General features: G+C 41.4%; 2 protein-coding genes across 2 annotated transcripts in view; both read left to right on the forward strand.

The window, feature by feature from the left end:
• Positions 1-7,198: 7,198 nt before the first annotated feature.
• Positions 7,199-40,676, forward strand: LOC148144480 (scavenger receptor cysteine-rich type 1 protein M130-like). The gene is made up of 16 exons (XM_087975337.1): positions 7,199-7,244; positions 15,534-15,566; positions 16,285-16,599; positions 17,152-17,466; positions 19,697-20,011; positions 21,725-22,042; positions 25,549-25,866; positions 27,054-27,394; positions 27,580-27,910; positions 28,021-28,062; positions 28,198-28,314; positions 29,665-29,772; positions 31,040-31,153; positions 32,342-32,473; positions 34,760-34,862; positions 40,616-40,676. Exons 1-16 carry the CDS (start codon positions 7,199-7,201, stop codon positions 40,674-40,676), a joined length of 3,009 nt encoding a protein of 1,002 aa, XP_087831463.1.
• Positions 40,677-49,722: 9,046 nt separating this feature from the next.
• Positions 49,723-72,089, forward strand: part of LOC148144481 (scavenger receptor cysteine-rich type 1 protein M130-like) — a 22,683-nt gene continuing 316 nt past the window's right edge. The window contains exons 1-13 of the mRNA XM_087975338.1: positions 49,723-49,729; positions 56,034-56,066; positions 56,789-57,103; positions 57,669-57,983; positions 60,215-60,529; positions 61,861-62,178; positions 65,435-65,752; positions 66,948-67,288; positions 67,475-67,805; positions 67,916-67,957; positions 68,142-68,258; positions 69,617-69,724; positions 70,991-71,104. Coding sequence (XP_087831464.1) covers positions 49,723-49,729; positions 56,034-56,066; positions 56,789-57,103; positions 57,669-57,983; positions 60,215-60,529; positions 61,861-62,178; positions 65,435-65,752; positions 66,948-67,288; positions 67,475-67,805; positions 67,916-67,957; positions 68,142-68,258; positions 69,617-69,724; positions 70,991-71,104 — 2,674 coding nt within the window. The remainder of the gene's footprint in view (positions 49,730-56,033; positions 56,067-56,788; positions 57,104-57,668; positions 57,984-60,214; positions 60,530-61,860; positions 62,179-65,434; positions 65,753-66,947; positions 67,289-67,474; positions 67,806-67,915; positions 67,958-68,141; positions 68,259-69,616; positions 69,725-70,990; positions 71,105-72,089) is intronic.

Genomic DNA, 72,089 nt, shown 5'->3' on the forward strand with positions numbered 1-72,089 from the left:
CCGAACAAACTCATTCCAGTCTGTAACGCTATTGCAACTCAGTGATTCTGTGACAGACAGACTGTCTTCAAACGTGTAGCCTCAGTCTTGGATCCTAATTCACGTTTGTTCGCACTGATTGGATCTCAAACTGATCCTTTCTGTCACGCTGAATCACTCTGTTAGACGTATGTTTACCAGTAACTAGATTACAGAAATTTTGTGCGACCGTTCAGGATTTAAGGTGTTAACATATTTATAGATTCCCAGTTGACATGAGCCTGCAGCTGAGATGTGCCCTTCCATGATGAAGCACCCATTGAGATTCTGTTGAGTGTCTTTTCTAATTCCGAATTTACTGCTTTTTTCCATCTGATATTTTTTATTTTAAAGGAGAAACAGGCGACAACATTTTAACACAGAATTTACCACGGAACCAGGTGTTTCCTGTTGTTTGAACAGAAAGGCAAGACGCGCAGTGACGGTTCTGTGGTTCTGCAGACTGAGAAGCTGCCTTTTCATACACTGAACCTTACATGAATCTTGCCAAATTCCAAATTATGATCTGCTGTAAAATATGCTTCTGCGTGTGTTTTAACAACATGCTACGGCTCTTCGATGCAATCAATTCGGTGGTAATGTCCAGCATTTATGACATCAAAATGCGTGTTCATGCATTTTGCTTCTGTCTGAAAGATCAGATTTCTTCAGATGATTGGCAATTTGCCCTGTATCGTAACACAACCCATATATGATGTGAAATTCTGCAGCACATCTGTGAGACATGGTTCAGGCGCTGTCTTGCAGATGACTAGTTCAGAACAGCACAGGATAAAATGGAAATCGTTGATAATGTGAATGAATGTAGACAATAACGCTAAACTGTACCCAGTTTCTTCACCATGGCCACACGATCAAAGTTCTGATGGTGTCGACAATCTGAATTAATAACACAGAAGAACTGCAGAAACTTGGGACAAATATGATTTTAATGTTTCGAGTCCATTGACTGTTATTCAGACCTTAAATGGGCTGGATAATGCTGATTTATGTGCAGTTTATCTAAGATGCTCAAGGGAAAGAGATGTGGAGAGTGAGCAGAGAATAAGACAGAGACAGGCCTTATAGTAGTAAAGGAGCGATGTGGATTCTAAATCGGTATTGATGATAAGTGTGACGATCAGGACGTCACTGATCAGAGCACCTACAGTTTCATCCAAAACACTTATGTATATTACAAACAACTGAGTTACAGCACTGATGCTGTTGTAACAACATTGATCACAGACTTTCAGGGAGAGAAAATAACGCACACATTTCCACAACTTCATTTTGTATTCTGTGATTATCCAATTTTGTTTCAGGTATTTTGTGATCTACACTTCCATAAAGTGTGGTCACCTGCAAAAGGATAATTTGACATGATGAACTTTATATCAATGTCTCTGCACTATTTATGTCCCGAGGTAGTGCGGGAAATGGGCCACATGTGTTCCTATGTTAACCAAAGGACAAATCCAACTAGGCCAAATATTGTCCAAACCGCTTACTTTCAGTCAGCAGCCATGTGTTGGAAGGGGTCACCAACAGTGTTGTCAAATAGGAACCACACGGTAATAAACTGTGTGCTGACTTCCAGTCTGAGTTCCACCAGGGCAACTTCGCTCTTAATCAAGCATCGATAATGCTGGAAAACTCAACATGGCTCGCTGAATCTTAGGACAGGGAAACATAGTGATGGAGTACTCCCAAATGCCGGACTGGGTGCATCTCCAGCAAAACTCAAGAAGCTTGACAGCATCCGGACCACAGCAGCTCGAGTGACTGTGACCACATCCACAAAAATCTGCTACCATCAGTAACAGCAATGTTCAGTATTTTCACAAGGCACTGAATAAATTCACCAAGGCTCCTCAGACTGCAGTTTACAAACTTACGAGAAATTCTACCCAGAGAATAAGACCAAGCAGATATTTGGGAAAAGACCAAGTTCCCATCTGTGCAATTCATTATCTTAATTGAAATTATGTCGCCATTCCTTCCTTGCCGTTGGGTCAAAATCTTGGAAAATACCTCCCTCACGGCATTGTCGGTCTAACTGCAGCATTTCGTGTTCAATGTTTAAAGAACCCAGTTCATGACGGATTTCTCAAGGGGAAATAGCGATGGGTAATAAATGCTGGCAGAGACAGCGCTGCCCCTATCCAGTGATAGAATTTTAAACAGAACTGTGAAGTTGATTACAGGGAAATGGTCTGAGGTTCAGGTCATGATCTGCATTTCCTACCACAATTGAAGACACCAGAATATCTGAAATATCCCTCTTTCTGCTCCAAATGCCCCAAAGTGCAATGAAAGAGTTGTCTGAACAGCAGATTGTCCTGAAACTATCGCTGATCTTCTTGTGCATTGTTCCACCCATTTCAATGAAACTGTTGGTAGAATGAAATGACGCTAGATATCGATTTACATTAACAAATGGTTTCAAAATTTCAAATTCTACGTTTTATATCCATGAAGTCAGAAGTCATACATCACCAAATTAAAGTCTGAAAGGTTCATTCGCAATCACAAGCTTTTGGAGTGCTGCGCTTTTATTAGGTGACTTCATGGTGATCCTCCAGTTGAACACATTACCAATCTTCTCTCTCTCTCTGTATGTCCCTCTCTCTTTCTCTCTCTCTCTGTCTCTGTCTCTATCGCCCTCTCTCTCTCTCTCTCTCATACGAATGCAGACCGATAAATTTGTGTTCTCATTGGAAAAAAGGCTAAGTGGGGATTTGACAGAGACATAATAGATGATCAGAGGATAAGACAGGGCAGGCAGTGAAATACGTTTCCTAGGATGATTTCGTCAGCTTGTAGGAGAAGGCATAACTACAAATTGAGGGGTGATAGGTTTAAGACAGATGTCAGTGGCAGGTTCTTTCCACAGAGAGAGGTAAGGGCGTGGAATGCCCTACCTGCTAATGAAGTCAACTCAGCCACATTAGGAAGATTTAAACAGTCCATAGATGAGCACATGGATGATGTTGGGATAGTGTAGGGGGACGAACTGAGAATACTTCACAGGTCGGCGCAACATCGAGGGCCGAAGGGCCTGTTCTGCGCTGTATGTTCTAATTTTACCTTCTACATTTAGCTTCCACAGTTTTCACGCTGGTCGGAAACTGATGCATCTTTCTTGAATGTACCCAATGACATCCCAATCTTTTCGAGAATTCCACTCACAATTCCCTGAGTGCCAAAATCTCTGTGCAACCCTATGATATGGCAAACCTGTATCTCAAGACCATGACCCATTTTCTCGATACCATAAGCCAGACGAACATCAAACCTGCATCCTGCATGTCAAGGCCGTGAGAAGTATTTGCGTTTCAATGAGATCCTCACCAATGATTGTGGACACAATGAATGCAATGTTTCCTTCCAGGACACATCTGCTATGCTCGATATCAGTCTGGTAGATTTCACTGCAACTATTCCAATGCAAAGCCCTGTATCTTAGGCAAGGCGATCAAAACGGCACATAATACTTCAACGGTCTCTGCAATGTTCTGTAGAAGCATTTTTTTTTAAAAAAACCTTTATTCTTGGACTGAACCCGTTTTTCAAAGAAGGTCAAATTCGCACTTACCTTTTAGTCTCGGAATTGTTTCCTTGTTTTCAGTTAATGGGGTACCTGGTCATCCGTTTCTCTTTGTTCATTATCACTAACATACCTTTAAATATTTATTTTACTCTCTGGTGTTCTATTCTCTCCTGTTTTCTGTCCAATGTCGTTAACCTCACACTGATCCGAGTTAGACGGCATCTTTCACGTATTTTCTCTTTGACTCAACTTGTCCAGAAGGCCTTGAAGCCTGTTTGTATGGTTCTGATCAGCAAACCTCTCAAAGTCACATTTAATCCCCTCATCCAAAATCGTTGCAGTGCGTTGTAGGTAGCTAATGTCCCACCTTCGATTTCCCATACACTCCCTTTATCACCTCCTTCCCACTAAAAATGCACAACTTTTTCTCTCAGTGAGACAGTTCTCTGTCCTGACCTGTATGCCACATATGATAGCGCAGGCTTCAGTTCTGTACACCAACCTCTTGTGCTAGATTTGATCAAAAGTGTTCAATGAGCCATCGATACCACATGGACAGATTCTCCCATATTCAATATAAAAGTTCCCTCATCAAAATATTGTGAAATTCTCAAACCAAGACTTCTCTTCCATAATTAATTTTCATTTTATCAGTTCCCAGTTGATGCTTGTTATCACATTGTTTATGGTGGACACTACCATGTTCAGAATATTGCTATTAACCGGAGAGCCTGTACATCCCTGTTTCTCCCTTCCTCGAATTTAGAACAGACAGTTCATATTTTCCACCCTTAGTCTTCCAGACTTGTTTCTTTATCAGAATCTGGAAACTTTTGCATTGTGACAAACCAAAACATGTATTAAATCTATTGCCGTCTCAGTTAGTGCCAACAAATGCAATTTATCAGGCTCCACAAATTCCCAATGAAAGCCTTCAGTCTGAAACGTCGATTCTTCAGCTCCTCGGATGCTGTCTGACCTCCTGTGCTATTCCAGCGCCACAATGTTCGACTCTGATCTCCATAATCTACAGTCCTCACTTTCTCTGATGAAGTGACAAACTTGTTGCATTTTTGTATAACAGTCTACTCAGAGAGTCGTAGTGGCGTGGAATGCACTGCCTGTAACTGTAGCAGACCCGCCAACTTTAAGGGCATTTTAATGGTCATTAGACAGACATATGAATGAAAATGGACTACTGTAGGATAGATTAATTCCACAGGTCGGCTTCGGATTGATTCCACAAGTTGGCGCAACATTGAGGGCCAAAAGGGCCAGTATTGCGCTGTAATGTTCGATATTCTACGTTCTATGTTCTACATGTACAGTCACAGTTGCCATGATGTCAGGCCCGAGGAGAAAGTGAGGTCTGCAGATGCTGGAGATCAAAGTTGAAACTTTATTGCTGGAACAGCACAGCAGGTCAGGCAGCATCCAGGGAACAGGAGATTCGACGTTTCGGGCACAGGCCCTTCTTCAGGAATGAGCAGAGAGTGTTCAGCAGGAGAAGATAAAAGGTAGGGAGGAGGGACTTGGAGGAGGGGAGTTGGAAATGTGATAGGTGGAAAGAGGTCAAGGTGAGGGTGATAGGTCGGAGTAGGGTGGAGGCGGAGAGGTCAAGAAGAAGACTGCAGGTCAGGAAGGCGGTGCCGGGCTGGAAGGATCCGGCTGAGACAAGGTGGGGGGAGGGGGGATGAAGAAACTGGTGAAGTCCAAGTTCATCCCCTGCGGTTGGAGGGTTCCCAGTCGGAAGATAAGACGCTCCTCCTCCGACCGTCGGGTTGTTGTGGTTTGGCGGTGGATGAGTCCAATGACCTGCATATCCTCGGTGGAGTGGGAGGGGGAGTTGAAATGCTGTGCCACAGGTTGGTTGGGTTGGTTCGTCCGGGTGGCCCAGAGGTGCTCCCTGAATCGCTCCGCAAGTAGGCGGCCTGTCTCCCCAATATAGAGGAGGCCACACCGGCTGCAGCGGATGCAGTAGATGATGTGGGTGGAGGTGCAGGTGAATCTGTGGCGGATATGGAAGTTTCCCTTGGGGCCTTGGAGAGAAGTGAGGGGGGAGGTGTGGGCGCAAGTGTTGCACCTCCTGCGGTTGCAAGGGAAGGTGCCGGGAGTGGTGGTTGGGTCGGTGGGGGGTGTGGATCTGACAAGGGAGTCGCGGAGGGAGTGGTCTCTACGGAAAGCTGATAGGGGAGGGGAGGGAAATATATCCTTGGTGCTGGGGTCTGTTTGGAGGTGGCGGAAGTGACGGCGGATGATGCGCTGTACATGGAGATTGGTGGGGTGGTAGGTGAGGACCAGTGGGGTTCTGTCCTGGTGGCGGTTGGAGGGGCGGGGCTCAAGGGCGGAGGAGCGGGAAGTGGAGGAGGATGATGTCAGGCCCTGCAAGTTTGAAAGATGAGGCATATCAAGAGGAAATTTGATATTTGGCAAATTTGAATAATTGCGAAACATTGTTGTATAGCACTTTATCCGTCCCATAAGAGCTGACCAACCAAGGAGGGAAATCAACATGATTTGAAATTTGAGCAGATTTTGCATAGGAAGAGGAAAAGAAAACAATTATTTCCTCTCGCAACTAGGTTGGACAAATTCTACCGAATGATACTGATGAATTATATATTGGAAGGTATAGTGATGGAGACGAGGGAACAAGTTTGCAGAAGAGACATAGAAATTACGAACTGTAGTAAAAGTAAGATAAGGTTTTTGGGGACTTTTTAAAGTCTTTCTAAAAGTTAATTCAATGTTTAACACTTTTAGAATAACGGAAAGCTGATTTTATAAAGAAACAAGACCGACATTTGAAGAAAACAACAAGTTGAGCAGCATCTGTGGATACACAAAGCGAGTTAATATTTTGAATCAAATGTGATTATTCTGGATAATGACAGTTTTTAATAGTGTGCACAGACGGGGGAGGAGAAGAGACTGAAACAGGTGGTCTGTGTGCTCAGAGAATAAGACAACGGACTGATAGTTATAGTAATAGACAGAATTATGACTCAGAATAGGTGCTAAGGATTGGGGGAATGAGATTAATGTGGGTCTGCTGTGCTGAGATCAATGTCGACAGGACAGGAATATATAAGGGAGGAAAGGGGTTACTTGTAATGTAAAGGAAGGGTAGAGGTTCAGCTCTGAAGTTGTTAGTCTGCATTTTTAGTCCTGAAGAGTGTAAAGTGAAAAAATGGAAATCGAGCTCTTTCTCCAGCTGCTCGTGGAGCTGCTGAGTTGCAAAGTATTTTCAATGAATCTGAGACCAATAACCTCCTGTGGTTGTGTGATTGTGTGATATGGATTCCGGCGTGGGGACTCGCTTCCTAGTCAAAATCTGAAACGTCATTGATCTGTTAAGATGAACTAGTGTTTGGAACCCGGTTTCATTGTATCCATTAATGGTCACATCATTTCTCATTGGTGGAGAAGACAGAGTTTACTTCATAGTCGGCACACATTAAAATCTATTGGTTGATGGAAAGAAAGACGGGCCCCTGGACAAGTCGTGGTGAAGGAACCAAATGTTACAGAAATCGAGGAGTCACTTGATATGTTAATTGCTGCTCAGTATTTGTGATCAGCATTCAGCTAAAGTTCCGATTTGATCTGGAACCACCAGCTGGGACGATGTTTGTAACCCTCGTGAACTTACTTCTTCTGCAGCTATTGAACTGTGAGTTATAGTCTCTTGAATACATTTTCGCAACCATTTATAGGTCAATGATTGGCAACATAGATGTGGCAATAATATAATGATCAGTCTATGCGAGATAAAATATTGGCATGATAGGGAATGAAAACTATTTTGTCTTCATTATTTTCTGACTTTTTATGGAACTGTTTCTGAGGCTTCAGAGCTCCCCAACCACAACCCCCATTAACTCCCAATCCTTGCATTTATTCGGAGTTTTTGTACAGCTCAGAGTTGAAAACCTACTCAGACAATTCGGGTGTGTTTGGAAACAGTGCCCATCGCTGCTTCAACAGAGTGTGTAGTCGGGAAACCTGGTGAACAATATTTACCTAATTTATTCGTCAATATTTGGGAGAGTGTAAAATAGAAACTGAATATTTTTGCATTTCTCGGAGCTTGTTGTGCCACTGATTTTAGTTCGTGTTTCTTCTCTTTACATTCGAAAACTTTCTCGACACTGATGCATTTATATAGCGCCGTTGACAATGTCAGTGAAACAAAGGAACTCTGGGCCAATTTGGTACATTTTGTTGTTGAGACAGTTCTGCAATTTTGAAAACGTGACAGGCAAGTTCCTCCGAGGAAAGTGTAAGAAACATTGCTGTGATAAAGGTCGCAGTTAGCCGTTCACATCCTCAGTGGAACAAAGGCGCTGTGTGCTAATTTGTTATATTTTATTGTTCAGACAGTTCTGCAATTTTGGAAACTTGTTAGTCAATTTATTCCATGAAATCTGTTAGAATTGTCGCTCTAATAAAGGGCACAGTCAACTGGTCATCTTCAAATAACCAAAGCGAAACATTCACGCTGCTTTCTGTCTGCAAATGTTGCCAGATCCGCGAAGTATTTCCAGCAATTTCTCCTTTGTTTCTGATTTCCAACATGTACAGTTCTTTGACCTTCTTTTGTTCACCAGTTTTGTTATTCAGTGAATTCAGTTGAATGGTTGCCACTGGCCAGCGCAATATCAATAGCTCTTCTTCCTGGACTGGGGAAGTTGTTGAAGAATTTCAGTGAAATTAATCTAAACAGCTTTACAGAAAGATGTCGTTTATTTCCTCTCTCCAATTAAAAACTTTATTAATAAAATACTTTTACATGCATACGGAGTCACTGAAACAGGTCACTTCTGTACAGTAGTCAAAAACTATGGTGCTGGAAAAGCAGATCTGGTAAGGCAGCATACAAGGAACAGGAGGTTCGACGTTTCGAGCATAAAATCTTCATCAGGATAAAGATCTTCTGCTTCAAACGTCGATTCTCCAGCTCCTCGGATTCTGCCCGGCCAGTTGTGCTTTTCCACCACCACCCTTTTAGACTTTGATCTCCAGCATCTACAATCCTCACTTTCTCCTACTTCTGTACAATCCTGTACGAAGGACAAACAAACACTGGAATTTGACTCTATCCAGCAACACACTAAAGGCATGTCTTACTTGAACATGATTGCATTTATATATACTTGAGATATCGGGGATCTGATAACTGAACGGACCCCCATATACCTTCAGCAGTAAGACCTCAGACAGTGGTCTTTCTCCACTGCCTTGGCGGCAGCTGCCTCAACATTTAATGCATTCCTAAACACATAGTCCTGCACCTTGGAATGTGCCAGTGTGCAACTCTCCGTCGGGGACAAAAGCTTGCACTGGAATACCAAAGAGTTTCATGCAAACCAAAGAGCATTTTTCAGCGAGTTGATGCTCTTTCAGGCGCAGTTGATGTTTGTTTCAGTGTCGGTGTGTATCGTGGGCAACTGATCGGAGAGCAGTGTCCTGAGTCAAAGAGCTGCTTGTGAAAAGCATCGACAGAATTGACTGCATCTTTCTCCAGACATCGTTTGCAAAGGGCAAATCCAGAAAGATGTGTTTGACGGTCACTTCCCGTGTCCCCTGCCATCCTTCCAAACCCTGCATCCACTTAGAGAGCAGTGTGGTGAGTCGCAAACTGGCCAGGTGTACATGAGGGATCTCGCAGTTTGTGCCGTTCTCACCACAAGCCAAGCGACGTCTTCGTGCTTGTTAGAACGTTCTGGTGATGAAGCATTCTGCCAAATGACTTGGACAGTCTGCTGAGGGAACAACCCGACAGGGTTCACCCTCTTCTTTTCCCACAGAGTGTCGAGGACTCTAAGATACGTGCACCAACTGCTCCTTCAGCACTGAATTTATGCTCAAACCGGTTGAAACGGGTTTGAGCAATTACCTTTCTGTGTCGAGGCAAGAGAGCTGCAAATTGAGGCAGGGCTTACATTAATATCATTTTGTTGGCAGAGTTAGCTCTTCGAAAACTTGAACTCACTTTACACATATCTCCTATTCTCCGGTGAGAGTTGTACCCATTCTCTGATGACAGTTGTACTAGACTTACTTTTCAACATGATCTGAACAGAAATATGGAGGTAGTTTAGGCGTCTAATCTTGTTTCGATTTTTTGTTTTGCTAACGGTGTTATCACTGAAGGCAAGCCAAGAAGAAAGCAATCCCAATCTTCTCAACAAAATCTGACCAGCTGTAACGGTTGTCTGTTACATTTGGGTGCACCAGACTCTGGGCTAACAGTGAATATGGTGTCAGTAAAACACCAGTCAGCACTATGTCACCATTAATTAAACTCATGCACAAATGGATTATACTCTCAGATTATACCTATGGTCTGCCTGACCGTTTTGTGATATTATTTGTGGACCGACGTTGCTTTAATGTGGAGGAGCCAGTGTTGGTTTGGGGTGGACAAAGTTAAAAATCACACAACATCATGTTAGAGTCCAACGGGCTTTATTTGGAAGCACTACCCTTCAGAGCGCTGCTCCTTCATCATGTCGTTGTGCTGATAGAGGAGCGGCACTCCAGAAGCTAGTGCTTCCAAATAAACTGGCTCGACTGTAATCTGGAGTTGTGATTTTTACATATGTTACTAAATTCATGTTCACCGCATTCAAGATATTTTCCACTATTTGATGTGGAATTAACATGTTTGCCTCAATATTGTTTAACATCACAATTTTCATCACGCAAGCCTTTAAAAAATGAAATATCCAAAATAAATCCTTTTCCAACTTTATTCTTAGTGACAAATGGGAGAGGTGAAAATCATTATTAGGATATTTATGTCACGACACTTTTTCTATTTGTTCAAAACTGTGGGAATGTCTGGTTTGGTCAATGTTACAGAAAATCCTTCCAGGTGGCGGTCACCTGATCTCATGGTCCACTGCATTAATTGACCCTCTGTACATCATCATATGCGAGGAGAGAATTGCAGATCTTGACCAAATATCAGTGAAGGAACAATGTCGCCATCCCAATCAGGATGGGAATTTGCAGGTGCCGGTGCTTTTAATTATCTGTGCACCTTGCTCGGTAGTGTGGCTGCAGTTTTGTTCAGTTAGGGAAGGAGTTCAGCTGAGTTCTTGCAATTAACATTGATGGCGCAACTTTGGTGGCTGAATCTTGGTGGTGAATGCTTTAAGTTCTTCAGCTAATGCAAGGGTTGTAAGTGAAGCCGATTTCTTTGTGCCAAGTGCCTTCCAGCTTTTGAAAGTGTGTTACAGTTTATTGCAGCAATGTAAGTAGCGAATGTCTGTTCATAGCGCTGGCTTGTATATTGCTCACAGTTATTACTCTTGAGGAGTCAGAAAGTGATTAATGCTGTAAATCTGGCTCCTGTTCTGGACTTGTAGTGAAAGGATGGACATCCCAGTTCAGATCATTATATGGAGTGGCATGGTGGCTGAGTTGATTCCAGCCTCGGGCGATGTCTATGTGGAGTTTGCACATTGTCCCTGTTGATGCATTGTCCCTGTGTATCCAGGTGCTCCGGTTTCCTCCCACAGTCCAATGATGTGCAGACCATGCCACGTTGCCCACACTGCGCTCGGTGAATTAATCAGAGGGGAATGGGTCTGGTTGGGTTACTCTTCGGAGGGTTAGCATGGACTTGTTGGGCCATTTGGCCTGTTTCCACACTGTAGGGTGTCTAAGTTAAACAAGATTCTGTAAATGCTATGGCGTAGTATGTTAAGAGAGTTCATGTACACGGAGGTGTATTGCTTTGTGGTAAGTTTGGCTTCTCATTCTCTGGAAAATTTACTCCTACTTATCCAGCATCATGAATTATCCAAGGTATTGAAGCCTTTTTTCTCATTCTTCTCTCGTTGGCTCTCCAATATATTTACATGTATATTAATAAATTACGTGCTTACGTCGGCATGTTGTGGATTATTTCCATAAAGCAGATCGCAGAGGTTAAATCAGTCTCTCGAGATCGAAATGTTGGGTTAGAGTAACTAGTGTGCCTAGATTTTGTTGACGTGCTGTATTTGGTCAATCCATTTACACCCATATAATGGGTGCAGTGACACTGAGAGTGGATTGCATTTTATATCCAGAAGATTAAACTGGTATTATCTCCTTTAAAGTATAGTTGCTGTCTGTTTTGTCCTAAGGTATATGGCAGAAGATAAAAAAAGACATGCATATCAACACTGTTCAAGTCGTTCAGACTTGGTTTCACATTCTATATGTGTGAATACTTTCAACGTTATTTTATTAGCTGATATATGAAGAAAGGAGGTTGATTATACATTTATTAACATGAACTTTGTGCAGTATGCATAACAGCTTCATACCTTAAAGAAACTTGGAAAATTTTGTATAAATTCAGGAGATCTGTCAACATTAATGAAGAGTGAAACACAGATAATGTTTCGAGTCTGATATGATCACTCAGAACAGAAGGATAGAAAATAAGGAATCCCAACAGAGTCGCAACTTTAACACTGTTCCTCTCTCCGCATGTGTTGCGTTCCTCCAGCATTCTTCATATTTGTTTCAGATTTTCCATATGCACTTTTCTTTTCTGCCAGCAGCCTGGTGTCTCAATTGCTTTGGCTTAATTTGTGAAATGGTTTATGTTGTGAGTTTGACGACCAGAGGCAGAACTCCTGACGCTGTTGCATATAATTTAATTAAAAGCATTTGAAGGAGACTTGATTGGGGCCCGATGCAAAACTAAATTTCCGGAGGTTGCTCAGAACCATTGAAAGAAAGATTTCTGAGTTTAGTTTTGTGTACCTTCGAGATCAACAGTCTCAGTGGCTCCTAAGATGAGACAATAGATTTGAAAGAGAAGTAATTTTACTCTGGTTCTGCATCACTTGTACACTATTTTGTTTCATCTCGCGCTTTGAATCTTCTCAATTTGTGAAACAGTGGGACAAATTGGATTGTTTAATCTCATATTTGCTAAACTAGAAGTAACAACATTCTTGGATCAGATGACAAAGCACGAGATGGTGAACGGCTCCATCATTATGTTTTGTAGATCTTTGTTGAACAACTAGGGAAGTGCATGAAATATGAAATTGTAAGTTGCATAAACCACTTCAATATTCACCTCCTGCAGAAGTAATGGATAGCAGACTTCTTAATCCATTATTACTCTTTTATAAATTCGATATTAGCCAAGAAGAAATACAAGGATCCCTTGCAGGCACCCATGTCCAACTCATTGTTTTCAATTTTACGAAGACATGAATTCTTTATTCTCGACATAATTCTACTACTCGGGTAGACCGTAAAGTCTAATTGATCTTTTTTTAAAAAATGAATGAGTAAAGTCATATCAAACGGGAGTTGAATGCATTGTTTAGTTCTAAATTTAGTAATTAACATGTGTTCAGTTTTAATTCGCGTTCAAAAAGGACAGGTATTCTGCATTGTTGCTGCTGTCAATAATTTTGTTTCTTTATATTCCCTGCCTTGATTGACATTTAATTAAATTACAAAATATCAGTCAAATAATGACTATTTATTGAAATCTAAATAAACACTATAGTTAAGAAGTGACGTTCATGTCCCTCATGTCCGGCTGAAGCAGACTGAAAATCAACTTGACTTCTTTCTCAATACAGCGATTCAGTTTGAAGTAGGCAGTATTCAGTGTTAGAGGAGTAATATACTGGCACGAGAGAGATAGCGGAAAAGGTTCACAGCATTGATTCTGGAGAAGAGAGGTTTGGCCTGTGAGGAGAGCTTGAGAAGACGAGGACTACGCTCATTGGAATTTAGAAGAATGAGTGGTGACTCCTACAGAAACTTATACAATTATGAAGGGAGTAGATATGATAGCAGCGTGGAGGTTTATTCCACTGACGGGTCAAACTAGAACCTGGGAACGTCGCCTTAAAATAGGGAGAATGAGATTTCAGACTGAGGTGAAGAGTAACTTTTTCACCAATTCTGTTGTGAGCCTGTGGAATTCCCTGCCTAGTGAAGGAGTTGAGGCTTGTTGGATGCATTTAAAACAAGGATACATAGATTATTGAACAGTACTGGAATTATGGGCTGTGGAGGATAGGCGGGAAAGTATAACTGAATCCACGAAAGGATCTCATTGAATGGCGGCGCAGCCTTGATGGGCCAGATGGCCCACTCTTGCTCCGAGTTCTTATGTTCTTTTATCGGTGTGAAAAGTGTAGGACACTAATTGTACCGACTGTCACTTGATTCAACGCTGAAAGTTATGTCCTCTGTAGTGTTTCATGTGAGACAGTAAATGTTCTCAAAAGTAGTTCAAAAGGACAACATACGTGTTCAAAACCAGACAAGTTTATTCCATAGTTACATCTGTCTGAAATCGCGACGAACAGTCTTTCAGTAGATTTAGTTTGCATCAGTTCTCCCATCAGTGAGAGAGTTCACAATGGTGTCACTGATCTGATCCGGAATTGTTGTTTTCCAAAACTCTCCAGTTAGAAAGGAACATCAAACGTCTGATGAACGGGCCAACCTGCAAGACATTCTTTTAAATTTTTCCTGTTCATTTCCTGCAACAAATTACATTAAAAAACAATAAGGATTTAGCATTACATTGTAAGGATATTGCATACGAATGATAAAGAGGTGAACGATTAGTCAAGTCGGTGAATGCAGGTAATGAGAGAGGTTGTTCAGCACGGATTGAATACATCACAGTGAGCGACCATCTATTAACAAATGGACAGATGACCCGTGTTGTCTGATTGCTTGAAAGTTTTAAGGAAATTATTCTGAGATTCAAAACAAGCAATTCAAGGCTTATCGAATTTTTGAAAAATTGTATGGGATAGTATTCTCAGGAAGCTAAAAATCATCAAAATATACCACGCATTGGGAGAAAATGTAACTAAATTTAAATTGAAAATATATTTCGATTCCTCTGTCAGCTTGGGAGAGGAGGACAATATATTGTTAGTAACATCAATAACAGGGCAACTCAGTAAACACTCGAATATTCCTTTAAAAAAAAGTACATAGCGTGTTCATCACCATCCTGTCCCAAGTGCAGTTGAACGTGGGTGGAACAAGTTAAGCAGTTTGTTCAAAGAGGTAGCACAGGCCCCTTGGACCGAATGACCTTCTTCCTCTGTTGTGATCACGGAATGGTTTGTGGACAGTGACATATTGAACTGCCTCTTTCAATCCATCGTAAAACGTCATGTTCCAGAATTGGGAAAATGGAAAATTCCTGCTGGATATTGTTGTTGAGTGAATCTCGTGATACTGTCGCCATGTAGATAGGGGAACATAATAAAGTCGAATATTAAAGTTGGTAAGCACTTAAAAAAACACTTTCGGAAGTTTGTTGCTGACGAAGCACTGTTAGTCATTGTTTATTTCAGTATTGCTGATACACTAAAGTTTCTAAAATGCTGAAAGCTTTGGTAACTGGGGAGCATTATCGCTCTTTTTGGCGATCATCACAATGTTAAGGAAGGAGGAAATGCAGTGACGAGTAGACCAGTCAGAGAATTGGCAGCGTGTCTCTCTGTGTGGAAACAATTCGGTTAACTTTAGAAGAAAACAGACAATAATTGATAATTGCAGTAATTATATTTCCTGCTTTTATCAGCATTGCATGAAATGAGGATGTGAAATTTCCAGATATCATATATAGTCATAGCACGGAGACAGAGCCTTTGCCCCAAACTGTTCCATGTCAACCAAAATGCCAATCCACACAAAACCTATTTCTCTGCACTTGACTCATATCCTTCTCAACTGTCCCTATCCATGTGATTGTCCGAACCTCTTTTACACGTTGTTAATGTTCCCACCTCAATCACTTCCACTCGCAGCTAATTCCCTACTAACACCATCCTCTGTGTAAAATAGGATTATTTGGCAAACTAGCGATAATTATTGCCCGCATTTGTTGCATTTGTTCAATTTATTTCTACGTGTTAAATTGAATTGTAACACTTCAATTTTCATCCCCCTATTTCAGGCAGACGTGGCGACACTCAGGCCGATCGTAAAGGTAATTGCACTTTTTTTTCATATACAGGCAAAACCTATATTCTGATGATTCCGTTCAAACACAAATTTGTGCTGATGATCTCCTTGCCTTCATGTGCAAGTTGAACAGCTGTGTGTTCCTAACTAATGGGGATGCATTATTCCTGAAGGTTTCTTATTTCAGGGGAGCAGAGTGTGAAAACTCAGTTCCTCCGCACACTGCCGTTCTCAGATAGAGAGACAACACATGGAGATACTGTGAAGATGCACCTACACACGCAGTGCTGCTGGCGGAAATTTATATAAATTATTTCACTCACAATTGAGCAGTGACATCATGCTCACATGACTGGACATCCCACAATATTTCTGGCCGTGGGAGACCGAAATGCTGTTTCATTTTCAGATGTTTGCAGGGCGGATCAGAGTGTTTTTCTCGCTATTCAGTGTGCCCACATCCCATGAATGAGAAATAAAAATGTACTCACGTTGGCCACTTTAGAGGATATGTTTCCATAGAAATTGATCTCTGACCCTCGCTCTCTGTGAGTCGGCATCATTTTTTTCAAATGACCATTCGCCCTTCTCCATCCACATTACGTATCCTGAGTTATATGGCGATAGCCTGCACATTTACCATGCCCTCACTCCCGTTGCGTTGTGAGCCGGGAATGCAGGCGATGATTCGATATTTTACAATGAAGCAGTGTTCACGTTGGTGACCACTTCTATATTCACAGAGTCAGTGAGGCTGAGACTTGAGAATGGGGGCAGTCCTTGCGCTGGCCGAGTGGAGATTCACTACAAGGGGCAGTGGGGAACTGTATATGATTATAAATGGGACCTGCCGGATGCTGCAGTTGTGTGTCGGGAGCTGGACTGTGGGACCGCGGTCTCTGCCCCGGGCGGGGCTCACTTTGGACGAGGATCCGGACCCATTGTGACCTGGAAAGTTGAGTGCAGCGGGACCGAGCGCGCTCTGAAGGAGTGTCAATCACAGGAATGGGATCCCCACAGCTATTCACACGGCAATGATGCTGGTGTCGTCTGTTCAGGTAAAAATCTATTGCCATTTCTGTGCAGGTTTATCACAAGTCAGTGCTGTCTGGAACCAGAAAGGGATATGATAATACAACGACAACTATCCAAATATTATTAACATGATACTAACAAAACCCCCAATTTATTCGGTGTTACAATATAATTTGTGAATATTTGAAGAATTCCTGTTACCGTTTCCACTCCGGTGAAGGGTCAGGATAGGTGTCGATTGTGATGTCATTTGAAGCCACATTGAGAGAACTGCGCTGCAGGAATTATCACAATTACAACCCAATGCATACTGAGGTTCGACATTGAGTTGGCTGGCAGAATCACTTTGTGCCATTTATCTCGAGGTTGAAAGTCGCTTTCTGTCAGATTAGATGAGGGTCGTGGTTGTGGGTGAACATGAATGAGATCGACAGGGCAGCAAACTGATTGCAGGAACAATTTATTTCCAGATGTACCAGACCTAAAATTAATCACATTAATGTTTATCAGAAAATAATCTAAGTCGCTGTTTGTATAAATTGCTCTGATTCTGCGCTTTTTAAAAAAAATCTCAGATCACAGATCTCTGAGGTTGGTACCTCAAAATTCCCAATGCTTTGGAAGACTGGAGGTTCAGTTCGGTGACACCTGGAAAACAATGTGTGGGCTTGAATGGGATTTGAAAACCGCCAATGTGGCCTGTGCACAGCTTCGTTGTGGAGTCGCAGTGTCTGTTTCAAGCTCGATGCATTCTGGAGGCAGTGCTGTCCTCACGGCTACTGAGGTGATTAAATGTACCGGCAATGAGACTCAGCTGGGGACGTGCCCTCGGTCTTCAACCACGCACCAGGATTGCACTGGACACAACAATGTCACCCTGATATGTTCAGGTGAGTACAAGCTTACCGAAAGGAAAAGACACATTTCCGCTTAATGTGTGTAAGAGTAATGTCGCTGGCATTCCTGACATTGCTTTGACCGTGACAAATCACAACTAATCCTCAAGATTCTCATGTTCCCTGGCACAAGAGTGATGAGGTAAAATATACACGAAATTATTGAAAATTTAAACATTTTAAAACGTTTGCGTTTGGATTGGGAAAGACATTTCTTCAACTGTCCACAGTCAATACCCTTTAGTGTCGACGTTGACTAAACGTCGCTCATGGAGGATAATGTGAATCGTTGGTCGATACAGATACATTGACGTGAACCTCAGACAATTAAAGTTATGACACGACAATTGTTAATTTTCTGAATCTCCCTGACCCGATTATATTTTTTAACAATACAAACAGACTGTATGACATCATTGAAGATCACTCTTGACAACAACTTTTTCAGCAAGAAGTTCCAGCTCACAAACACTCGTTGGCTGATAGATATTATCATGGTAATTTATTCACCGTTCTGTCCCTTACTTGCGACCCTTCTCAATCTCTGAACTTTCACGTTGCTGTAAATTTATCTTGCCTTCGTAACACGTTGAATTTTGCATGGTATATGCACTTTGTCAACTGTCTGATTCACTACATTCCAATATGTAATACTGTGCACCTTTTGTCCTAAATCGTACCATTATTGCCTGTTACTCTTTCGATGATCAATTGGCAGGTCCAGTAATTTCTTTCGTTTGCTGCTTTGTTCATCAAGTAATATTCTCGTACATCAGTTCCAGCTCCATTGCTTCAATATGATCCATAACCTGTACAATACACATTAGTCGAAAATAGAAGCCTGTTCGCGTATCTCTTCGAGTATGCATCTCCTCAAGAGCCAGGACACACTTTGTCAATTATGTGTTCCACATAATTATAAACAATGTTTTCCTATCTTCCCAAACGCAAAGGAATTATTTCTCTCTTTCTGCCCTAAATTCTTCTATTCTTAAATTTAAGTTGAAGTTGCATTGCTGACTACTCTACCAAGTATTCTGTCAACTTGATGTATCTCAGCTTTTGAAGCTCCAGCACTTCTGTCAAAGTGCACTTATTCACAACATGAAGAGGGAAAAGGTGAAAACATCTAAATGCACGTTGTAAGTCATTTTCCAGGCTGCCAGAATATACTGCCTCAAACTGCTTTGCTTAAAGTTTCATCTGTCACTTACTTATCTATTCTGCTCTCTTTGCATGCTCTACTGAAATTGGGAGATGTCATGAATAATGGTTTGAAAACATTGATGCATGGTACCAGGGGCTAATTTTGAAGTGTTACTCTGCATCTCAATGCAAATTCGGGGAAGTCCATGTCACATTCTACCAAACGGTACACTTTCACAGGTTATAATTGATTTCATTACTGTATGTTCGATGGGAGAATAAAGGTTCATATTATTGAAACTGCATATTGCAGCCAGCATCTGATGCACTGGTCATGATTTGGTCACCTGGACGCTCAACATCTTACTGTACAAATAAACTTTTAACATTATAATTATCTCAATTGCCTCAAACTTGGAAACTCAGTTGTTGCACATGTTTCAGAAATTGCCTTCAAAAATAATTATTTAATACATTCGCCTCGTTAGCTGCACTGTATTGTAACACCCTGATGGAATCGGCTACGTCAGTGGTCTGAATGACTTGTCTTTGATATAAGGTAATGCCATTAGCGTTGGTTCATTACCCCCACAATCTGAAGTTGCCATGGATGTCCTTACCTTCTGAGCTCAACCCTCGGCTGATGAATAGTGACCATCAGGTTAAATCAGCATCAACCACATCTCTCTAACAAGAATGCAGCCACGTATTCATCAGTAAATTGAGTTAAGCATTACTGCATGATTGCAAAAGTCAATCTAACCTGCACGAGCAATCGGGACCAAAAGTACACTGCTGTTATCAAACTATGGACTGCATCAAGTCAACCTTTACACCCTCGTTTCATAGGGTTTCCAGGACTGAGGTAAATGATCATAATCACTATCTTGGGAATACCCTTTAAATGGGAATAGTGGAAAGAGTTTCATGAAATAATCGAAATTATTTTGAAGACATTGTAACTGTCACGTATTGTATTGGGCAATGGAGGATGAGATTCGATTTATTTTCTCTTTTGAATCTTGAACAAGTGCGTGGATATTTGCAAACGTTTGTTTCTTTATTTGATCCAAAACAGGAAACAATGGGCCCCGATTGGTTGGTGGGGAGAACAGGTGCTCTGGGCGAGTGGAGGTCCTGCATGGAGAGCAGTGGGGAACGCTGTGCGGTGATTACTTTGGCTTACAAGACGCCAATGTGGTCTGTGAGCACCTTTTTTGCGGGACTGTAAAGTCGATCCCGAGAGATGCTCGATTTGGGAGGGGAGCCCGACCAGTGTGGAAGGAAAACTATGAATGCAACGGAAACGAGCGACGATTGTGGAACTGTCCAGTTTCACATGGGGAAAGCTTCAACTGTTTACATGGAAATATGGCCAATGTCATCTGCTCGGGTGTGTCTTTTATAGCAATTGCTCTTTTGCTAAACAGTGTTCCTGTGTACTTAAAGTTTGGAATTATTTTATTTATACCTTAATGGAATGTCACTGGTGAGCCCATGGCCTGTTGGCCTTTTGTGATTAATCTTGGTTTAACTGGTGCACTAGTTCACTTCAGGAAGTCATTACCTTTCAACTATATGGTTAATAATCCGCAGTCATATGTCCGTCAGAAAAGGTTAGACCGGAAGATGTCCTTCCATAAGGAAAAGTATTAGCCAGATGAGTTGTTAGGAGAATTGATGATCGTTTGACTGTCACCATCGCTAAGACTAACTTTCCGTTCCAGACTATTAACTCACTTTGATATTTATCAGCTGCCATTCTGGAATTTCGGGCACTCTCAGCACCACCAGGTCTTAATTTCTACCTCCACTTTGCAAATCAAGAGGCCATGTTTGATTTGGCACAATGATGTTCTGAGATACGACACTTGAGTTTTCGGAAGTTATTTTGTATTAAATGTACATTATGTTTTGAAAAAAATTCTGAATGTCATCCAAGGTGATAATTAATTTCCTAAATCTTTGCATATAACTGCCGCATTCTTCAAATGTCAATCCCCTGTCTCTCCAAAAATGCATCCATTCTGCCTGGGTTACTAATTGTGTTAGTGCTTCTAAACTCTCTGTACTGTTTCAGATTTGGAATATTTCACGAACATTTTAACGATTATTATTCTGATACTTAGTCTTTCAGGGAACGGAGATGTGACTGGTGAGGCCAGGATTGGTGCTGATGCCTGATTTCATTTTAACTAAGTTGGTTTTACAGGCCTTTAGTTATGATTTTGTCACTCTTTTATGAGCCTGATGACCTTGTCGGGCAGATCAAATGTGAAAACCAGATTTGATTTCCTGACAAACATTAGGGGCTGCATGAGTTTTGTTTTCAATATTTCTTCATAGTTTCTCTGTTCACGAGCTGAAACTGGGCTCCAATTCCAAAGCATACATTTTCCAACATTCCCCCAGAGAATGCATAAAGCATCTGAATTACTCGTGTCAACATTTTTACGACATGACATTCTGCCCTCAACTCCTGGCAGGGAATATCAGAATCTGCACAAATGGCGCCGCAGAACTCAGATGTATTCATAACTTCTAATAAAAGATATTGACGTATCAATAGCGTGGAGACAATGTTCAAAAGAAAATGGAGAATATTGGCAGTTACTTTAGTGAGTGACAGCATCAAGTTTTAAAATTTATGAGCTATCGCAAATGTTCACAAGTGGTTTGAATGTCATAATTCTCAAACAGACTTGTTCCTCCGTCTCCATTATCATCTTAACCGTTGTCTCAGTCATGTTGCGGGTCATTTGCTCAGTGCAACATGCTCTGCCGTCAACCATGAGAGTAGTGGCAACATATAAATGGTCAAAGCATACGAGTAGCATCTGCAAACTGACAGTCGGCCTGAATGAATGGGGTCGCTAGCTAAAGACGAGACTTTATTTTCAACGAAAGCCAGAAGAGCAGCACTTTTATTTCCACGCCTCTCTCAATTTTGTTCATGGAAGAAATGTAATGACATGATGAAAGTATTTGAAAAAGTAAATGGACAAAATATCTTTATGATTGCAAATCATACATTTTCCTGTGATTGTCAGTTCTCGAATATCTGTATTCATTTCAATCGCTGTTCTCAGTAACTCTTATTTTACAGATGAAAATTGGGCGCTAAGACTAGTGAATGGAGAAAGCCGCTGTGATGGCCGAGTTGAAGTTTACTCTCATGGAAGCTGGGGCGGAGTGCATGACACCGTGTGGGATCAGAATGATGCCAACGTTGTCTGCAGACAGCTGGGATGCGGTTATGCCTTAGAAATATATAATTCTTCAAAGTACGGGGAGAGTGATGGTGGTTCGTGGGTACATGTTGTCCAATGTCATGGACATGAATCACAGCTCCAGGACTGCAGGATCTCCAACACATTGAATTCGTCTGACATCGAAGGCAGTAGCGTAGGGGTCCTCTGTTCAGGTAAGTAGACTCTTCACATTTAAACCAGCTCAGATATATCAAGCCAAATATTCATCTGCTGAGTAAATTGAGAATGTACACCACTGGCTTGTCAGTGTCACTCGAACCATTTATTCATCGCTCGGATATCAGCAGACCTGAGGTGGGCGGCGGGTGCAGATGGATGAATATGAGAAATTAACACCATTTTTGTGTCAGATACAAGCATTACGTGGCAGGTCAGGTGAATTGGCTATGCTAAATTCCGCAGATTGTTATTTGCATTAGTCCGAGGAAAATGGGTCTGGGTGGGTTAAATTTCAGAGGGTCGGTGTGGACTGGTTGGTCCAAAGGGCCACTTTCCACAATGTCGGGAATTTAATCTAGTCTTAAGGGGCGGCAGGCTGGCACAGTGATAAGCACTACTGCTCACAGTACCAGAAACAAGGGTTCAATTCCCGCCTCAGGGAACTGTCTGAGTAGTTTGCACATTCTCCCCGTTTCTGCGTTAGTTCACTCTGGGTGCTCCGGTTTCCTCTCACCGTCCAAAGATGTGCAGTATAGGTGAATTGGCAATGTTAAATTGCTTGTCGTGTTAGGTGAAGGGTTAAATGTAGTGGAATGGGTCTGTGTGGGTTGCTCTTCGGAGGGTCGTTGTGGACTTGTTGGGCCAAAGGGCCTGTTTCCACATTCTAAGTAATCTAATCTAATTACAGTTTCTTAACCCAAAAGTAAAGTTGACACACGTGCACAAAGAATGCGTTAGTTCAGATAAAGAGTCACTCGACTTGAAATGCTAACACCACTTCCCAAAGAGGCCAGTAAACCTCATGCATTTCACCAGCAATTTCTAATTTTGTGAGAGTGACGTTGGCGTTGCGATTTGAAATTTTGATGAGAATGATTATAAACAGATATTGTTCAGACAGGCAAAAATGCCGAGGAATGGGAATTGGAGTTTAATTTAAATAAATATGAGGTGAGGCTTTTTATAAGTAAAATCCGAGGAGGATTTATACTTTTAATGGTAAGGTCCTGGGGATTGTTGCCAAACAATGAGACCTCGGTGTGCAGACTCTAAGTGCATTGAAAATGGAGGCATGGAGAGACAGTGCAGTGAAGAAGGTGATTGGTACTCTTACATTCATTGATCCGTGCCACTGAATACAAGAGTTCGAAAGTCATGCTGTGGCTGTACATTGGTTGGCCCCTTTTGGAATTATGTGTATCATTCTGGCCACCCTTTTAGAAGAACAATGCTGGTAAACTTGAAAGGATTCAGAAAAAAAATGCAGTGATGTTAGCAGAGTTGGAAGGATTGACTTATATGGAGAAGATAAACAGACTGGGCGTTTTTCCCTGGATGGTCGGAGGCTGAAGGGAGACCTGACAGAAGTATATTATATCAGGAGGGGCATGCATAAGGTGAATAGACAAGGCATTGTCCCCAGGATAGTGAAATCCGAATCTGGAGGGCAGAGGTTACAAGTAAGAGGAAAAGATTTCTAATGGAACTGAGGGACAATGTTTGTCACAAAAGAGGCTGTACGTATGAAATATCTTGACAGTGAGGTGTTGGAGGATAGTACGGTTACAACATTTAAAAGGCATCTGGATTTGTGAATAAATAGGAAACGTTTAGAGATATGTGCGCGGAATGTTGTTAAATGGGAGTGGATTAATTTAGAATATATGATTGACATGGAGGAGTTGGACTGAAGGATTTGTTTTTGTCCTGGATATGTCTAGGACTCCATTACTTGAAATGATCGCTTTTCTTTCAATTAGTAGAGCTTTTTATCTTCTCTGAGAATCTTCTGATCTCGTGCAGCATTGCAGAGACTGAAAGCGCAGTTTGAATTTTGCAGATAATGCACGAGAGACGTATTCCATCCAAAACAAGTGTCTTGAGATGTTTCACATGCGAAGTCGCCGCACTGCAATTATATAATATTTTGGGAGTCGCTGTGCGTTATGTAGCTCGGGATGGTGATGAGACCCTGAAGGAACGCTTTCATGATCATTGAAATGTCGAGGCAATGGCTTCTTGGTGATTGTGTGTAAAGTACTCATCTCGAATTACAACCCGGGACATTGCAACAGCATTGGAACTAAAGTTAGGGGACTGCTGTGCGGTAGATATAAGCAACTGTGTGACTTGCCATCAATCAGAAAAGCAGTTTGCAAGCAGTGAGCTCAGGGAAGGTCTCCTCTCGTGTCAGGTCCAGCGCACAAGTTGTCAAAAATTCCATTGTGCAGAATAACTTACAAATAGCTGTTATGCTGTTGACCTGATGGAAGCTTCACTTTTCCTCTATAAAGATCATAAAATGGTTCGTTAGAAGCTGAAGACAGTGTTTTTAGGGCGAAAAAGTTTATTCTCAAACTGCAAGAAGCATGATTTAGACCAGAGCAGAAAACTGTGTGCAGTTAAGGAATCCACATCAGAGGATGCATTTGACAGTCATGGAGACAATGCAGGGGGAAACGTATGAGAGATTTTCTTGAGATGAACAACATTTAGCTATGAAGACAACTTGGCCAGATTTGGATTCATTTCCTTTGAACAGAGGCGAATGAGTATGGGCGGGATTGAGGTGTATAATAAGCAACAAGAAATCTTTCCCCTATGTTATGCAATTGCTTACCATGTGGCATAGAGTTAAGGTGATGGACAGAAGGTTCAGAGGGACCTGAGGATACTCTTTTTCATCCACTTGGGGCAGCGGAGTAGTCTGGAACTCACTGCTTGTAAGTTTGGTAGAGGCAGAAACGTTAGTGAAATCTAAGATATATTTAGATGTGCACTTGTGATGCGAAGGAGTTAAGGACGAACCCAAGTGCTGGGAAATGAGCATAAAATATTTAGGAGCTTGTTTTTGACAGAAGCAGAATGGGTGGGCCGAAGGTTCTTTCTCTGTGCTGAAGACTTCTTAAATCTGTGATTCTGTGAATTAGTTCTGGACCTTTGTATCTAAGTACACGTGATAATAACCTGAAATGACTTTTCGTCCCCTTTCAGTATTTACACTTTTACAACTACTCAAAGTGCTATTGCTGTCATGCTAATATATATGTTGTCTTTCAGTTATATTCTCGTAAGGTATAGTATTCTCATGTGCGCTGATGAATGAAAGCTGAGACGGTATTTATATTGGACGAACGTAGTTATGTGCACTATAAAATAGGGTGAGCATTAGAAAAGGTAACGCATGCACAGACATAAACGGAGTGGCAGGAAGAGAAAGCACAAATGCAACTGTTTGCAAAATATTTCACAGAATATTCAATATAGAAAGGGAAACTGAACCTGGCAGTACCAGGTGCAATAAGATATTTTGAAACATTCATGTGCTGTACATTCTTGCTAAAAGGTTACACTTGATCTAACAGTTTTGTAAGAAATTATGTTTAAGCACAATAAGTACTTCTCGTGAGAACATTTAAAACGCTCTTTCCTGTACCTATATACTATGTTGACCTGAGTGATGAAGGGAATGTGCATTGAATGTGTAATTGTTTCACAGAGCACTTTCAGGTAAGGCTGTCAGATGGTGGAAGCCCTTGTGCTGGTCGAGTGGAGATTTACTACAATGGAATATGGGGCTCAGTTTGTGATGATTCATGGGATGTGGTAGACGCTGAAGTCGTTTGTAAACAACTGGGTTGTGGAAAAGCACTGGATATGACACCCCCTTCCTCCTCTGGACCGGGCTCAGGACACATTTGGTGGAAGGACGTGAAGTGTTTTGGAAACGAATCATTTCTCTGGGAATGTCCTTCAGTACCATTGGGTCACCAAGACGACTGTTCTCATAAAGAGGATGTGAGAATTATGTGCTCGGGTGAGGCCATTCTTTAATGCTATTAGTTTGCTCGAATGTTGTAAGTGAGACGTCATGCTGACGTATGTTCACTGAATTCGAAGGAATGTAGAGCAGCGGCAGTAATTTAAAGAAACGATCTCTGACACTTACATGTACACAAAAAGTGAAAGAACAATTCGTTTCTCTAATCTAACTTGCTTTTCTGTCAGTTTTTTTCACCTTCTATTGATACAACACGCGTTTGTCATGAAAAGTGTCATTTTTGATCTGTTGTCACTACTCCAAGTGGATGCCAATATTGTCCTGATTGTCATAAAGGGTTTACTAAAACTTAATTCCAAATTTATGATCTTTACTTTTGTATCGGGCCACCAGAAATATGAGACCTGTTCGTGTGTCTATCGAACTATTTGTGACTCGAAAATGAAGGGAGTTTTTTTTCTTTATGTTTCCGAGCAGACTTCACTGTATCAGACACAGCTCCTGTACAATTGTATCAGACCTGTACTGCCTGTTTATTACTGTGCACTTGCGTTTTTCATGATTTTTCAGAACAGTAAAAATATTCCGTAATTTGCTTCCAACTGAGCAGTTTGAAACTTCCCTGGTGATACAAAATTAAAATTGATTGCATATATATCTATATATATATATATATATAATTGAACAGCCATGATATCAGAACCAGTTCCAGTGGACCGTCACTTCTGCAAAGTGGACAATTTACTTTTAACACAGGCTTTCTGTTTTCTGTCAGTTTCTGCTTCTCGACCATTTCGGGTTCTCAAACAGTTCGCCAGATTCTAGTCGTGTCTTGGTCAAGTCCTTCTAAACTCCATGCACGATACACATTTGGCTCATTCCTTTTTTCATTGCAATATGTGTCATGAAGAAAACTGAACACAACGGTCCGCGGATGCTGCGAATTTAAAACAAAAAGGAAAATTTCTGGAAAATCTCATATGTCTAGCAGCATCCGTCGAGACAAAGAGACAACGTTTCATGTCCAGTGACGCCTCCTCAATTCAGAATACGCGTTACTGGACCTGAAGATTTGTCTGTGCTTTCTCTCTTCACAGATTCTGTTGAGTTTCTCCAGCAATTCCCTTTGTTCATATCATGCATCCTGCTCGTTTCGGCAATCACAGGACACACCAGCGATATGAACAATCTAACAATCTGGATATCTGTTATTGTTTGAACAGAACACAAGGAGCTGCGGCTGGTGAATGGAAAGCATCGCTGTGAGGGAAGAGTGGAGGTGTTCTACAATGGGACCTGGGGAACAGTGTGTTCAGACACATTGGATCCACACGTTGCCAAAGTGATTTGCAAACAGCTGCACTGTGGTGCGTTCCAGTATGTTGAGTACGACGCTCAGTCATTCGGAGCAGGAACGGGAACTATTTGGCTCGATGAGATGGAGTGTCTGTCACACGAGTCGACACTGTGGCAATGTCACACAGATCCGTGGGGTCAACACGACTGTCAACACCGGGAAGATGCTGGTGTAGTTTGTTCAGGTAACATGACAAGCCTTCTCAATGTTCGGGTGTCATTTCAAACATGAATTTCCAAGAGACTGAGCATCTTTCTCCTTCCAACAGAGAGCAATGTGACAAAGGAGCAGACCCTCAGTTCAACTTACTGCCATCAACAATTAGGTGCGTCTTCTTTCTCTATGTGCGAATTCTTGGAGTTCTGCTTTGTACTGCATTCAATAATAATCAGTTCTGTACCACAGATACGCAAGACAGTGTGCACTTGCATGGAGGAATCAGCAACTGTTCTGGAAGAGTGGAAATCATGTGCGATAAACGCTGGGGAACGTTGTGTGGCGATTCCTGGGATATAACTGATGCTAATGTTGTCTGCAGAGAGCTGGGATGTGGCTTCGCTCTATCAGCCCGAGATGAGGCCGCTCTCTCCCAGGAGAAAGATGTTATCTGGCAGAATGATGTGAAGTGTAAGGGAAGAGAATTCTCTCTGTTGGACTGTCTCTCCGCAGCTCCAGCTAAAAGCAAGTGTAACCACAAGGAAATTGCCAGTGTAAAGTGTTCTGGTAAGATTGATGCTGACTGACGTGCGCCATTAATGTTAAAAATCAGGGCAACTATTTGATTTCCTAAGTTACATTGCCCTTTATAATTATTCGTACTTTCTGTTCCACAGGATCCGAGTTGGTGACGGTCTCCCCTTCACCTCCACCTGCGGGTATTTATGACTGATACTATTATTAGTATTTGTGTTCGCGTTCGCCAGTGCCATTGTTTCCTTCATGATGATTATTTACAATTTTCCATGGCAGACCTTAACTATGCTAAACCCATTTGTACCCCCTCCTTTAAGGGCAGGAAAGCCCGTCTATTTCCATGCCTGTTGTCGTCTGTTCATCTTTGGGAGTCTTGTTAATCTGTGAGTTGGTCGCATTACTGGTGGTCATGCAGAGAAAATTGCAAATGAAAGGTAAGCATCATATCTACCGACTGAGCTAACACTGCGTCACTTTCACTGTTGCATATGTTCTCGGGGCTGTACGTTTTTATTGCACTTTTCGAGCATTTGACTGAGATGGTCACGATTGTGCGGCATGGCTGTTTGTTTTCTTCGAGGGTCTTTGCCCAATGAAACGCTAAGTTTTAATAAACACTCAGATAAATGCATCAAAACTGTAAATAGCAGTTAAAAGAATATTCTAACTATGTGAAGTATGCATCAAGTCGCTCAATATATTTGGAGAGAAACTGAATTAACGTATAATGTGGAGTTGCTCCAGTCATTATCATTGGGAAAGAAATATAATGACTGCACTTTCTTATCTTTCAGTTAACATATACATGACATTCCAGAGCAGGTCAATGATGGCAGCAATATTTCTCCGTTTCATTGAGTTATTTGCAGACTGCCTCTAAATATTTCTTCATTAGTTACTATTATTTATGTTTCTTCAGTGTCTGGGTGCTGCTACCACAACCCAAGATCATTGAGAGGATTAAGGGTCCTTTTAAGGGAACTTCCAGTTAGGCAACAATTGGCTTCCCTTGACTGAGCAAATGATACTTCTGTACTTTGCACAATAATTTAAAAGCGTTTGCTTGGGAACCATTTTCCACGAGTTGGCAATGACAATCAACACTAATAACAATCATTTTCTATCCTTTCACATGCTCTTAATTTTCCTTTACATATAGCCATAAAAACTATGCACTTAGTCTATCACGATCAATGTCATCAAGGTGCACCTTATTTCATTCGTCTCACGTTTTGGTTTTTAACTAATTGTCATAATTATGCAATTGTTTAATGAAAGTAGTCCAATTCTAACAACATTATTATCAACCTTGTTTGTTAGCACCACGGTATGTTGAATATTAATTTGTAATCTCCTCAATGGTATCAAGTTTTTTTTAAAAAATATAGGTTATTAGCATTTTCGTTTTTTCATTGCATGAAAGAGTTTCATTTTCTGCACTCAACATTTTCACTCACATTTGCGAGCTGAGAATTTTCTTGAATAGAAGTTTGAATCAGCAAAATTAGAACAAAATACCCAAATTTATACCAACAAGGACGTCTCGCTCTTTCTGTTTAACATACTAGGTTCGGTAACTGATGTGACATGGAAATTAATCATGGCCTGTTAACTTGTTTTTCCAAGATGTTCTCCCTTCAGCGATCAGTTAACGTTGTGTGAAGATTCTAATCTACAGCATTGTGTGAACTCGTTCTTCTCTCCCCTGGTTCTTCAGATATAAACACCTTGTTTCTGCGAGTGTTCAGCTACAAATGCTGACCAGTCTATTGTTTATTCAACAGAACTTTACCTTGGTGGCAGAGGCTCACACCTTGGTTTGTACCAAGGAATTTATGAAGAAATTGAGAATATTCCCCCTGGCAAGAGGACGGATCACAAACATGGACCAGGTATATATTTCCAATTGTATAGTGAATCATGACTGGATAAGTATAGCTTCCAATTAATTTGCAGTCTTCCGTGATCAATGACTGAATGAACATGATTAATAGTTAAAACACAGTCGTCGTGTGTGGGAAGCTATCTCATTAACTTTGTCTCTGTCCGCATTTCGTGAGATGAAGAATTTCAATATAATAATCTCCACTGGCCTACATTCCTGATAGATTATTTCTGGCATGTATTTGAAAATGCAAACAGAACTATCAATTTCACTTCTACCCTGGTTCCACCCTGACCCCTTCAGATGGCTGGACAACTAATCAATTCGTCATTGATTTTAAAATGATATAATTTTTGCAGTAAGTATGGATTACACAGCACCAAAGAGCGGAAGCAAAATTGAGGAATCAATGTATAAACAAATATGATGAATCACAGAAGATGAGTGGTGCTGAAAGTGTGCATATGACTCTGAAACTTTGCAGGTGTTGAGATACAGTGTAAATGAATGGAAAGAAAATGTCTGGTAGATGATTAATGTGAAATTATCCATTTTGGTTGGAATAAAATTAGAAATGACTATTATTTGAACGGACATGGCCTGAAAATTAGAGATAGCAGATGTAGGACTAAATTGAGGAGGAAAATTTTCACCCAAAGGATTGAGAATTTATGGAATTCCCTGCCTCATCAGATGTTTTTAGAACTGGGGTGAATAATGTTTTGAACGTTAAAATCGTGAGTAAGTCGAATTGAAACCACGAAAAGATCAGCTATGATCTTATTGAACGGCGGAGCTGGCTGGAACGGTCAGATGGAGTACTCCTGCTCTTCGATCTTATATCATATTCCTTCCCGCAGTGGGTTCACTTGACATTATTCCAGATATTTCTACAGGCACGATTAAAGAACAATACTTTCTGTTGTCACCCTACAATTAATAACATAAAACCTTCAACTACAGTCCATAAGTCTACGACATACAGGATCAGGATTAGATCATTTGGCTCATCGAGTCTATTCTGCCATTCAATAAGGGCTGATGTGATTCTCAACCACTTTGATTTGTCTTCTCCTTGGATGTTTTTATCCCCTTATTAATCAATAACCTTTGTATTTCTGTTTTAAATACACACTGATTGGCCTCAATAGCCATCTGTGTTCCATAGATTCGCAAGCCTCTGGTTGAAGAATATTTGCCTCATTCTCAATCTTATTGGTCATGGCTTCTCTTGGAATTCGTGTTTGAAAATAACTCTCCATTTTTATTTTTAGTAATTTATGCTTCCATTGACTCACTCAATCGCATTGAATACTACACCAGCCACAACTTGACTGACAATAATCCCGGATCTGAAAATCTTGAGGTGAAATCCAACAGTATTCCAGGTGTGTATAGCATCACTTTCTGTCAATTAATTTTCGTCCTACACCCTCTATGCTGTTCTAAACTTAACGATGGCAACCCTCAGATGGTAGTGTGACCACTGGAATGTTGGTTAAAGAGAAAATCGCTGTTTTGATACCACATGATCATGGGCATGGTCTGTCCGGCTGGCTTGTTTCTAACAGAGATTATAGAGCCTATGACCTCTACTTGTAATGTGCAAAGAGATGTGCGTTCGATGTCGTTGCTTTCAGGAACTGCACTCACACCCATTCACAAAGAAGAATACGTCTCCTTAAGCTGACCATTACAAAAACAACCAGGTTATCATTCTAATCGCATTTTTCCAGCACACCTTGGCCCACAGTCTTGTATGTCTTGACATTGCAAGTGCATCACTGAATACTTTTTTGAGCGTGTTTTGCCTCTATCACCCTTCCTGGCAGAAAGTCGAAGATTTCCTGTTTACTTCTCCCATCACTTCTCTGAAATGTATGATCCCTGATCTTTGATCTCTCCATCAATAAGAAATGTTCCTCCTGTCTTCCCCAACTACTGTCGTCATCATTTCATGACTCATCGCAGGCATGCCAGCAACTCTGCATGCTCAGCTCCAAGTCAATTAATTGCAAGACAGATACTGCGGTAGGTCTCTCAGCCCTTCGTAACTCTTCCTCCTTTCAATGAGATAATTCCAAACTATGGTGTGGCCTAAATCCAGCTCCCTGCCTTTGAAGCATGTCCATAAATACCTTTGATCAACAATAATCTCGGCCACATTTAAAATTAAGAATTGATCAGACATCAGCTAATTTTTGGGAAATATATTTCCAAACCCTGTACAACTTTATCCTTTCTTGACATCTTCCCTGAACGGTCTGGCATTAATTCTGTGTATAACACCTCGAGCTAAAATAGTCTAATCAGTTGAAGTAGTTTACTTTATGTTCCCTGTCTTATCCGGGTTATTATCTTGAATAATTCAATCAGATAACCTTTCACCTTCTCATTTCCACAGAAAACAATCCCAATTTGCACCAACTCTGCTCATTCCGTAACTTCAGAATTTTGACCGAACTCTTCTGGTCTCAGTTTCCCGCACTTGCCTTATCTGAGGCATTCGTCTCGTTTTCTAGTTATCGTTGTTGTGTATTTCAATTTGTATCAGTGATGCTCATCTTTGTCTTCAGGTCGAATTCGTGGTGAGTATGACGATGTTGAGACTGAAGATGCAGACTGTCATGATGGAAAGTTACAATTGGACAGTGATCCTGATGAACCCCTCACACTTACAGATGATGACAGTGGTCTTTGTTCACTCGGTGAGTTGAATAACAGATACTCACATCTTTAACCACCTTTCTGTGCATTCACACTGCCATAATTCCTTTCCATTCCATGATAATATTATATTTACTGAAAATCCAAGAACAACGTCCAAACCTGTGCCTCACTTCCACAGCTTGTCACTGAGAAAGCAATGTATTATTGGAGAACGATTTTTATTTCAAGAGCATGAAGAACCGTCTTTCAAAATGAATTTGATGGTATTCATCATACACTGCGTTTTGTCAGTTCTTCGAATAGCTGATGTTCACCTAATTTTGTAATTACATATCTACAAAATTGCTGTTTCAATGCGTCATCAACTGGCTGTATGGAGAATATGAAAGATGGGGTTTTACGTGCTCAACAGTTTGAATGGTTTAGTTCTTGTAGCTCACAGGGAATACAGAGCCTAGGACCTTTACTTGTAATGTGCAAAGAGACGTGTGTTTGATGTGGTTGTTTTCAGGAACTGCATTCACACCCATTCCCGAAGAAGAATACGTCTCCTTAAGCTGAACATTAAAAATGCCAATAACTCACGGTTGCCTTTGAAACCCAGACTATCTGATCAGCTGCTTAACCATTTTAGTGTTTTCGAATGGCATTTTGGAAAAGAAAAACTGCTCCAATGTTCCTTGTGTTCCCAGTTATCCGCTTCCATTATTCTTCACTTTCTCTCCTTTTTCACAGAGAGTTGTTTAATTACTGTTGTGAGTACTCTCCTGTAACATGTAACAGTCACCACACTAACAACCAAGGTCCTATGTTTCTTTGAAGAATGGTCACCGGGCCTGTAACTTTAACTTTGATGTCTTCCAAACATGTGTCCAGACATGCTGGGTTTTTTCTAGCAATTCCCGTTGTTTGCTTCTGATTATGAATGGCCAAATGAGCTTCCCTGCACTGCATGATTCGATAGAACTATGATACAGCCGTTGCCATGTTACCTCTGTTGTCCAATCAGAAAATACATCTGACTTCCCCTGATAACTCGCATATCGGTGGCGCCTTCACTGTTGACATGCACTGGATGTGCGATCCAAACTTTTACAACGTTCGCATCAAGCCCATAATTGCGACGTTTCCCTCTGAGTTCCAATGTTTCTGATGCAGAGGAGAGAATGGGATGCCTTGGCTTTCTGCAAAATTCTGAAATATCTTGAGCACTATGTAATGTTGAAAATCATCATGGGAAACTTGACATTTATTTTTCAGTTAAACATTGAATACATTCGTGAGGATTGTTTAAATTAATGAAGAAAGCAACTTTTATTGTTTCACAGAGATCTATTAAATTGTTTTAGGAGTGCGAAAGAAACCATAGATATTTGTTTATCTTGCATTTTCAATCAACATCTCACCTGCAAAATCGTGCATGGCCAGTGATATACTAAACACACAGATAGAGAAACATGTCAATGTGCCTTCCAAATATGGCCCGTCATCAGTCTGACCTTGCTGAGGCAGAATTAGTCTTGTCCCTACTCCATGGAGTGAGAGTTTCAGCTAGGGATTGGTAGATTCATGTGCTGTGAATAGAGCCAGAGGTGACTTGAACGCGTGGACTCAAATTATTTTTTTTATCATTTCAGGTCGATTTTAGAAGCGATTTCAACATGGGACGTCCTAATATTGCGAGAAGTCACCGACTATCGTTTTGAATCTCCAAAATATTTTTCTCAATATAAGCTGCAACTGGTTGTAATTCAGCAGCATGTACTTTGGCATTGAAATGTATATATTTGCATATATATACATTTGAAATATATCTGAAAAATTGCATGTTGTGTGTTTTAATGAGTTAAAAGTGGGTATAAACAGAGTGCATCGAAGTTATTTTTTATGTGTGCATACATTACGTAATTCATTTCTCAGTGTGAATGTTTGAAGTCACAATAGTGGACGATGGTCCTGTGGCTTGTCAATGAGGTATTGAGGAAATTCCATGTGAAATTGCTTTGCTTTCTCATACCGAATGAAGGAGGCTTTTAAACTTGTCAAGCCAAAGAATTCTATGAAGTGCTGTTTTGCTATTTATTGAATGAAATGTTCTGTCCCTGAACTGGGAATATTTCTGAAAGTGATGTTGCAAAATGTAGGACACAATTCATCAATAAACATGCAGTGATTGCAAGTTTGTTTTGGGATTCTGAGTCCGTTTGTTGATGTCAGTGCCAAGTGTATGTGTGTGAGTGTCAGTGAGTAAGTGAGAGTGGTTGTAATTGGCTGTGCTTGTGCAACTGCATCTCTGAATATGAGAATATTTTTGATTCGGCCAGTACGTTGGAACGCTGATTGCAGGATGGAAGAACACAGGAAACGAAAGGGAACTTGGAAAGTTAACACTCAGAAGGATCGTGGCTTACAATCTGCTTGCATCAGGTGGGTTAGGTAAGCAAGGAGGCACATGACAAGGTTTCCTGCATTAGTCGGAAAATACGTGGTTTAATTTTTATGCAGTCAGGTTGTGTGTTGTCGAACTTTAATTCGGCCACATTTGGAAGATGACACACAGTTCTGGCTGCCAGAAGTTCTCTCGCTTCCTCTCTCTACCCCCTCCGCCAACCCCGTCCTCCTCTTGTATTCCAAGTGAGACAATGCCAACCAATACCAGTCCATAAGCGGTAGATATTGTTTCTTGGATAAAGCATTCAAGCCTGTGAATTTCCCAGGTTACAACGATACTTTATTCTTCAAGGAGAAAGTGAGGACTGCAGATGCTGCAGATCAGAGCTGAAAGTGTGTTGCTGGAAAAAGCGCAGCAGGGCAGGCAGCATCCGAGGAGAAGGAGAATCGACGCTTCGGGTATGAACCCTTCTTCAGGAATCATTCTTGGATGCTGCCAGCAACACACTTTCTTCTTCAAACCTGCGCTTGTAGAAATTTTGTTCAATCGACCTTGCCCCTGTGATATGAGCAGAAGGAGATGAACAGACCCAGTGTTGGCCTGACCCCTTCAGATATTAAATTCTTCCATCACTTAGAATCTGACTCAATAAATTACATAGATATGTAAATTGCACAAAGTGCAAGAATATTCATCATTTCTCCTTGTTAAAACAATTCACTGGGAGGTCCCCGAATACAGTTGCCAGCAAATGTTCGATTTAAGGTGTACAATGTCAGGAAACAGCCCAAAGATAAATCAATTCGACATTGCAGAAGAAACTCATTGGTTTCTCAACAGAAACATCTTTCACTCTGAGGGAACCTGAAGTACAATTGAAATCATCTCACTAGTGTGTGCATGTCTGTGTGCTTGCATCTGTGTGAAGCGTATGTGCGTCAGTGTCGTGGGTACCGGTGTGCGCGTCAATATAGATGGTTGTCTTTCTGTATCTGTATGCTGCTGTGAGTTGGTCGCTCTCTTTCTCTCTCTCTGATGGTACGCTGCATCTTCTCCTATGCAGTGGCGTTGGCAGTCCAGCAGAGGGTGGCGTTATATCAGTTTTAACACAAGGGAGTAATTGGGACAGAGACATTTCTCTTCTCTTTTTCTCTCTCTGCCTTTTTCTTCTCTCCTCCTCACTCCTCCATCTCTCTCTCTCTCCCTCTCCCTGTCCCACTCTCACCTCGTTCTTCCTTCATCTGTCCCCTGCTCCATATCTCTCTACATGTCTGCCGTTCCCCACACCCTCTCCCCCACGCTTTATCCCTTCCTCTCCTGCTTCTGATTCTTCACTGTTCTCACTCTTTCCCTTTGTCGTGTTCCTGTCTGCCCTGTCCCTCTTCCTCTCTCCCTGAGTAACTCGGAAAATATTATGGGGAGCAATGAATTACCAGGAGGAGGTCACCTCGTGTGATCAAGGCACAGGCTATGGTACCAAAGCACTTCTGTTGGCCTGGACTGCATAAGGATGTGTACACTTTGCCATACATTTCAGAGGTGCGTAGTAGGGTGAGCCACAGGCAGTAATCAAACTAGTGCATTTGCTGCCAATTACCGCAGATCCCAAGAACACGTCACGTGGGTTATGATTGATTGTGTATGTCCTCTCCGTAAAACCAGAAGTGGGAAGCATTGCTTGCTCACTGTAATGGATGTGGCTATCAGATTTGCGGAGGTATTTCCATATTGGTGTGTTAAGGCAAAAAGGGTGGTGGAGGAGTTGGTACCTTTCTTTACCCAGTATGGGTAACCGAGGGAGATTCATTCAGACCAAGTCTCCAATTTTGCTCCGCAGTATTTAAGGAAGTCATGGATACATTCTGCATGCAGCACTTTAAATTAAATGCGTACCATCCTGAATCCAAGGGAGCCTTGGAAAGGTGGCATCAGACCCCGTAGATCATGTTTAAGAGCGAACTGTCAGGGCTACCCAAATGCTTGGGATAAAGGTATCCCATTCACATTGTTTGGATTAGAAATGCAAAAAGCCTCCACCGCTTTCTCTGGCAGCTCATTCCAAACACGAATCATGTGAAAAAGCTACACTCAGTTCCCTTGTAATCCTGCCCCCTCTCACCTTAAATTTATGCCCTGTGTGTTTGGTTTCCCCCACCCTGGTGAATGAAAAGCCTTGGATGCTCACGTTATGTATGTCAATCGTGACATTGTAAAGCTTTACAATGTCATCCATCAGTCACCTACAATCCGGGAAGAAATCAGTCCCAGCCTATCCAACCATTCCTGGCAACACAAACCATCCAGTTTAGATTACAGCATTGTCAAACTTTTCTGCTTTCTTTTCCAATTTAATAACATCCTTCCTTAAGCAGGGCGAGCAGAATTGAGCGTGGTACATCAAAAGTGGCCTCACTAGATGGTGTGTCCTCACCAGATTCATACCAGGAATGCCAACGACAGCCAGAATGGGGTAGGAGACACCCCGAATTATCCAAAACACGTCCTGAATTCGAGATGTTAGAGGTATCCAATTCTGGGAATGCCAGTAGAGTCAATTGTCGAAACTTCAGTCCATTGTCGTAATGATCACAATCAGTCACTCTCAGAATCCAATCTCTTCCTCTGTCTGTCGAGACGACCGTCCCCCATTACTGAGGGAGTTGGCACAACCACTGACATGGCAGGGTAACACGCTGCAAGGAGTCCCTGAGTATTAAAGGAGGAGAGTGCCCTCCAGGTACACAGCGATAAACTGTGGAGCCTGATGTTAATGGGAGATGGAGAGCAAACAGGTTCCATTAACCCATTCCATTCCAGCAGCGTTCTACACAGTAACATCGAACGTCTGCCCAGTCTCATCGGTACCTCCGTGGCTCACTGGGGGAGTCAATGTGACACGTTTCAGATACGAGAGTGTTGTCAGAGGACTGGAGAAGTGTAAATTACCCAGGGGTGTATTCAAAAAAATAGAATGGATTTGTTTTATTTTTAATTCATTCACTGGACCTGATGTGTCTTTGGCTGGGCCCAGCATGCTGCCTGACCTGCTGTGCCTTTCCAGCACCACACTCCCGACATTTATCATGCTGTCCCTAGTTACGTCCATGAGAAGGTAAGGCGTGCGACTTGGAGGGGACTTGAAGGATAAGGAGCAGCATATGGGGGAACACCAATCCCTGCAGGTTCCCCTCCGAGCCCCTCACCATCTCGACTCAGAATGGTGTGAATTGGTCAGAATCCTGGAAATCCCTCCCGATGGGACATTGTGGTTCTGCCCTACAGCACATTGACTGCAGCAGTTCAAGAAGGCAGGCCCGACCCCCGCACCTTCTCAAACACAGAAAAAAACGCATGTACACACTTTTGAGACAAGAAGGGTGCGGAGTTCCCAGAAGGAAAATGACCTGTTGTTCCTCCAGCTTGCACTGAGCTTCGCGAGGTTATAATAGCAAACCTGCGAGAGATTCTTTCCAGAGAACAAGGTGGTGATGAGAACATTCCCAACGAGCCTTTTATCAATCCTTTGTCTATCCAACTATTTTCATCTCTCATTGTCCCACCTCACTCCATTTTTCACTCATTCATCCGTCGCCATACCTTCTCCAGGATATATATCAATAGCTTCAGAGCCAAAGCCAATTCTGAAGGAGGTCAGTGAACCCGAAACGTTAACTATGCTTGCTCTCCACAGATACTGCCAGACCTGTTGAGTATTTTTTTTTAACAATTTCTGTCTGTTTCCGATGAATGTTTCAGTGCAGGACAATTTGGGAACAGTGATCAAAGTTCAGTATGTTTAAGGTAGGTAGAATAATGATCATACAGGTCCCCTGGTAAATGTTTTAGTACAATGCAAGGCAAATGATAAGGTCATCAGGCAGTAACTGGAGAAATTAGATTTAAGGGATTCTTTTCAGGGGAAATCTAATTTTGTCAGGTGGGAATCATTTAAAGGTCAATGATCAGAATTCGGAATCACGTGGAATCAGAGTAGATTGGGAGAAAGCATTCCCGAAAACAAATGGGACAAGCAGGTGACAACAATAGTTTAGAGATCTGCAAAAGCAGCGAAGATGGACGTCAGGTGATGGAAGGCACTGCCTGGAAACTTGGGGAATGCAGATTGAAACTTGCCACAGCATTAGATGAATATGGAAGCAAATATTTGCAAGATTATCCGATTAAGACAGGACACTGGCATTAGGTAATCATGAGTGTTTGAAAAGCCAGTACAGACACAATTGAGGAGAAAGTGAGGTCTGCAGATGCTGGAGGTCAGAGATGGAAATGTGTTGCTGGGAAAACGCAGCAGGTCAGGCAGCATCTAGGGAACAGGAGAATCGCTTAGAAGGGCTTATGCCCGAAACGTCGATTCTCCTGTTCCCTAGATGCTGCCTGACCTGCTGCGTTTTTCCAGCAACACATTTCCATCACAGACACCATTGGCCGAACAAACTCATCCCAGTCTGTAAGGCTATTGCAACTCAGTGATTCTGTGACAGACAGACTGTCTTCAAACGTGTAGCCTCAGTCTTGGATCCTAATTCACGTTTGTTCGCACTGATTGAATCTCAAACTGATCGTTTCTGTCACGCTGAATCATTCTGTTAGACGTTTGTTTACCAGTAACTAGATTTCAGAAATTTTGTGCGACCGTTCAGGATTTAAGGTGTTAACATATTTATAGATTCCCAGTTGACATGAGCCTGGAGCTGAGATGTGCTCTTCCATGTTGACGCCCCCATTGAGATTCTGTTGAGTGTATATTCTAATTCCGAATTTACTGCTTTTTCCATCTGATATTTTTTATTTTAAAGGAGAAACAGGCGACAACATTAGAGTACAGAATTTACCACGGTACCAGGTGTTTCCTGTTGTTTGAACAGAAAGGCAAGACGCGTAGTGACGGTTCTGATGTTCTGCAGAATGAGAAGCTGCCTTTTCATACACTGAACCTTACATAAATCCTGCCAAATTCCAAATTATGATCTGCTGTAAAATATGCTTCTGCGTGTTTTTTTAACAACATGCTACGGCTCTTCGATGCAATCAATTCATTGGTAACGTCCAGCATTTATGATATCAAAATGCGTGTTCATGCATTTTGCCTCTGTCTGAAAGATCAGATTTCTTCAGATGATTGGCAATTTGCCCTGTATCGTAACACAACCCATATATGATGTGAAATTCGGCAGCACATCTGCGAGACATGGTGCAGGCGCTGTCTTGTAGATGACTAGATCAAAACAGCACAGGATAAAATGGAAATTGTTGATAATGTGAATGAATGTAGTTATAACGCTAAACTGTACCCAGTTTCTTAACCATGGACACACGATCTAAGTTCTGATGGTGTTGGCAATCTGAATTAAGAACACAGAAGAACTGCAGAAACTTGGGACAAATATGATCTTAATGTTTCGAGTCCATTGACTGTTATTCAGACCTGAAGAGGGCTGGATAATGCTGATTTATGTGCAATTTATCTAAGATGCTCAAGGGAAAGAGATGTGGGCAGTGAGCAGAGAATAAGACAGAGACAGGCCTTATAGTAGTAAAGGAGCGATGTGGATTCCAAATCGGTATTGATGATAAGTGTGACAATCAGGACGTCACTGATCTGAGCACCTACAGTTTCATTCAAAACACTTATGTATATTACAAACAACTGAGTTACAGCACTGATGCTGTTGTAACAACATTGATCACAGACTTTCAGGGAGAGAAAATAACACACACACTTCCACAACTTCATTTTGTATTCTGTGATTATTCAATTTTGTTTCAGGTATTTTGTGATCTACACTTCCGTAAAGAGTGGTTACCTGCAAAAGGATAATTTGACATGATGACCTTTATATCAATGTCTCTGCACTATTTATGTCCCGAGGTAGTGCGGGAAATGGGCCACATGTGTTCCTATGTTAACCAAAGGACAAATCCAACTAGGCCAAATATTGTCCAAACCACTTGCTTTCAGTCAGCAGCCATGTGTTGGAAGGGGTCACCAACAGTGTTGTCAAATAGGAACCACACGGTAATAAAGTGTGTGCTGACTTCCAGTCTGAGTTCCACCAGGGCAACTTAGCTCTTAATCAAGCATCGATAATGCTGGGAAACTCAACATGTCTCGCTGAAACTTAGGACAGGGATACATAGTGATGGAGTACTCCCAAATGCCGGACTGGGTGCATCTCCAACAAAACTCAAGAAGCTTGACAGCATCCGGACCACAGCAGCTCGAGTGACTGTGACCACAACCACAAAAATCTACTACCATCAGTAACAGCAATGTTCAGTATTTTCACAAGGTACCGAATAAATTCACCAAGGCTCCTCAGACTGCAGTTTACAAACTTACGAGAAATTCTACCCAGAGAAGAAGGCCGGCAGATATTTGGGAACAGACCAAGTTTACATCTGTGCAATTCATTATCTTAATTGAAATTATGTCGCCATTCCTTCCTTGCCGTTGGGTCAAAATCTTGGAAAATACCTCCCTCACGGCATTGTCGGTCTAACCGCAGCATTTCGTGTTCAATGTTTAAAGAACCCAGTTCATGACGGATTTCTCAAGGGGAAATAGCGATGGGTAATAAATGCTGGCAGAGACAGCACTGCCCCTATCCAGTGATGGAATTTTAAACAGAATATGAAGTTGATTACAGGGAAATGGTCTGAGGTTCAGGTCATGATCTGCATTTCATTCCACAATTGAAGACACCAGAATATCTGAAATATCCCTCTTTCTGCTCCATGTGCCCCAGAGTGCAATGAAAGAGTTGTCTGAACAGCAGATTGTCCTGAAACTATCGCTGATCTTCTTGTGCATTGTTCCACCCATTTCAATGAAACTGTTGGTAGAATGAAATGACGCTAGATATCGATTTACATTAACAAATGGTTTCAAATTTTCAAATTCTACGTTTTATATCCATGAAGTTAGAAGTCATACATCACCAAATTAAAGTCTGAAAGGTTCATTCGCAATCACAAGCTTTTGGAGTGCTGCGCTTTCATTAGGTGACTTCATGGTGATCCTCCAGTTGAACACATTACCAATCTTCTCTCTCTCTCTCTGTGTCCCTCTCTCTTTCTCTCTCTCTCTGTCTCTGTCTATATCGCCATCTCTCTCTCTCTCTCATACGAATGCAGACCGATAAATTTGTGTTCTCATTGGAAAAAAGAAGGCTAAGGGGGGATTTGACAGAGACATAATAGATGATCAGAGGATAAGATAGGGCAGGCAGTGAAATACTTTTCCTAGGATGATTTCGTCAGTTTGTAGGAGAAGGCATAACTACAAATTGAGGGGTGATAGATTTAAGACAGATGTCAGTGGCAGGTTCTTTACACAGGGAGAGGTAAGGGCGTGGAATGCCCTACTTGCTAATGAAGTCAACTCAGCCACATTAGGAAGATTTAAACAGTCCATAGATGAGCACATGGATGATTTTGGGATAGTGTAGGGGGACGAACTGAGAATAGTTCACAGTTCGGCGCAACATCGAGGGCCGAAGGGCCTGTTCTGCGCTGTATGTTCTAATTTTACCTTCTACATTTAGCTTCCACAGTTTTCACGCTGGTAGGAAACTGATGCATCTTTCTTGAATGTACCCAATGACATCCCAATCTTTTCGAGAATTCCACTCACAATTCCCTGAGTGCCAAAATCTCTGTGCAACCCTATGAAATGGCAAACCTGTATCTCAAGACCATGACCCATTTTTCTCGATACCATAAGCCAGACGAACATCAAACCTGTTTCCTGCATGTCAAGGCCGTGAGAAGTATTTGCGTTTCAATGAGATCCTCACCAATGATTGTGGACACAATGAATACAATGTTTCCTTCCAGGACACATCTGCTGTGCTCGATATCAGTCTGGTAGATTTCACTGCAACTATTCCAATGCAAAGCCCTGTATCTTAGGCAAGGCGATCAAAACTGCACATAATACTTCAACGGTCTCTGCAATGTTCTGTAGAAGCATTTTTTTTAAAAAAACCTTTATTCTTGGACTGAACCCGTTTTTCAAAGAAGGTCAAATTCGCACTTACCTTTTATTCTCGGAATTGTTTCCTTGTTTTCAGTTAATGGGGTACCGAGTCATCCGTTTCTCTTTGTTCATTATCACTAACATACCTTTAAATATTTATTTTACTCTCTGGTGTTCTATTCTCTCCTGTTTTCTGTCCAATGTCGTTAACCTTACACTGATCCGAGTTAGACGGCATCTTTCACGCATTTTCTCTTTGACTCAACTTGTCCAGAAGGCCTTGAAGCCTGTTTGTATGGTTCTGATCAGCAAACCTCGCAAAGTCACATTTAATCCCCTCATCCAAAATCGTTGAAGTGCGTTGTAGATAGCTAATGTCCCACCTTCGATTTCCCATACACTCCGTTTATCACCTCCTTCCCACTGAAAATGCACAACGTTTTCTCTCAGTGAGACAGTTCTCTGTCCTGACCAGTATGTCACATATGATAGCGCAGGCGTCAGTTCTGTACACCAACCTCTTGCGCTAGATTTTATCAAAAGTGTTCAATGAGCCGTCGATACCACATGGACAGATTCTCCCATATTCAATATAAAAGTTCCCTCATCAAAATATTGTGAAATTCTCAAACCAAGACTTCTCTTCCATAATTAATTTCAATTTTGTCAGTTCCCAGTTGATGCTTGTTTTCACATTGTTTATGGTGGACACTACCATGTCCAGAATATTGCAATTAACCGGACAGCCTGTACATCCCTGTTTCTCCCTTCCTCGAATTTAGAACAGACAGTTCATATTTTCGAGTTCTTCCAGACTTGTTTCTTTTTCAGAATCTGGAAACTTTTGCATTGTGACAAACCAAAACATGTATTAAATCTGTTGCCGTCTCAGTTAGTGCCAACAAATGCAGTTTATCAGGCTCCACAAATTGCCAATGAAAGCCTTCAGTCTGAAACGTCGATTCTTCTGCTCCTCGGATGCTGTCTGACCTCCTGTGCTATTCCAGCGCCACACAGTTCGACTCTGATCTCCATAATCTACAGTCCTCACTTTCTCTGGTGAAGTGACAAACTTGTTCCATTTTTGTATAACTTAGTCTACTCAGAGAGTCGGAGTGGCGTGGAATGCACTGCCTGTTACTGTAGCAGACCAGCCTACTTAAAGGGCATTTTAATGGTCATTAGACAGACATATGGATGAAAATGGACTACTGTAGGATAAATTAATTCCACAGGTCGGCTTCGGATTGATTCCACAAATTGGCGCAACATTGAGGTCGAAAAGGGCCTGTATTGCGCTGTAATGTTCGATATTCTACGTTCTATGCTCTACATGTACAGTCACAGTTGCCATGATGTCAGGCCCTGCAAGTTTGAAACCTGAGGCATATCAAGAGGAAATTTGATATTTGGCAAATTTGAATAATTGCAAAACATTGTTGTATTGCACTTTATCCGTCCCAGAAGAGCTGACCATCCAAGGATGGAAATCAACATGATTTGAAATTTGAGCAGATTTTGCAGACGAAGAGCAAAAGAAAACAATTATTTCCTCTCGTAACTGGGTTGGACAAATTCTATCGAATGATTCTGATGAGTAACATATTGGAAGGTATAGTGATGGAGACGAGGGAACAAGTTTGCAGAAGAGACATAGAAATTACGAACTGTAGTAAAAATAAGATAAGATTTTTGGGGACTTTTTAAAGTTTTTCTAAAAGTTAATTCAATGGTTAACACTTTTAGAATGACGGAAAGCTGATTTTATAAAGAAACAAGACTGACATTTGAAGAAAACAACAAGTTGAGCAGCATGTGTGGACACACAAAGCGAGTTAATATTTTGCATCAAATGTGATTATTCAGGATAATGACAGTTGTTAATACAGTGCACAGACGGGGGAGGAGAAGAGACTGAAACAGGTGGTCTGTGTGCTCAGAGAATAAGACAACGGACTGATAGTTATAGTAATAGACAGAATTATGACTCAGAATAGGTGCTAAGGATTGGGGGAATGAGATTAATGTGGGTCTGCTGTGTTGAGACCAATGTCGACAGGACAGGAATATATAAAGGAGGAAATGGGTTACTTGTAATCTAAAGGAAGGGTAGAGGTTCAGCTCAGAAGTTGTTAGTCTCAATTTTTAGTCCTGAAGAGTGTAAAGTGAAGAAATGGAAATTGAGCTCTTTCTCCAGCTGCTCGTGGAGATGCTGAGTTGCAGAGTATCTTCAAAGAATCTGAGACCAATAACCTCCTGTGGTTGTGTGATTTTGTGATGTGGATTCCGGAGTGGGGACTCGCTTCCAAGTCAAAATCTGAAACCTCATTGATCTGTTAAGGTGAACTAGTGTTTGGAACCCGGTTTCATTGTACCCATTAATGGTCACATCATTTCTCATTGGTGGAAAAGACAGAGTTTACTCAATAGCCTGCTCACATCAAAATCTATTGGTTGATGGAAAGAAACACGAGCCCCTGGACAAGGCGTGGTGAAGGAACTAACTGTTACAGAAATCGAGGAGTCACTTGATACGTTAACTGCTGCTCAGTATCTGTGAAACAGCATTCAGCAAATGTTCCGATTTGATCTGGAATCACCAGCTGGGACGATGTTTGTAAGCCTCGTGAAGTTCCTTCTTCTGCAGCTATTGAACTGTGAGTTATAGTCTCTTGAATACATTTTCTCAACCATTGATAGGTCAATGATTAGTAACATACATGTGGCAAAAATATAATGATAAGTCTATGCGAGATAAAATAGTGGCATGATAGGGAATAAAATTATTTTGTCTTCATTATTTTTTGACTTTTTATGGAACTATTTCTGAGGCTTCAGAGATTCCCAACCACAACCCCCATTCACCCCCAATCCTTGCACTTATTCGTAGTTTCCGTACAGCTCACAGAGTTCAAAACCTACTCAGACAATTCGGGTGTGTTTGGAAACAGTGCCCATCGCTGCTTCAACAGTGTGTGTAGTCGGGAAACCTGGTGAACAATATTTACCTAATTTATTCGTCAATATTTGGGAGAGTGTAAAATAGAAACAGAATATTTTTGCATTTCTAGGAGTTTGATGTGCCACTGATTTTAGTTAGTATTTCTTCTCTTTATATTCGAAAACTTTCTCGACACTGATGCATTTATATAGCGCCGTTGACAATGTCAGTGAAACAAAGGAACTCTGGGCCAATTTGGTACATTTTGTTGTTGAGACAGTTCTGCAATTTTGAAAACGTGACAGGCAAGTTCCTCCGAGGAAACTGTAAGAAACATTGCTGTGATAAAGGACGCAGTTAGCCGTTCGCATCCTCAGTGGAACAAAGGCGTTGTGTGCTAATTTGTTATATTTTATTGTTCAGACAGTTCTGCGATTTTGGAAATTTGGCAGGCAATTTATTCCATGAAATCTGTTATACTTGTCGCTCTAATAAAGAGCACAGTTAACTGGTTATCTTCAAATAACCAAAGCGAAACATTCACGCTGCTTTCTGTCTGCAAATGTTGCCAGATCTGCGAAGTGTTTCCAGCAATTTCTCCTTTGTTTCTGATTTCCAACATGCACAGTTCCTTTGTTCGCCAGTTTGTTATTCACAGAAGTTGGTCGAATGATTGGCACTGGCCAGGCCAATATCAAAAGCTCTCCTTCCTGTACTGGGAAAGTTGTTGAAGAAATTCCGTCAAATTACTGTAAACGTATTTTAGAGAAAGATGCTTCTTTTCTCTCTCCAAATAAAAACTGTATGTATAAAATACCTTTACATACATAGGTAGTCATTGAAACAGGTCACTACTGTACCACAGTTGAAAAGTATGGTGCTGGAAAAGCAGAGCCGGTAAGGCAGCATACGAGGGACAGGAGGTTCGACGTTGCGAGCATAAAATCTTCATCAGGATAAAGATCTTATGCTTCAAACGTCGACTCTCCAGCTCCTCGGGTTCTGCCCGGCCAGTTGTGCTTTTCCACCAACACCCTTTTAGACTTTGATCTCCAGCATCTACAATCCTCACTTTCTCCTACTTCTGTACAATCCTGTATGAAGGACAAGCAAACACTGGAATTTGACTCTCTACAGCAACACTCTAAAGGCATGTCTTACATGGACAAGGTTGTAACTATATATACTTGAGACATCAGGGGGGTCTGATAACTGAACGGACCCCCATATACCTTCTGCAGCAAGACCTAAGACAACGGTCTTTCTCCACTGCCTTCGTGGCAGCTGCCCCAACCTTTTATACATCCCTCAACACTTAGTCCTGGTCCTTGGAATGTGCCACTGTGCAACCCTCGTTCGGGGTCAAATACTTGCTCTGGAATACCAAAGAGTTTAATGCCAACAAACGTGCATTTTCCAGCGATTTGATGCTCTTCCAGATGCAGTTGTTTGTTTCACTGTCGGGGTGTGTCATGGGGAACAGACCGTAGACCATTGTGTCCTGAGTCAAACAGCTGCTTGTGAAGAGCCTCGACAGAAAGTACTACATCTTTCGCCAGACATCCTTTGCAAAGGATCATTCCAGTAGGATATGTTTTAAGTCCCTACCCGTGTCCCCGGCCAACCTTCCAAACCCCGCATTCACTGAGAGAGCAGTGTGGGTAGCCGCACACTAGCTAGGTGTACATGAGAGATCTCGCAGTTTGTGCCCTTCCCAAGTGATGTCTTCCTGCTTGTTAGAACGTTCTAATGGTGAAGCATTCTGCCAAATGACTTGGACAGTCTGCTGAGCGAGCCACCCGACAAGATCGGCCCTCTCCTTTTCCCACAGAGAATCGAGGACGCAAAGATACGTGCACCAACTGACCTGTGAACCAAACTGCTCCTTCAGCGCTGACTTTATGCTCAAACCGGTGGAATCGGGTTTAAACAATTACTTTTCTGTGTCGGGGCAAGAGAGCTGCAAATTGAGGCAGGGCTGACAGTAATATCATTTTGTTGGCAGAGTTTACTCTTCGAAAATTTGAACTCACTTTAAACATATCTCCTTTTCTCTGATGAAAGTTGTGCCAGACCTACTTTTAGACATGAACTGAATAGGAATATGGAGGCAGATTAGGCGTCTTATCTTGGTTTGAATTTTCTTTTGCTGACGGTGTTATCACTGAAGGAAAGCCAAGAAGAAAGCAATTTTCAATCTTCTCAAGAAATTCTGAACAGCTGTAACGGTTGTCTGTTACATTTGGATGCACCGGATTCTGGGCTAACAGTGAATATAGTGTCAGTAAAACACCAGTCAATGTCACCATTGATTGAACTCACACACAAAGGGATTATACTCTCAGATTATACCTGTGGCCTGTGTGACCGTTTTGTGATATTATTCATAGAACTAGGTGACTTTTATGTGGAGGTGCCAGTGTTGGTTTGGGGTGGACAAAGTTATAAATCACACAACATCACGTTCGAGTCCAACGGGGTTTATTTGGAAGCACTACCCTTCAGAGCGCTGCTCCTTCATCATGTCGTTGTGCTGATAGAGGAGCGGCACTCCACAAGCTAGTGTTTCCAAATAAACTGGCTCGACTGTAATCTGGAGTTGTGATTTTTACATATGTTACTTAATTCACGTTCGCTGCATTCGAGATTTATTCCACTATTTGATGTGGAATTAATATGTTTACCTCGATATTGTTTTACATTACGATTTTCATCACGCAATCCTTTCAAAAATGAAATATCCAAAATAAATCCTTTTCCAACTTTATTCTTAGTGACAAATGGGAGAGGTGGAAATCATTATTAGGATATTTATTTCACGACACTTTTTTTTTTAATTCAAAACTGTGGGAATGTCTGGTTTGGTAAATGTGACATAAAATCCAACCTGGTGGCGGTCACCTGATCTCATGGTCCACTGCATTAGTTGAGGCTCGGTTCATCATCATATGTGAGGAGAGAATTACAGAATCATGATCAAGTATCAGTGAAGGAACAACGACGCCATTCCAATCAGGATGGGAAATTGAAAGTGCCTGTACTTTTAATTTTCTGTGCACCTTGTTAGCTGGTGCGGGTGCAGTTTTGTTCGGTTGTGTGAAGGTGTTTAGCTGAGTTGTTGCCGTTAACATTGATGGCGCAACTTCTGTGGCTGAATCTTGGTGGCGAATGCTTCAAGTTGTTCAGATAATGGGCGGTGTGTAAATGAAGCCGATTGCTTTGTGCGAAGTGCCTTCCAGCTTGTGAAAATATGTTGCAGTTAATGCAGCAATGTAAGCAGCGAATGTCTGTTAAGCACGCTGGTTTGTATGTTGCTCACAGTTATTACTCTTCAGAAAGTGAATAATGCTGAAAATCTGGCACCTGTTCTCCACTTGTAGTGAAAGGATGGGCATCCTGCTTCAGATTATTATATGGAGCAGCATGTCAGCTCAGTTGATTCCAGCCTCGGGCGAGTGACTGTGTGGTGTTTACACATTGTCCCTGTGTATGTGTGGCTCTCCTCCAGGTGCTCCGGTTTCCTCCCACAGTCCAAAGATGTGCAGACCATGCCAAGTTGTCCACACTGCGTTAGGTGCATTAGTCAGAGGGAAATGGGTCTGGGTTGGTTGCTCTTCGGAGGGTCAGCATGGACTTTTTGGGCCATTTGTCCTGTTTCCACTCCGTAGAAAGCCTAGCTAAAAAAGATTCTGTCTATGCGATGGCGTAGTATGTTAAGAGAGTTCATGTACACAGAAATATATTGCTTTGTGGTAAATTGGGTTTCTCAATCTCTGGAAAATTTACTCCTATTTATCCAGTGACATGAATTAACCAAGATATTGAAGCCTTCTTTTTCATTCTTCCCATGGACGTATTTCCATGTACATTAATGAATTAAGTGCTTGAATCCGAATTTTGTGGATTATTTTCATAAAACATATCACAGCGGTTAAATCAGCCTCCCGAGATCGAAATGACGGGTTAGAGTAACTGGTGTGCCTCGAGTCTATTGATGTACTGCATTTCGTCAATCCATTTACACCCAAATCACGGGTACAGTGACCCTCAGAGTGAATTGCATTTTATACCCAGAAGACTAAACTGGTACTATTTCCTTTAAAGTTTAGTTGCTGTCTGTTTTGTCCTAAGATATATGGCAGAAGATAAAAAAAAGACATGCACATCAACACAGCTCAAGTTGCTCAAAGACTAGATTTCACTTTCAAAATTATTTTATAAGCTGATATATGAACAAAGGGGGTTGAATATAAATTTATTAACATGAATTTTGTGGAGTACGCATAACCGCCTCATAGCTCAAAGAAACTTCAAAAATGTTGGATGAAATCAGGAGATATGTCAACATCAATGAAGAGTGAAACACAGAAATGTTTCGAGTCTGATAGGATCACTCAGAGCAGAAGGATAGAAAATAAAGAGTCCCAACAGAGTGGCAATTTTAACACTGTTCCTCTCTCCGCATGTGTTGGGGTTCTCCAGCATTCTCCACAGTTGTTTCAGATTTTCCATATGCACTTTTCTATTCTACAATCAGCCCGGTGTCTCAATTATTTTGGCTTAATTTGTAAAATTGTTTACGTTGTGAATTTGACGACCAGAGATAGTAACCTGACGTTGTTTCATATCATTTAAGAAAAAGCATTTCGGGTTCAGTTGGAAGGAGACCCGATTGGGGACTGATGCAAGAATAAATTCCCATAGAAATGGAGGTTGCTCAGAACAATTGAAAGAAAGGTTTCTGAGTTTAGTTTGTGTTACTTCGAGATCAACAGTCTTAGTGGCTACTAAGATGAGACAATAAATTTGAACGAGAAGTAAATTTACTCTGGTTCTGCATTACTTGTACATTATTTTGTTTCATCTCGTGCTTTGAAACTTTTCAATTTGTGAAACAGTGAGACAAATTGGATTGCTTAATCTCATATTAATTTATCTAGAAGTAACAACATTCTTGGATCAGATTATAGAGCATGAGATGGTGAACGGCTCCATCATTATGTTTTGTCGATCTTTGTTGAACAGGTGAGGTACCGAAAGACTGGAGGTTGCCAAACGTGGTGCCACTGTTTAAGAAGGGCGGTAAAGATGCCAGTGAACTATAGACCAGTGAGCCTGACCTCAGTATTGAGCAAGTTACTGGAGGGAATCCTGAGGGGCAGGATTCACATGTATTTGGAAAGACAAGGACTGATTAGGGATAGTCGACATGGCTTTGTGTGTGAGAAATCATATCTCACAAACTTTATTGAGTTTTTTGAGGAAGTAACAAAGAAGATTGATGAGAGCAGAGCAGTAGATGTGACCTATATGGACTTCAATAAGGCGTTTGACAAGGTTCCCCATGGAAGACTGATTAGCAAGGTTATATCTCATGGAATACAAGGGTTGGAGGATTTGAGCTATAGGAAGAGACTGAACAGGCTAGGGCTGTTTTCCCTGGAGCAATGGAGGCTATGGGGTGATGTTATAGAGGTTAATAAAATTATGAGTGGCATGGATAGGGTAAATATGCAAAGTCTTTTCCCTGGGGTGGGGGAGTCCAGAACTGGAGGGCATAGGTTTAGGGTGAGAGGGGAAAAATGTAAAAGGGACCTAAGGGGTAACTTTTTCACGTAGAAGGTGGTAAGAGTATGGAATGAGCTGCCAGAGGAAGTGGTGGAGCCTGGTACAATTGCAACATTTAAGAGGCATTTGGATGGGTATATTCGTAGGAAAGGTTTGGAGGGATATGGACCGGGTGCTGGCAGGTGGGACTAGATTGGGTTGGGATATCTGGTCAGCATGGACAGGTTGGACCGAAGGGTCTTTTTCCATGCTGTACATCTCTATGACTCTATGACTTTAATTAGGGAAGTGCATGAAATATGAAATTGCAAGTTGCACAAAACCACTTTAATATTCACCTCGTGCCGAAGTAATGAATAGCTGACTTTTCAATCCACTACTGCTCTTTTATAAACTCAATATTAGTCAAGAAGAAACACAAGGGTCACTCCCAGGCACCCATGTTCAACTCAATGTTTTCTATTTTACTAAGAATTGAATTCTTTATTCGCGACATAATTCTCCTACTTGGGTAGACCATAAAATCTAATTGATCCTTTATGTGAAGAAAAATGAATGATTGAAGTCATATCAACCGAGAGGTGAATGCGTTGTTTAGTTTCTAAATTTAGTAATTAATATGTGTTCAGTTTTAATTCGCATACAGAAATGTCAAGTATTCTGCATTTTTGCTGCTGTCAATAATTTTATTTCTTTTTATTCCCTGTGTCGATTGACACTTAATTGAATTACAACATTTCAGAGAAATAAAGATGTTTTGAAATCTAAATAAACGCTACAGTAAAAGAAAAAATGGTATTCATGTCCCTCATGTGTAGTTGAAGCAGACTGGAAATCAACTTGCCTTCTTCCTCGATACAGCGATTCAGCTTGAAGTAGGCAGTCATCTGTGTTAGCTAAATACTGCACTGGCACTGGACAGGTTGCGGAGAAGCTTCACAGCATTGATTCCGGAGAGGACAGCTTGAGAAGACCAGGACTATATTTGGAATTTAGAAGAATGAGGGGCGAATCTTACAGAAAGATAGAAAATAATGAACGGAGTAGATATGATGGAGGTTCATCACACTAGTGGGTGAAAGTAGAACTTGGGAAAGTAGCTTTAAACTAAGGAGGATCAGGTTTCAGACTGAGGTGAAGAGGAACTTTTCCAGCCATTCTGTTGTGAATCTGTGGAATTCCCTGCCCAGTGAAGCAGTTGAGATTATCTTGTTGGATGAAATCAAACGTAGATATATGGATTATTGAACAGCACTGGAATTATGGGTTGTTGAGAATCGGCGGGTAAGTGCAACTGAATCCACGGAAAGATCAGCCCATGGTCTCATTGAATGGTGGTGCAGCCTTGATGGGCCGGATGGCCCACGCCTGCTCGTCGTTCTTGTGTTCTCATACAGGTGTGAAATATGGAGAACACTAATTGTACCGACTCTCACTTCATTCCACGTTGAATGGTATGTCCTCTGCAATGTTGCAAGAGAAATTTCACGTGAGCCAGTAAATGCTGCAAAAGTAGTTCAAAAGGACATACGTGTTCAAAACCAGACAGATTTATTCCATAGTTACATCTGTCTGAAATTGCGATGAACAGTCTTTCAGAAGATTTAGTTTGTACCAGTTCTCCCATCAGTTAGAGAGTTCACAATGATGCCACTGATCTGATATGTATTTGTTATTTTCCAAAAATCTCCAGTGAGTAAGGATCTTCAAACTTCTGATGATTGGGCCAGCGTGCAAGACATTGTTTTAGATTTGTCCTGTTCATTTTCTGTGACGAATTACATTAAAAAATAAAGATTGAACATTGAATTGTAGGGATATTGCACACGCATGATAAAGAGGTGAACGGTCAGTCAAGTCGGTGAATGCAGTTTATGAGAGATGTTGTACAGCAGGGATTGAATAAATCCATAGTGAGCGACCATCTATTAACACATGAACAGATGACCCATGATGTCTGAAAGTCGACATGATATTATTATGAGATTGAAAACAAGCAATTCGAGGTTTATAGAATTTATAAAAATTTTATGGGAAAGTTTTCACAAGAAGCTAAAAATCATCAAACTGTACCACACAATGCGTGAAATTTTAACTTAACTAAAATTGAAAATATATTTCGATGCCTCTATCAGCTTGGGAGAGGGGGAAAATATATTATAGTAAAATGAATGACAGGGCAAACTCAGTTGAGTCATAGAGTCATAGAGATGCACAGCATGAAAACAGGCCCTTCGGTCCAACCTGTCCATGCCGACCAGATATCCAAACCCAATCTAGTCCCATCTGCCAGCACCGGGCTCATATCTCTCCAAACCTTTCGTATTCATGTACCCATCCAAATGCCTCTTAAATGTTGCAGATGTGCCAGCCTCCGCCACTTGCTCTGGCAGCACATTCCATACATGTACCACCCTCTGTGTGAAAAAGTTGCCCTTGGGTCTCTTTTATATCTTCACCCACTCACCATAAACCTATGCCCTCTAGTTCTGGACTCCCCGACCCCAGGGAAAAGACTTTGCATGTTTATTCTCTCCATGTCCCTCATAATTTTGTAAACGTCTATAAAGTCACCTGGAGCATCCGACGCTCCAGGGAAAACAGCCCCAGTCTGTTTAGCCTCTCCCTGTAGCTCAGACCCTCCAACCCTGGCAACATCCTTGTAAATCTTTTCTGAACCCTTTCAAGTTTCACAACATCTTTACGATAGAAAGGAGACCAGAATTGCACGCAATATTTCAACAGTGGCCTAACCAATGTCCTGTACAGCCGCAACATGACCTCCCAATTCCTGTACCAATACCTTGACCAGTAAAGGAAAGCAAACCAAACGCATTCTTCACTATCCTATCTATCTGCGACTCCACTTTCAAGGACCTATCAACCTGCACTCCAAGTTCTCTTTGTTCAACAGCACTCCCTCGGACCTTACCATTAAGTGTATAAGTCCTGCGGAGATTTGCTTTCCCAAAATGCAGCATCTCGCTTTTATCTGAATTAAACTCCATCTGCCACTTCTCAGCCCATTTGCCCATCTGGTCAAGAGTCTGTTGTAAGCTGAAGTAACACTCTTCGCTGTCCACGACACCTCCCATTTTAGTATCATCTGCAAACTTACTGACTGTACCTCTTATGCTCGCATCCAAATCGTTTATGTAAACGACAAAAAAAGTAGAGGACCCAACACCGATCCTTGTGGCACTCCACTGGTCACAGGCCTCCAGTCTGAAAAACAACCCTCCAACACGACCCTCTGTCTACTACCTTTGAGCCAGATCTGTATCCAAATGGCTAGTTCTCCCTGTATTCCGTGAGATCTAACCTTGCTAAAACAGTCTCCCATAGAGAACCTTGTCGAACGCCTTAATGAAGTCCATACAGATGACATCGACCGCTCTGCCGTCATCAATCTTCTTTGTTACTTCTTCAAAAAACTCAATCAAGTTTGTGAGACATGATATCCCATGCATAAAGCCATGTTGACTATTCCTAATCAGTCCTTGCCTTTCCAAATACATGTACATCCTGCCCCTCAGGATTCCCTCCAACAACTTGCCCACCACTGCCTCAGGCTCACTGGTCTATAGTTCCCTGGCGTGCCCTTACCACCCTTCTTAAACAGTGGCACCACGTTCGCCAACCAGTAAACACTTACAAAAAGTTTAAAGCGGGTTCATCACCATCATGTCCCCAGTGGAGTTGAACGTGGGTTAAAAATACTGAGAGTGATACTTTGTTGGCAATGACGATAGACATTGAAACACATTAAGCAGTGTGTTCAAAGAGGTAGCATCGGCCCCTTGGACAGAATGACCTTCTTCCTCTGTTGTGACCGTAGAATGGTTTGTGGACAGTTACATGTTGATCTTCTTTTTTCAATCCATCATAAAACTTCCTGTTCCAGATTTAGGGAAATGGATAATTCCTGCTGGATATTGTTGATGAGTGAATCTCGTAATGCTGTCGCCATGTAGATAGGGGAACATAATAAAGCCGTATATTAAAGATGGTAAACACTGAAAAAAATAAATATACTTTCGGGGGTTGGTTGCTGACTAAGCACTGTTAGCCATTGTTTATTTCAGTATTGCTGATCGACTCAAAGTTCTAAAATGCTGAAAACTTTGGACGGGGGTGCCTTGCTTTGGTAACTGGGGAGTATTGTCGCTCTTTACAGGGATCATCACAATGTTGAGGAAGATAGCAATGGAGTGACGAGCAGACCAGTCAGAGAGTTGGCAGCGTGTCTCTCTGTGTGGAAACAATTTGGTCAAATTTAGAAGAAAACAGACAATATTTGATAATTGCAGTAATTATATTTCCTGCTTTTATCACCATTGCATGAAATGAGGATTTGAACTTTCCAGATATCATACAGAGTCACAGTATGGACATCGGGCCTTTGTCCCAAACTGGTCCAGGCTGATCAAATGTTAATCCACAAATGTCAAATCCATTTCTCTTCACTTGACTCATATCGTTCTCAACTATCCCTATCCATGTAGCTGTCCGAATATCTTTTAAGTGTTGTTACTGTACCCGCCTAAATCATTTCCACTCGCAGCTTATTCCAGATGCTTACCACCCTCTGTGTAAAATATGATTATTTGGCAAACTAATGATAATTATTGCCCGCATTTTTGCATTTGTCTAATTTATTTCTACGTGCTAAATTGAATTTTTATCCCTCTATTTCAGGCAGACTTGCTGACACTCAGGCCGATAGTAAAGGTAACTGCATGCTCCTTTTATATGGAGTCGATTTCCTATATTCTGATGATTCTGTTCAAGAACGAAGTTGTGCTAAGAATCTCCTTGCCTTAAAATTCATGTTGAACAGCTGTCTGTTCAAAACTAATGGGGTTGCATGACTTCTGAAGGTCTCTCATTTCAGGATTGCTGGGGAGCAGAGTGTTAAGGATCAGTTCCTACGCACATTGCCATTCTCAGATCGAGACAACACATGGGGATACTGTGAAAATTCAGTTACACACACAGTGCTGCTTTCAGCAATGTATATAAACCATTTCACTCACTATTGAGCTGTGACATTGTGCTCACATGACCATACATCCCACAATATTTCGGGCTGTGACAGGCGGAAGTACTGTTTCATTTTCAGATGTTCGCACGGAGGATCAGTTGTGTTTTTCTTGCCATTCATTGCGCCCATATGTCATGAATGAGTAATAAAAAATCTCCTCACCTAGGCCAGTTTAGAGGAATTGTTTCTGTGGAAACATTTTTCTGACCCTCGCTCTCTGTGAGTGAGCATCACTTCTAAAATGGCATTTCACCATCCACAATACGTATTGTGAGTTACATTGCGATAGCATGCATTTCTTTTGCCATGCCATCACTCTCATTGCATTCTGAGCTGGGAATGCAGACAGCAATTGGAGCTTTCACAATTGCGCAGTATTCACTTTGATTACCATTTCGGTGTTTTACAGAGACGGTGAGGCTGAGACTTGAGAATGGGGGCAGTCCTTGCGCTGGCCGAGTGGAGATTCACTACAGGGGACAGTGGGGGACAGTCGATCATGATCTTTGGGACCTGCCGGATGCCGCAGTTGTGTGTCGGGAGCTGGACTGCGGGACTGCGATCTCTGCCCCGGGCGAGGCTCACTTTGGACGACGATCCGGACCCATTGTGACCTGGAATGTTCAGTGCAGCGGGACCGAGCGCGCTCTGAAGGAGTGTCAATCACAGCAATGGGATCACTACAGCTACTCAAACGTCAATGATGCTGGTGTCGTCTGTTCAGGTAAAAATCTATTACCATTTCTTTGGAGCTTTATCACAAGCCGGAGCTGCCTGAAACCAGAAAGGGATATGATAACACAGTGACAACTATCCAAATATTATTAACATGATAATTAAAAAACGCCCAATTCATTCGGTTTCATAATATAATGCGTGAATATTTGAAGCGAATGGGAGAGGTGAATTCCCGTTACCGTTTCCAATCCGGTAAAGGGGCACGACAGGTGTCCATTGTAATGCCACTTGAAGACACATTGAGAGAACTGCGCTGCAGGAATGATCACATTTACAACCCAATGCATACTGAGATGAGACATTGTGCTGGCTGGCAGAATCACTTTCTGTCACTTATCTTCAGGTTGAAAGTTGCTTTCTGTCTGAACAGCTGAGGGTCAGGGTTATGGCTGAGCATGAATGAGATCGACAGGGCAGCAAACTGATTGTAGGAACAATTTATTTCCAGAAATGCCAGACCTAAAATTAATCACATAAATGTTTATCAGAAAATAATCTAAGTCACTGTTTCTATAAATTTCTGTATTCTGTGCTTTTTTAAAATATCTCAGATCACAGAGCTCCGAGATTGGTACCTCAAAATTCCCAATGCTTTGGCAGACTGGAGGTTCAGTTCGGTGACACCTGGAAAACAATGTGTGGGCTTGAATGGGATTTGAAAACCGCCAATGTTGCCTGTGCGCAGCTTCATTGTGGAGTCGCGGTGTCTGTTTCAAGCTCGATGCATTCTGGAGGCAGTGCTGTTCTCACGGCTACCGAGGTGTTTCAATGTACGGGCAATGAGACTCAGCTGGGGAAGTGCCCTCGGTCTTCAACCACGCACCAGGATTGCACTGGACACAACAATGTCACCCTGATATGTTCAGGTGAGTACAAGCTTACCTGAAGAAAAAGACACATTTCCGCTTAATGTGTGTAAGAGTAATGTCGCTGGCATTCCTGACATTGCTTTGACCGTGACAAATCTCACCTAATCCTCAAGGTTCTCATATTCTCTGGCACAAGAGTGATGAGGTAAAATATACACGAAATTATTGAAAATTTAAACATTTTAAAACGTTTGCGTTTGGATTGGGAAAGACATTTCTTCAACTGTCCACAGTCAATACACTTTAGTGTCGACGTTGACTAAACGTCGCTCATGGAGGATAATATGAATCGTTGGTCGATACAGATACATTGATGTGAACCTCACACAATTAAAGTTATGACAAGACAATTGTTTATTTTCTGAATCTCCCTGACCCGATTATATTTTTTAACAATACAAACAGACTGTATGACATCATTGAAGATCACTCTTGACAACAACTTTTTCAGCAAGAAGTTCCAGCTCACAAACACTCGTTGGCTGATAGATATTATCATGGTAATTTATTCACCGTTCTGTCCCTTCCTTGCGACCCTTCTCAATCTCAGAACTTTCACGTTGCTGTAAATTTATCTTGCCTTGGTAACACGTTATATTTTGCATGGTATGCACTTTGTCAACAGTCTGATTCATTGCATTCCAATATGTAAAACTGCACCTTTTGTCCCAAATTGTAACATTATTGCCTGTTACTCTTTCGATGATCAATTGGCAGGTCAGTAATTTCTTTCGTTTGCTGCTTTGTTCATCAAGTAATATTCTCGTACACCTCTATGTGTTCCAGCTTCATTGCTTCAATATGATCCATAACCTGTCCAATACACATTAGTCGAAAATAGAAGCCTGTTCGCGTATCTCTTCGAGTATGCATCTCCTCAAGAGCCAGGACACACTTTGTCAATTATGTGTTCCACATAATTATAAACAATGTTTTCCTATCTTCCCAAACGCAAAGGAATTATTTCTCTCTTTCTGCCCTAAATTCTTCTATTCTTAAATTTAAGTTTAAGTTGCATTGCTGACTCCTCTACCAAGTATTCTGTCAACTTGATGTATCTCAGCTTTTGAAGCTCCAGCACTTCTGTCAAAGTGCACTTATTCACAACATGAAGAGGGAAAAGGTGAAAACATCTAAATGCACGCTGTAAGTCATTTTCCAGGCTGCCAAAATATACTGCCTCAAACTTCTTTGCTTAAAGTTTCATCTGTCACGTACTTATCTGTTCTGTTCTCTTTGCATGCTCTACTGAAATTGGGAGATGTCATGAATAATGGTTTGAAAACATTGATGCATGGTACCAGAGGCTAATTTTGAAGTGTTACTCTGCATCTCAATGCAAATTCGGGAAAGTCCATGTCACATTCTACCAAACGGTACACTTTCACAGATTATAATTGATTTCATTACTGTAGGTTCGATGGGAGAATAAAGGTTAATATTATTGAAACTGCATATTGCAGCCAGCATCTGATGCACTGGTAATGATTTGGTCACCTAGACAATCAATATCTTACTGTACAAAATATTATTCAACATTATAAGTATCTCAATTGCCTCAAACCTGTAGACTCATTTGTTGCCCATGTTTCATAAATTGCCTTCAAAAATAATTATTTAATACATTCGCCTCGTTAGCTGCACTGTATTGTAACACCGTGATGGAATCGGCTACCTCAGTGGGTTGAATGGCTGGTCTTTGATATAAGGTAATGCCATCAGCGTTGGTTCATTACCCCCACAATCTGAAGTTGCCTTGATGGTCCTCACCTTCTGAACTCAACCCTCGGCTGATGAATAGTGACCATCAGGTTAAATCACCATCAACCACATCTCTCTAACAAGAATGCGGCCACCTATTCATCAGTAAATTGGGTTAAGCATTACTGCATGATTGCAAAAGTCAATCTAACCTGCACGAGCAATCGGGACCAAAAGTACACTGCTGTTATCAAACTATGGACTGCATCAAGTCAACCTTTACACCCTCGTTTCATAGGTTTTCCAGGACTGAGGTAAATGATCATAATCACTATCTTGGGAATACCCTTTAAATGTGAATAGTGGAAAGAGTTTCATGAAATAATCGTAATTATTTTAAAGACATTGTAACTGTCATGTGTTGTATTGGGCAATGGAGGATGAGATTCGATTTATTTTCTCTTTTGAATCTTGAACAAGTGCGTGGATATTTGCAAACGTTTGTTTGTTTATTTGATCCAAAACAGGAAACAATGGGCCCCGATTGGTTGGTGGGGAGAACAGGTGCTCTGGGCGAGTGGAGGTCCTGCATGGAGAGCAGTGGGGAACGCTGTGCGGTGATTACTTTGACTTACAAGACGCCAATGTGGTCTGTGAACACCTTTTTTGCGGGACTATAAAGTCGATCCCGAGAGATGCTCGATTTGGGAGGGGAGCCCGACCAGTGTGGAAGGAAAACTATGAATGCCATGGAAACGAGCGACGATTGTGGAACTGTCCAGTTTCACATGGGGAAAGCTTCAACTGTTTACATGGAAATATGGCCAATGTCATCTGCTCGGGTGTGTCCTTTACAGCAATTGTTCTTTCGCTAAACAGTGTTTCTGTCTACTTAAAGTTTGTAATTATTTTATTTATACCTGAATTGAATGTCATTTTTGAGCCGATGGCCTGTAGGCCTTTTCTGATTAATCTGAGTTCAACTGGTGCACTAGTTCACTTCAGGAAGTCATTACCTTTCAACTATATGGTTAATAATCCGCAGTCGTATGTCAGTCAGTAAAGGTTAGACCGGCAGATGTCCTTCCATAAGGAAAAGTATTAGCCAGATGAGTTGTTAGGAGAATTGATGATCGTTTGACTGTTAGATTTGGAATATTTCACGAACATTTGAACGATTATTATTCTGATACTTAGTCATTCAGGGAACGGAGATGTGACTGGTGAGGCCAGGATTTGTGCTGATGCCTGATTTCATTTTAACTAAGTTGGTTTTACAGGCCTTTAGTTATGATTTTGTCACTCTTTTATGAGCCTGAAGACCTTGTCGGGCAGATCAAATGTGGAAACCAGATTTGATTTCCTGACAAACATTAGGAGCTGCATGAGTTGTGTTTTCAATATTTCTTCATAGTTTCCCTGTTCACGAGCTGAAACTGGGCTCCAATTCCAGAGCATAAATTTTCCAACATTCCTCCAGAGAATGCATAAAGCATCTGAATTACTCGTGTCAACATTTTTACGACATGACATTCTGCCCTCAACTCCTGGCAGGGAGTATCAGAATCTGCACAAATGGCGCCGCAGAAATCAGATGTATTCATACCTTCTAATAAAAGATTTTGACGTATCCATAGCGTGGAGACAATTTTCAAAAGAAAATGGAGAATATTGGCAGTTACGTTAGTGAGTGACAGCATCACGTTTTAAAATTTATGTGCTATCCCAAATTTTCACAAGTGTTTTGAATGTCATAATTCTCAAACAGACTTGTTCCTCAATTTCCATTATCTTCTTGACCGTTGTCTCAGTCATGTTGCGGGTCATTTGCTCAGTGCAACATGCTCTGCCGTCAACCATGAGAGTAGTGGTAACATATAAATGGTCAAAGCCTACGAGTAGCATCTGCAGACTGACAGTCGGCCTGAATGAATGGGGTCGCTAGCTAAAGACGAGACTTTATTTTCAACGAATGCCAGAATAGCAGCACTTTTATTTCCACGCCCCTCTCAATTAGTTTTCAGAAGAAATGTAATGACATGATGAAAGTATTTGAAAAAGTAAATGGACAAAATATCTTTATGATTGCAAATCATACATTTTCCTGTGATTGTCAGTTCTCGAATATCTGTGTTCATTTCAATCGCTGTTCTCAGTAACTCTTATTTTACAGATGAAAATTGGGCGCTAAGACTAGTGAATGGAGAAAGCCGCTGTGATGGCCGAGTTGAAGTTTACTCTCATGGAAGCTGGGGCGGAGTGCATGACACCGTGTGGGATAAGAATGATGCCAACGTTGTCTGCAGACAGCTGGGATGCGGTTATGCCTTAGAAATATATAATTCTTCAAAGTACGGGGAGAGTGATGGTGATGCGTGGGTACATGTTGTCCAATGTCATGGACATGAATCACAGCTCCAGGACTGCAGGATCTCCAACACATTGAATTCGTCTGACATCGAAGGCAGTAGCGTAGGGGTCCTCTGTTCAGGTAAGTAGACTCTTCCCATTTAAACCGGCTCAGATATATCAAGACAAATATTCATCTGCTGAGTAAATTGAGAATGTACACCACTTGCTTGTCAGTGCCACTGAAACCATTTATTCATCTCTGGGATGAAAGCAGATCTGAGGTGGGCGGCGGTTGCAGATGGATGAATATGAGAAATTGACACCATTTTGTTGTGAGATACAAGCATTACGTGGCAGGTCAGGTGAATTGGCTATGCTAAATTGCACAGAGTGTTATTTGCATTAGTCAGAGGGAAATGGGTTTGGGTGCGTTAAACGTCGGAGGGTCGGTGTGGACTGGTTGGTCCAAAGGGTCACTTTCCACAATGTAGGGAATCTAATCTAATCTAATCTTAAGGGGCGGCAGGCTGGGACAGTGGATAGCACTGCTGCCTCACAGCGCCAGAAACCCGGGTTCAATTCCCGCCTCAGGAAACTGTCTGAGTGGAGTTTGCACATTCTCCCCGTTTCTGCGTGAGTTTCCTCCGGGTGCTCTGGTTTCCTCTCACAGTCCAAAGATATGCAGTATAGGTGAATTAGCCATGTTAAATTGCCTGTAGTGTTAGGTGAAGGGGTAAATGTAGGGGAATGAGTGTGGGTGGGTTGCTCTTCAGAGGGTCGGTGTGGACTTGTTGGGCCGAAGGGCCTGTTTCCACACTCTAAGAAATCTAATCTAATCAGGAATCTAATTACAGTTTCTTAACCCAAAAGTACAGTTGACACACGTGCACAAATTATACTTTTAATGGTAAGGTCCTGGGGATTGTTGCCAAACAATGAGACCTCGGTGTGCAGACTCGAAGTGCATTGAAAATGGAGGCATGGAGAGTCAGTGCAGTGAAGAAGGTGATTGGTACTCTTACATTAATTGATCCGTGCCACTGAATACAAGAGTTCGAAAGTCATGCTGTGGCTGTACATTGGTTGGCCACTTTTGGACTTATGTGTATCATTCTGGCCACCCTTTTAGAAGAACAATGCTGGGAAACTTGAAAGAATTCAGAAAAGATTTGCAGTGATGTTACCAGAGTTGGAAGGATTGACTTTTTGGGAGAAGATAAACAGACTGGGGCGTTTTTCCCTGGATGGTCAGAGGCTGAAGGGAGACCTGACAGAAGTTTATTATATCAGGAGGGGCATGCATAAGGTGAATAGACAAGGCATTGTCCCCAGGATAGTGAAATCCGAATCTGGAGGGCAGAGGTTAAAAGTAAGGCGAAAAGATTTCTAATGGAACTGAGGGACAATGTTTGTCACAAAAGAGGTTGTACGTATGAAATATCTTGACAGTGAGGTGTTGGAGGATAGTAGAGTTACAACATTTAAAAGTCATCTGGATTTGTGAATAAATAGGAAGGGTTTAGAGATATGTGTGCGGAATGTTGTCAAATAGGAGTGGATTAATTTAGAATACGTGATTGACATGGAGGAGTTGGACTGAAGGGTTTGTTTCTGTGCTGGACATCTCTAGGACTCCATTACTTGAAATGACCGCATTTCTTTCAATTAGTAGAGCTTTTTATCTTCTCTGAGAAACTTTTGATCTTGTGCAGCATTGCAGAGACTGAAAGCGCAGTTTGAATTTTGTAGATAATGCACGAGAGATGGATTCCATACAAAACAAATGTCTTGAGATGTTTCACATGCGAAGTCGCCGCACTGGAATTATATAATATTTTGGGAGTCGTTGTGCGTTATGTATCTCGGGATGGTGATGAGACCCTGAAGGAACGCTTTCATGCTCATTGAAATGTCTAGGCAATGGCTTCTTGGTGAATGTGTGTAAAGTACTCATCTCGAATTACAACCGGGGACATTGCAACAACATTGGAATGCTGTGCGGTAGATATAAGCAACTGTGTGACTTGTGATCAATCAGAAAAGCAGTTTGCAAGCAGTGAGCTCAGGGAAGGTCTCCTCTCGTGTCAGGTCCAGCGCACAAGTTGTCAAAAATTCCATTGTGCAGAATAAATTACAAACATCTGTTATGCTGTTGACGTGATGGAAGCTTCACTTTTCCTCTATAAAGATCATAAAATGGTTCGTTAGAAGCTGAAGACAGTGTTTTAAGGGCGAACAAGTTTATTCTCAAACTGCAAGAAGCATGATTTAGACCAGAGCAGAAAACTGTGTGCAGTTAAGGAATCCATATCAGAGGATGGATTTGACAGTAATGGAGACAATGCAGTGGGCAACGTCTGAGAGATTTTCTTGAGATGAACAACATTTAGCTATGAAGACAACTTGGCCAGATTTGGATTCATTTCCTTTGAACAGAGGCGACTGAGTATGGGCAGGATTGAGGTGTATAATAAGCAAGAAGGAATCTTTCCCCTATGTTATGCAATTGCTTACCTTGCGGCATAGAGTTAAGGTGATGGACAGAAGGTTCAGAGGGACCTGAGGATATTCTTTTTCATCCACTTGGGGCGGGGGAGTAGTCTGGAACTCACTGCCTGTAAATGTGGTAGAGGCAGAAACGTTAGGGAAATCTAAGATATATTTAGATGTGCACTTGTGATGCGAAGGAGTTAAGGACGAACCCAAGTGCTGGGAAATGAGATTAAAATATTTAGAAGCTTGTTTTTGACAGAAACAAAATTGGTAGGCCGAAGGTTCTTTCTCTGTGCTGAAGACTTCTTAAATCCGTGATTCTGTGAATTAGTTCTGGACCTTTGTATCTAAGTACACGTGATAATAACCTGAAATGACTTTTCGTCCCCTTTCAGTATTTACACTTCTACAACTACTCAAAGTGCTATTGCTGTCATGCTAATATATATGTTGTCTTTCAGTTATATTCTCGTAAGGTATAGTATTCTCATGTGCGCTGATGAATGAAAGCTGAGACGGTATTTATATTGGATAAACGTACAGTTATGTGCACTATAAAATAGGTTGAGCATTAGACAAAGTAACACGTGGACAGACATAAATGGAGTGACAGGAAGAGAAAGCACAAATGCAACTGTTTGCAAAATATTTCTCGGAATGTTCAATATAGAAAGGGAAACTTAACCTGGCAGTACCAGGTGCAATAAGATATTTTGAAACATTTCTGTGCTGTCCATTCTTGCTAAAAGGTTACACTTGATCGATTAATTTTGCAAGAAATTAAGTTTCAGCACAATAAGTATTTCTCATGAGAACATTTAAAACGCTCTTTCCTGTATCTATACACTATGTTGCCCTGAGTGATGAAGGGAATGTGCATTAAATGTGTAATTCTTTCACAGATCACTTTCAGTTAAGGCTGTCAGATGGTGGAAGCCCTTGTGCTGGTCGAGTGGAGATTTACTACAATGGAATATGGGGCTCAGTTTGTGATGATTCATGGGATGTGGTAGACGCTGAAGTCGTTTGTAAACAACTGGGTTGTGGAAAAGCACTGGATATGACACCCCCTTCCTCCTCTGGACCGGGCTCAGGCCACATTTGGTGGAAGGATGTGAAGTGTTCTGGAAACGAGTCATTTCTCTGGGAATGTCCTTCAGTACCATTGGGTCACCAAGACGACTGTTCTCATAAAGAGGATGTGAGAATTATGTGCTCGGGTGAGGCCATTCTTCAATGCTTTTAATTTGCTCGAATGTTGTAGGTGAGACGTCATGCTGACGTATGTTCACTGAACTCGAAGGAATGTAGAGCAGCGGCAGTAATTTAAAGAAACGATCTCTGACACTTACATGTACACAAAAAGTGAAAGAACAATTCGTTTCTCTAATCTAACTTGCTTTTCTGTCAGTTTTTTAAATCTTCTATTGATACACGTCGCGTTTGTCATGAAAAGTGTCATTTTTGATCTGTTGTCACGACTCCAAGTGGATGTCAATATTGCCCTGATTGTCATAAAGGGTTTGCTAAAAATGAATTCCAAATTTATGATCTTTACTTTTGTAACGAGCCACCAGAAATATGAGACATGTTCGTGTGTCTATCGAACTATTTGTGGCTCGAAAATGAAGGAGTGATTTTTTTTTCTTTATGTTTCCGAGCAGACTTCACTGTATCAGACATAGCTCCTGTACAATTGTATCAGACCTGTACTGCCTGTTTATTACTGTGCACTTGCGGTTTTCATGATTTTTCAGAACGGTAAAAAGATTCCGTAATTTGCTTCCAACTGAGCAGTTTGAAACTTCCCTGGTGATACAAAATTAAAAGTGATTGCATATCTATCTATCTATATATATATATATATATAATTGAACAGCCATGATATCAGAACCAGTTCCAGTGGATCGTCACTTCTGCAAAGTGGACAATTTAACTTTAACACAGGCTTTCTGTTTTCTGTCAGTTTCTGCTTCTCGACCATTTCGGGTTCTCAAACAGTTCGCCAGATTCTAGTAGTGCCTTGGTCAAGTCCTTCTAAACTCCATGCACGATACACATTTGGCTCACTCCTTTTTTCATTGCAATATGTGTCATGAAGAAAACTGAACACAACGATCCGCGGATGCAGCGAATCGAAAACAAAAAAGGAAAATTTCTGGAAAATCTCATATGTCTAGCAGCATCCGTCGAGACAAAGAGACAACGTTTCATGTCCAGAGACACTTCCTCAATTCAGAATACGCGTCACTGGACCTGGAGATTTGTCTGTGCTTTCTCTCTTCACAGATTCTGTTGAGTTTCTCCAGCAATTACCTTTGTTCATATCATGCATCCTGCTCGTTTCGGCAATCACAGGACACACCAGCGATATGAACAATCTAACATTCTGGATATCTGTTATTGTTTGAACAGAACACAAGGTGCTGCGGCTGGTGAATGGAAAGCATGGCTGTGAGGGAAGAGTGGAGGTGTTCTACAATGGGACCTGGGGAACAGTGTGTTCAGACACATTGGATCCACACGTTGCCAAAGTGATTTGTAAACAGCTGCACTGTGGTGCGTTCCAGTATGTTGAGTACGACGCTCAGTCATTCGGAGCAGGAACGGGAACTATTTGGCTCGATGAGATGGAGTGTCTGTCACACGAGTCGACACTGTGGCAATGTCACACAGATCCGTGGGGTCAACACGACTGTCAACACCGGGAAGATGCTGGTGTAGTTTGTTCAGGTAACATGACAAGCCTTCTCAATGTTCGGGTGTCATTTCAAGCATGAATTCCCAATAGATTGAGCATCTTTCTCCTTCCAACAGAGAGCAATGTGACAAAGGAGCAGACCCTCAGTTCAACTTACTGCCATCAACAATTAGGTGCGTCTTCTTTCTCTATGTGCCAATTCTTGGAGATTCTGCTTTGCACTGCATTCAATAATAATCAGTTCTGTACCACAGATACGCAAGACAGTGTGCACGTGCGTGGAGGAAGCAGCAACTGTTCTGGAAGAGTGGAAATCATGTGCGATAAACGCTGGGGAACGTTGTGTGGCAATTCCTGGGATATAACTGATGCTAATGTTGTCTGCAGAGAGCTGGGATGTGGCTTCGCTCTGTCAGCCCGAGATGAGGCCGCTCTCTCGCAGGAGAAAGATGTTATCTGGCAGAATGATGTGAAGTGTAAGGGAAGAGAATTCTCTCTGTTGGACTGTCTCTCCGCAGCTCCAGCTAAAAGCAAGTGTAACCACAAGGAAATTGCCAGTGTAAAGTGCTCTGGTAAGATTGATGCTGACTGACGTGCGGCATTAATGTTAAAAATCAGGGCAACTATTTGATTTGCTAAGTTACATTGCCCTTTATAATTATTCGTACTTTCTGTTCCACAGGATCCGAGTTGGTGACGGTCTCCCCTTCACCTCCACCTGCGGGTATTTATGAAAGATATTATTATTAGTATTTGTGTTCGCGTTACTTTCCTGAAAAGTGACATTGATGCTGTTGGCATTTTCACGATTTGGATGCGAGTGTCATTGTTTCCTTAATGATGATTATTTACAATTTTCCATGGCAGACCTTAACTATGCTAAACCCATTTGTACTCCCTCTTTTAAGGGCAGGAAAGCCCGTCTATTTCCATGCCTGTTGTCGTCTGTTCATCTTTGGGAGTCTTGTTAATCTGTGAGTTGGTCGCATTACTGGTGGTCATGCAGAGAAAATTGCAAATGAAAGGTAAGCATCATATCTACCGACTGAGCTAACACTGCGTCACTTTCCCTGTTGCATATGTTCTCGGGGCTGTAGAATTTTATTGCACTTTTCCACCGTTTGACTGAGATTGTCACGATTGTGCGTCACCTCTTGGGTTCTGTGTATTTCGAGGGACTTTGCCCAATGAAACGCTAGTTTTAATAAACACTCAGATAATTGCATCAAAACTGTAAATAGTAGTTAAAAGAATATTCTAACTGTGTGAAGTATGCATCAAGTAGTTCAATATATTTGGAGAGAAACTGAATTAAGGTGTAATGTGGCGTTGCTACAGTCATTATCATTGGGAAAGAAATATAAAGACTGCACTTTCTTATCTTTCAATTAACATAGACATGACATTCCAGAGCAGGTCAATGATGGCAACAATATGTCTCCGTTTCATTGAGTTATTTGCAGACTGCCTCTAAATATTTCTTCATTAGTTACTGTTCATTTATGGTTCTTCAGTGTCTGGGTGCTGCTACCACAACCCAAGATCATTGAGAGGATGAAGGGTCCTTTTAAGGGAACTTTCAGGAAGGAAACAAATGGCTTCCATTGACTAAGCAAATGATACTTCTGTACTTTGCACAGTAATTTAAAAGCGTTTGCCTGGGAACCATTTTCCACTAGTTGGCAATGACAATTAACACCAATAACAATCATTTTCTACCCTTTCACGTGCTCTTAATTTTCGTTTACATATAGCCATAAATGCTATGCACTTAGTCTATCACGATCAATGTCATCAAGGTACACCTTATTCCATTCTTGTCCCGTTTTGGTTTTTACCTAATTGTCATAACTATGCAATTGTTTAATGAAAGTAGTCCAATTCTAACAACATAGTTATCAACCTTTTTGGTAAGCGCCACTGTATCTTGAGCATTAATTTGTCATCTCCTCAATGTTATCAAGTTTTTAAAAAAATATAGTTTAATCACATTTTCATTTGTTCATTGCATTAAAGAGTTTCATTTTCTGCACTCAACATCTTCACTCACATGCACCATTGCGAGCTGAGAATTTTCTTGAACAAATATTTGAATCAGCAAAATTAGAACAAAATACCCATATTTGTACCAACAAGAAAATCTCGCTCTTTCTGTTTAACATACTAGGATCGGTAATTGATGTGACATGGAAATTAATCATGGCCTGTTCACTTGTTTTTCCAAGATGTTCTCCCTTCAGCGATAAGTTAACGTTGTGTGAAGATTCTAATCTACAGCATTGTGTGAACTCGTTCTTCTCTCTCCTGGTTCTTCAGATATAAACACCTTGTTTCTGCGAGTGTTCAGCTACAAATGCTGACCAGTCTATTGTTTATTCAACAGAACTTTACCTTGGTGGCAGAGGCTCACGCCTTGGTTTGTACCAAGGAATTTATGAAGAAATTGAGAATATTCCCCCTGGAAAGAGGACTGATCACAAACATGGACCAGGTATATATTTCCTATTGTATAGTGAATCATGACTGGATAAGTGTAGCTTCCATTTAATTTGCAGTCTTCCATGATCAATGACTGAATGAACATGATTATTAGTTAAAACACAGTCGTCGTGTGTGGGAAGCTATCTCATTAACTGTGTCTCTGTCCGCATTTCGTGAGATGAAGAATTTCAATATGATAATTCCCACTGGCCTACATTCCTGATAGATTATTTCTGGCATGCATTTGAAAAGGCAAACAGAACTATCAATTTCACTTCTACCCTGGTTTCACCCTGACCCCTTCAGATGGCTGGACAACTAATCAATTCGTCATTGATTTTAAAATAATATAACTTTTGCAGTAAGTATGGATTACACAGCACCAAAGAGCGGAAGCAAAATTGAGGAATCAATGTATAAACAAATATGATGAATCACAGAAGATGAGTGGTGCTGAAAGTGTGCACATGACTCTGAAACTTTGCAGGTGTTCAGATACAGTGTAAATGAATGGAAAGAAAATGTCTGGTAGATGATAAATGTGAAATTATCCATTTTTGTTGGAATAAAATTAGAAATGACTATTATTTGAACGGACATGGCCTGAAAAGTAGAGATAGCAGATTTAGGACTAAATTGAGGAGGAACATTTTCACCCACAGGATTGAGAATTTATGGAATTCCCTGCCTCATCAGATGTCTTTAGAACTGGGGTGAATAATGTTTTGAACGTTAAAATCGTGAGTAAGTCGAACTGAAGCCACGAAAAGATCAGTTATGATCTTATTGAACGGCGGAACTGGCTGGAACGGTCAGATGGAGTACTCCTGCTCTTAGATCTTATATCATATTCCTTCCCGCAGTGGGTTCACTTGACATTATTCCAGATATTTCTACAGGCACGATTAAAGAACAATACTTTCTGTTGTCACCCTACAATTAATAACATTAAACCTTCAACTATAGTCCTTAAGTCTACGACATACAGGATCAGGATTAGATCATTTGGCTCATCGAGTCTATTCTGCCATTCAATAAGGGCTGATGTGGTTCTCAACCACTTTGATTTGCCTTCTCCTTGGATGTTTTATCCCCTTATTAATCAATAATCTTTGTATTTCTGTTTTAAATACACACTGTTTGGCCTCAATAGCCATCTGTGTTCCATAGATTCGCAAGCCTCTGGTTGAAGAATATTTGCCTCATTCTAAATCTTATTGATCATGGCTTCTCTTGGAATTCGAGTTTGAAAGTAACTCTCCATTTTTATTTTTAGTAATTTATGCTTCCATTGACTCACTCAATCGCATTGAATACTACACCAGCCACAACTTGACTGACAATAATCCCGGATCTGAAAATCTTGAGGTGAAATCCAACAGCATTCCAGGTGTGTATACCATCACTTTCTCTCAATTAATTTTCGTCCAACACCTTCTAAGCTGTCCAAAACTTAACGATTGCAACCCTCACAAGGTAGTGTGACCACTGGAATGTTGGTTAAAGAGAAAATCGCTGTTTTGATACCACATGATCATGGGCATGGTCTGTCCGGCTGTCTTGTTGCTCACAGAGATTATAGAGCCTATGACCTCAACTTGTAATGTGCAAAGAGACGTGCGTTCGATGTCGTTGCTTTCAGGAACTGCACTCACACCCATTCCCGAAGAAGAATACGTCTCCTTCAGCTGAACATTACAAAAACAACCAGGTTATCATTCTAATCGCATTTTTCCAGCACACCTTGGCCCACAGCCTTGTATGTCTTGACATTGCAAGTGCATCACTGAATACTTTTTTGAGCGTGTTTTGCCTCTATCACCCTTCCTGGCAGAAAGTCCAAGATTTCCTGTTTAATTCTCCCATCACTTTTCTGAAATGTATGGCCTTTGGTCATTGATCTCTCCACCATAGAGAGATGTTCCTTCCTGTCTTCCCCAACTACAGTCGTCATCATTTCATGACTCATCGCAGGCATGCCAGCAACTCTGCATGCTCAGCTCCAAGTCAATCAGTTGCAAGACAGATACAGCGGTAGGTCTCTCAGCCCTTCGTAACTCTTCCTCCTTTCAATGAGATAATTCCAAACTATGGTGTGGCCGAAATCCAGCTCCCTACCTTTGAAGCATGTCCATAAATACCTTTGATCAACAATAATCTCGGCCACATTTAAAATTAAGAATTGATCAGACATCAGCTAATTTTTGGGAAATATATTTCCAAACCCTGTACAGCTTTATCCTTTCTTGACATCTTCCCTGAACGGTCTGGCATTAATTCTGTGTATAACACCTCTCGAGCTAAAATAGTCTAATCAGTTGAAGTAGTTTACTTTATGTTACCTGTCTTATCCGGGTTATTATCTTGAATAATTC

The sequence above is a fragment of the Chiloscyllium plagiosum genome, unplaced genomic scaffold, assembly GCF_037043375.1.
Source record: "Chiloscyllium plagiosum isolate Xiang-an unplaced genomic scaffold, Cpla_swu_hap1 HiC_scaffold_27, whole genome shotgun sequence".
Classification (NCBI taxonomy): domain Eukaryota; kingdom Metazoa; phylum Chordata; class Chondrichthyes; order Orectolobiformes; family Hemiscylliidae; genus Chiloscyllium; species Chiloscyllium plagiosum.

What these genes read in the sequence shown, in the direction of transcription:
- LOC148144480 (XM_087975337.1), top strand. Translation starts at nt 7,199, where the DNA reads ATGTTTGTAACCCTCGTGAACTTACTTCTTCTGCAGCTATTGAACT. An exon ending in GAAATCCAACAGTATTCCAG is followed by an intron (nt 31,154 to 32,341) that starts GTGTGTATAGCA and finishes CTTTGTCTTCAG; the next exon opens with GTCGAATTCGTGGTGAGTAT. An exon ending in TTACAATCTGCTTGCATCAG is followed by an intron (nt 34,863 to 40,615) that starts GTGGGTTAGGTA and finishes ATTTTGTTTCAG; the next exon opens with GTATTTTGTGATCTACACTT.